General features: G+C 39.2%; 1 long non-coding RNA gene across 2 annotated transcripts; it reads left to right on the forward strand.

The window, feature by feature from the left end:
* The first annotated feature begins 6949 nt into the window (after nt 1–6949).
* Nucleotides 6950–52556, forward strand: LOC308632582. 2 transcript variants are annotated; one of them, XR_014018591.1, is made up of 3 exons: nt 6950–7100; nt 41835–41961; nt 48516–52556. It is a non-coding gene; the product is annotated as an uncharacterized lncRNA (long non-coding RNA). The 2 variants fall into 2 exon arrangements; XR_014018592.1 differs by lacking the exon at nt 48516–52556 and adding an exon at nt 44411–44502.
* Nucleotides 52557–72089: the final 19533 nt, after the last annotated feature.

Consider the following 72089-nt stretch of genomic DNA (forward strand, 5'->3'; position numbering starts at 1 on the left):
TGTCAATTATTCCTAGGAAATTTTTATTATTAATTCTAAGTTTTAATAAAGGGCGTTCCTGTCGTACTAACTGGGACCAATATACTCTGTTTGGTGGTTTAGAAACTGAATCTATTGGCAGGTGCCTTTCTGAGACACAAGGCAATAATATTAATTGAGCAAAAATATCCTTTGGGGTGAGCCTTAGGGCATAATTGGATCTTACAGTAATATATAATTGCCCTTTAAATTCTGAATCTATCACACCAGGTATGACCTCAATGGCTCCCTTTAAACTATTACGCCCCAAAATTAAACCTACAGTATTTTCAGGAAACGGCCCGAAAATCCCAGTAGGGATTTGTTCTGGCCCCGTTTCAGGATCTAAATAAACTGTCTTTGAAGGTCCTAAGAAAACTGTCTGTGATCTCTGTTCCTGTCCCAGTAAAAATCGCGGACTGTCCTGGTCGGCGCCGCTAGTGACGTCACACTGTGCGACCTTTCTTTTTCTCCGTGCTATTGTTGGGCTCCCGCTAGGGGGAAATGCTGGCGGCGGCGGAGAAGGCTGATCCGCGCCATTTGAATCCTCCGCATGGGGCTGCGAGTCTAAGTTCACATTTCTAACTTTTCTTTTTAAAAGGCTCAAGGGAAAGGGAATTAACTTAGCCTCAGGCTGATTTTCCATTTGAATAGACTTAACAGCTCTTTGAATGCCTTTTAAAAGGTCTTCAGGGGGCCACGAACTCTGGCCCATATATTCAAAAAGACAAACTTCTAAGGCTGTCCAAGTTTTCTGTATATTTTCTATACCTCCAGGTATTTCAGTAGAAATACAGACTCTCTGTAACTTTCTTCCTAATTTCTCCCAAGTAAGTAAATTTGGAGACTCTTGGTCACAAAACCAAGGACAATATTCACCTACAATCTTTAAGAATTGTAATAACTGAGTTTTCTTTATCTGTTTTCCTTTCTGATTAATTATACTGTCTAAAATAGATACATTTCCTTATCCGTAAAAGTTTAATTTCCCATTTTAAGTAATTTAATGTCTCTTTCCTTCAATATCTCCCGGTACTTTTGTGACCCAAATGTCACCTCTTCCTTTTCTTTATCTTTATTCCTTATCTTCCTTTATCTTTATTTCTTTTTCCTTATCTTCCTTTATCTTTTTAGCGCGCGCTCCCACTCAATCTAACTAATCTAGAATGCCCCCCTCTTGGGCGCCAATTCTACCACTCGGCCTGCGCAGTGGTTTCATTAATGAGGTTCTAGGCATAAAGTTAGTTAGAAGAGATCAAAATAAAACACACAGACAGTACCTTATTTTATATTGCTAGGTCCGAGACGGCTCGCCTCCCTGGTTCCCGCCTCTAGCCGCCCAGCAGGGCAGCGAGGATTACTCTGGGCTAGCAGGAGAGAGAGAGAGAGCGAACATGTCTGGGAGTAGCCTTTTATTTGGGGAACAAGAGATTCAGGGGAGAATTCCATCCAATGAAGGTTGAGGGGGGGCTGTACTCCAAGGTCAGGGTCAGTGATTGGGTCTCCGGGGTCAGTGGTCACGCACACCCCCACACGGATGGGCTCTCTCATCAGGAAAGGGTCGGGAAGGCTGCGACACAGCCAGAGCGCCTCAGGCCCTTAATGGGAGTCACCCAATCACGTGTCAGAATGGCTCTCCACACTCTCCCAGTACATCCTTTCCCAGTAACAATTGCCTGGAAAGAAAAAGCAAACTTTCATCCCTTTCTGGGTTCAGCCCCAGCATCTCCACCAAAAGCCAACATTCACTTCTTCCCAACCACAATGGGCCCTGAAGCAGGGAAGCAGATACTGAAAAGCTGGGCCCTGGACTTTTACCTTTTCCCATTGCAAATGGGTCCTGGAAGGAGAAAAGCAAATAGTGAAATCTAGGTAAAAAATGGGTCCCAGAGTAAGAAAGATAAACAGTGAACACTTAGTTCGGAGCTTTCCCCAGGGACAATGAGTTTCAAAGTTTTTACAACTGCTTTCTTGAGTTGAAATTTTAACCTGCACAACTACGTTCCTGACTGTCTGAACAGAACAGTGTTCTGTTATAATCCCCAGTGATATTAATTCACCCTCATTGTAAACTATAAATCCCAGACTTCTGTACCCTGTAAGCCATTTCCATACCTAGAAAATAAACCCTTTCTTGCCTGATTGATTGACTCCACTGCAGGGAAAAAAAAAAACTTGCTGATCTTTTTGAAGTCTGCTTCCATCCCAGTTATTTGTATTTTCATTATGGTGCCAAATTATTTTTGCTTACAAGTTTAATTCCTGGCACCAAAAACAACTATATATACAGTTTGCTCTTTGAAAAGATAAAGAAAATAGATAAATCTGTAGCCAAACTAACAAAAACAAAACACTCAAATTAAAAAAATTAAAATTGAAAAAGAAAAAAAAATCACCACAGACATCATAAAAATCCAGGGGATCATTAGAACCTATTTTGAAAACTGATATTGTAAGGTTGGGGTTGTAGTTTAGTGGTACAGTGCTTTCCTAGTGTGTGTGAAGCACTAGGATCTATCCTCGTAACTATATAAAAATGTAAATAAATAAAGGTATTGTGTCCATTTACAACTAAAAATATTTTGAAAAAACAAAACTTATACTCTAATATTTTAGAACACCTAGAGGAAATGGATACATCTCTAGACATACATAACTTGCTGAAATTTAATCAAGAAGTTTTAGGAAAACTAAACAAAACAATTAGAAGCAATGAAATATAAGCAGTAATAAAAACTGTTCCACCAAGAAAAACCAAGGTCCAAATAGTTTCTCAACTGAATTCCACACCAGATCATCAAAAAAGATATCATGCCAACACTCCTCAAATAATTCCATGAAATAGAAAGGGGTAAAATTCATCAAATTAATTCTATAAAACTAGTATCATCCTGATACCAAAACCAGATAAAGATACACCAAGGAAAGAAAACTATAGACCAATATCCCTGATGAAATTAGATGCAAAAACCTTAATAAAATATTGACAAGTCATAATCAACTGATTTTGGAACTCATTTGTTTTTGTTTGTAAGGGCCTTGAGGTGCATCGTTTATATAGGATCTATCTGATTTTCTCAGGTAGGCACTCAAAGCTATAAACTGTCTTCTTAGAAAAGCCTTCGTATTTCCCCGTGGTTTCTGGTATGTTTTATCACGATTTTTGTTTGAGTCTAAGAATTTTAAAAGTTTCTTCCTAGTTTTCTTCTATTATCTATTCATCACCCAAAAGTGTATTGTTCAATCATATTCAATATTAAAAAGATTGTACATCAATCTTCTTGGTTTCATACCTGGGATGCAAAGATAGTTTAACATATGCAAGTCAATAAAGGTAATTTACCACATAAAGAGAATTAAGGACACAAAGCATATAGTTATGTCAATAGATGAAGAAAGAGCATTTGACAAAGTCCAGCACCTATTCATGTTTAAAACACTAGAGAAACTAGGGGAAGAAGAAACTGACGTCAGCATCATACAGGCTATCTGTGAAAACCCCAAGGCCATCACATAGTGAATAAGGAAAAATACAAAGCATTTCCTTTAAAGTCTGGAACAAGACAAGGATGTCCATTTTCACCACTCCTGTTTAATATAGCATTAGAACTTCTAACCAGTGCGTGTTAGAAAGAGAAGGAAATAAAAGGATAAAAATGGGAAAGGAAAAATAAAATCATCACTGTTGATGACATGATTGCATACATAGAAGTTTCAAAAACTCCACAAGAACACTGCTGGAGCTAACAAATTCAGCAAATTCACAGGTTACAAAATCGACATGAAAAACTAATGGTTTTCCAGAAGGGGCACAGGGTTTCAATCAGTATCTTGAGGATGAATGTGACCTCTGGAAGTAGACAGATGGCACTCAGTTTCCATCTCCACCAGTGACCATCATGGTGACCTAAATGAACCAACTCACTCCTGTGTTGCTTCATGCATCATGGTTATGAATTCATTTTTCTCTTAAAACATCCTTGTCTTTTTTTTTAACCTTTCTTTATATGTAATTCCTATGTACTACCAGCTTCTATCAGTATCTTATTCAAATTTATCCGTGTGTGTGTGTGTGTGTGTGTGTGTGTGTGTGTTATACATTACTTTCATTCTTTGTGATGTTTTCTCCATAGCTCATATTTGGAGATAATCCCCTGCAAACATATTTAGATTAATTCCTTGCACTTAAGCCTCAGAGTGTGTTCCATCAATACATAGGTGTTACCTTCCTGTAATCCCCTCCCAGTTGGAGACTACTACAAACCCTCTGAGCTGAAGCTAGCCACATTGGCCTTCACAGTTCTTTGTGAAGACATGTTCCCAGGTGATGTTTTCACTTGGAGATTTAGCAAATTCTTTGATCTATGCTCTGCATTTTAAAAATAAAATATTTTTATTTTTTAAAAATACTGTCTTACTCTATGACATCATATTCTTTCCTATTTGATGTTTCAAGTTGTTCATTTTTAGCATTGTTGTGATACAGATGAGGCTTCTCTTTGCAATTTCCATAGTGTGCTTTTTATCACCATGCTTGTGGGTGCATGATACCTGTTTTAAAATTTTTCTTGCCATAGGAAATATAATATATTGTTGTTTCTTAGTTTTCTTAATTCAGTGCTTAGTCACTTCCCAAAAATTTCCCAAGAACTTCCCAGAAGCTCCAGAGGCATTCACTCAAGGAATTATTCCCACTGGAGAAGAGCTCTGGGGTGTTGATCTAGTGCTGATGTTCTGAGTAAGTGTCACTATCCAACACTTAACATTATAAGAAAAGGATGGGTCATATGGTTTAGTGGAGGCATTTTGATTTAGAATCAGGCAAAGTGGACCCCAAATCTCAGCCCAACTCCTTAATAATTGTGGGACTTTAGACATGTTCCTTTATGTTAAACAGTTATATGAACCACACTTATAAGAAAATGCAGAATGATACTGAGGGTCAAATTATAGGCAATTCTTCAGTCTTATCTGTATCCACAAACTTGATGATGTGCTCCTACTCCTACTCTTGTCAAAACTCAGAATCTCTTTCCCAAACCTTGAATCTGAGCTTTTCTTATTTTCTATGGCCTATCAAGAGTTGTGATCATGAAAGTGTATTAATTGGATAGATAAGATCAAAATTCCTTGAATGATTTTGCTTTTGCTTTCATAACCCTGTCATCTCCATGAGATGAAGCCCACATTAGCTTTTTGGAGGATGAAATATCATGAGGAGGAGGACCAAGGTGCTCCAGTTGACAGCCAGCCCACCCTCTGAAGTCCAGCAATCTTATAAAAAATCAGCTAACTATATGCAGCATTCAGACCCCAGCTGAGTCCAGCCTAGATGAATGACCAGCCCAAATCATGAGCTAATACACTTTAAAGTATTTATATCCAGTGATTTATAACTAACACATTCACTATCTTAATGCCAAGATTAAATCACATGTGACTTAATGTTATTCAGCAAATAAGAGGTGCCATACATGTGCTGATTTTCTTTTCTCCTACCTTAAAAGTTAGATCTCTCATTAGATGGTGTTGAATTATACAGAAATATATTCAGGCATATATTGGTGCTAAACTCTCATAGTGCCCATCCCACAGAAGGAAACAGATTTCACAGCCTGGCCATTAGGTCAAATTTCAAAATCATATGTTCCTTTATCTTCTTTAAATAGAGCTTAACTGAAGAGATCTAAATACATGTGACCCCCCACCTCCCTGGATACCCACCTTCCTTTGTTTACTGTGTGATATATGAAAGGAAAATGGCTTTGTGCCCAGCATCAAATGAGAAATAGTGGGAGAAATAGTGGCCTACTTTGAATACTTGTTGGTAGGAGCTCCTTGCTCTTTCTGAAGGTAGTCTTTCCTGGGCTTTGGACCAAGGAGAAATATTACTAAGAAGTTTTATTCTTTTCCTGTGGTGCTGAAGTCAGGGGAGCCATAGCTCTGCAAGCTGGAGTGTGACCACTGTGAACTGAGATGTGTTGAAATAAAAAAGAGTGAGTTTTCAAGATACAGCTCCAAAAATATAAATACTTCATTAATAATTTTATATTGGTCATATTTGATAATATTCTGCATATATTGCTTAGGGCCTCTCTTAGTTGCTGAGGCTATTTGAACCTGCCATCCTCCTGCCTCAGCTTCCCAAGCCGCTGAGATTACACTTGTGACTCACATTTTGTTTGAGTCCGATATTGCTGCTTTAGGGTATTGTTTCCCAGTTCAGAGATCAAGATACTTCCTGATAAGACCAGAGAGCAGAAAAGTATTTAAAAAATTAAAGTAATTGCTAATCTTTTATATTCATGAATAATATATAAACATATAATTAAGGTTGATATGAGACAGGGTTCAATGCACATATCTTCCTGGATAGGATAGATTCCGTTACTCAGAGGAAGTCGTGTCTTAAAACATCTGCAGTTTGAATTTCTGGGTTCAGTATATAGATCCTCAAAAGAAAAAGAAAATAGTCAGCCATGGTGGGGCACAACAGAAATCCAAGTTAGAGGCCATTCCAAGTTAGAGGCCACCTTGGGAAACAGAAAAAACCTCATTTCAAAATTCAAAGAGAGAGAGAGAGAGAGAGAGAGAGAGAGAGAGAGAGAGAGAGAGAGAGAGAATATAAAAGGACTGGGGATGTAAATGAGGGATAGAGAGTCCCTGGGTTATATCGCTAATACTGGAGGTAAACAAACCAACAACAACAACAACAACAACAACAACAACAACAAAAAAAAAAAAAAAACAGGAGCCAAGAACCTGTCGTTCTGTTCTCATTCATCCTTGGTTGGGTGCAATCTACTGTCGCTCAGAGCGTTGGCTCACTGGGCTCTGTTCGAGGGGGCTGGCCCTGAAGTCCTGTCCAATCAGGGGCACGTGGGTGAGATCTGTCCAATCCAGCGCAGAGCCCGTGACGAGGGGACGGATTTCTGCCATCTAGCGCCGCTGTTCTCTGGAGCCCACCATTCTTCCGGTCCACCTGCAGCTTCGTTGTCCTATGTCCTGCCGTCCGCGTCGCTCTACCACGGAGGCGCTGGAGACCCACCCTAGAGCGCTGCGCTCCCGACCGCCAGGAAATGGTGAGTGAGCGGGGGCGTCTGGAGCCCGGGCGCTGCGTGGAACTAGCAGGACTGGCGCGACGGGAACCTGAAACGGTGGGTGGGACACCCCGTCCTCTCCAGTCTGCAGTCCCGAGTCCTCCTCAGGGCAGCGCCGCCCTCAGCCACCCTGGCCGTCCTAGCGGAGCGCAGGTCCGCCGCGGCGGGAACCCAGCCCCCTCTCGGGTCCCTGCGTGGTCGCCTCGGCCCTGACTGAAGCCCTGTCTGGGCAGCAGCCTGCCAGCAGCCTGGCCTCGCCCCAGCTGTGAGGTGAGACCAGGGACCATCCTCAGGAAGGGTCCACCTCTGTGAGTGGTGTTCCTGCGTGAGAATAGCTGGGGTCTGTGGGGACCTCCAGCTCCCCCACTTCCTGGGCCTCCTGAATGTGCGGGAAACGGCACGTCCAACCCAGAGGAGCCTGTCCTGTAGCCTGGCTCTTTATAAATGCCTAAGTTATAGATAAACTCCTAGGTTTCCAGCTCCCTGTCCGCATGGCAGTGCCGAATTCTCCTCTCCAGTCTGTGAACTATTTGTTTCCCATGCTACATTTTAAATAGACACATTTTTCTCCAAGTATTGAATGGCACTTTTTAAAGATTTTGTGTTCTGTTTTGAGGGGTTTTTTGTTTGTTTTGTTTTTGTTTTTGTTTTTTATGAGAGGAGAGCAGAAAATTGCTTGAGCATTTGGGGGAAAAAATGTGTGTGCTTTTCCCTTTCTCTTTCCTAAGCACAAAAACTTACCACTATTTTTTTTTTTTTTTTTGAGTTGAGATTCTCCTCTGTAGACTTCATTGTGTGAAGTGTCCACACTCCATCCTCCCATCTTTTCTTGGCCCTGGGTTTCATAAATGCCTGACACAAAGTGCCGCAATCCCCTGTCTAAATCCTCCTGGAGTGTCTAGTGTACACATTCCCTGGGTCGTGTGCTCCTAGAGAATAGCTGGTATTGTGAGGGTGGAGCTTCTCAGAAAATAACTGAATGTCCTGTCCTGATCTTTCTTTCATCTAAAAGGCATTTCAATTGTTTCTTTTATTAGCTACTGTGAATAGCACTTCAATGAAAATGAGAGTACAGTCATTTCTTTGACATACTGATTCCAATCCCTTTAGATATGTACCCAGAATTATTGTTACTGGGTTATATGGTAGCTCTATTTTTAGTTTTTTGAAGAATATTTATGCTATTTAAAATACTGTACAAGATTTATATTCTAACCAACATTCTATAAGGGTTTTGTTTTCCTCATATGTCTGTACTCTGAAGCACTTGTTATCCTGCAACTTTTTGATAATAGCCACTTTAACAACACTGTTCAGGCTGCAGGAGGTCTGCTATTGATTGGTGCATTAAGTCCCTAATGCAATTTAGAATCCAGTCTGTCAAGTTGCCACTAGAAGAGTGTGCTGTGACTTTTTCTGAGATCTGTGGTTTTTAACCCCTTTTCTTCACTACTGGTGGGGATTGTGGCCCTAAGGAGTACTTGCATACCAAAGTAAAACCACTTGTTTATGATCTATGGAGATTTACACATGCTCAGTTACCTTTGCTCACAGAAGATTAGGATGAAACCCCAGGAAGAAAAGGTGTTAAAGTTGAGGCTCTCAGTGCCTGGACAGACTCCTAAGAAGAATTGGAGTTATTACTAGAGTGAACTGCGGGAGGGAGCCCAGGAAGTGCCAAATTCCCACTCAGGCTGCTAGTGGGAGCCTATATTTCCCTTTTTAACTTTATAATTCTGGCTAGACAGCAGTTGGCAGAGTATGCTGACAGATGGAGAGTCAACTCTATGGATAAACTAAAACCTTCAAGATTTAACTAATTGTCATCCCTGGTCCCAGACCACTCATGAAAGTGGTCTTGATACTTGTGTATATGTATGAGGTCCCTTCCTCTCTCAGCACTAGGTAAATAAGATGCAAACCAGAGAAAACTTTAGAGTTCAGATATATATATGGTCCCAATCTTCCTTTCCTAAGTGTCTCAACTCATTTGTGACCTGACTTTGTCTAAGGTCTTGAAACATGTAGATATTTATGGAAACAGTGTATCCATAGAGAAAGGAAGAGGCAGGAGTCTTCTATTCTGCTGAATTTCCAACATTATCCTCCATTAACATCTGCCTTTTATTGTGGTGCTGGGGTTTAAACCCAGACCTTGCGTATTCTGCATGCACACTCTACCAGTGAGCTGTGTGCTCCCAGCCCCAGCACCTAGTTTTAGATTGGATTGGACATCCTTTCAAATCTGATGTAATTCTTGATAAGTTTTGGATTGGTATTTGGCTTTTCTATTGCTCTTGACAATAGAAAATTTACATACATGTGGATTCAGCTATGGGTTTTGTTTTTATTATGAATCCTTAGTCACTATTAATGCACAATTAGAGTTTCATAATATATATTAGTGTCAAGTAATGACAACTACTTGTTTTGCTCTTAGAAATCAGAGGGGGTTTTGGCTAATTTTGTATGTATTTTACAGATGAATTGTAGGGAGTTTTGTCCTTTCTTTCACTAAAAGGAAAGCATGCTGAAATTTTGATGGATAATGTTGGAAATTAACTGTGAGGAAAATGATAATCTGTAGAAGGATGAGTTTTATCATCTACACATTGTGTGTGTGATTGAGTCTTTTATTTGCTTTTGTAAATTTTAATTTTCTGGTAAATTATAAATATTTCCTTTGAAAGCCTGCATACACATGAAGTATCACATGGATGAGACAGCTCTCTAATACTTATCTGATGTTTTCTGTGGTTAAACTGAATGTAATGTGACCAAAAATGTGTCTGGGTCCTAGAAATCATTTTTCCCCACTTTATTATTATTTATTCCTAAGATGCAAACCAGAGAAAACTTTCCCCTCCCTCTAGATTTCAATTGTTTTGACCAGAATTGCTGGGTCCTCACATGTTTTTATGGTTCACACATGCACTCTGCTGATGGTGTATCATGTATCTTCATAGCCAGTTTCTGTAAGCACAAATTACATTTTCTCTTTAGTTCATAATCCATTTATTCCATGTTTTTTTTTATTATTGTTTAATTTTATCTAGCTGATGTGACTTTTTTTTTTTACATTACTCTAAGATTCCTTAAGATTTTTGGAGACTTTTTATCAGTATTAACTATTGAGATATCTCCTTTATAAATCACTCAAGTCGGTTTTTTTTTTTTTTTTTTGGTCCTGTCTTTTTCTTCCCTATTAAAAATGTTTGGTTATATGTGAGGGAATTATTTTCATCCACTGTGTCACTTCTCTTTTTACCTTTTAATGGTAGCATTTGATGAATAAAATTTTTATTTTAATGTTGCCCAATTTTATTATTTTTTAACATGTTGTTTTGTATAACTTTGAAAATAACTCCCTTGTTTTGGTTCTTAGGATTAGAACCAAAGGAGTGCTACCATTGAGCTACATTTCAACCCTATTTGAAATTTATATATTTAGATGCATATAATTTTTATAGCTTTATTGAAGTATAATTGACGTATAATAAGACAGGGTCTCACCAAGTTGCCCAGGCTGCCATAGAAATTTCTATCTTCCTGTCCTAGCTTTCCAGGAAAGCTGGTATTATAGATGTGTACCACCGTGTCCACCCTGTAACTCCCTTTGTTATAATAATTTTTGGATGTTTTGATTTGCTTTTGTATTTAAGTGTCAGAGAACAATGATTTATCATGTGATATGAGGAAAGGCTAGAATTGCATTTATTATCAGTCACACAGATACCCCATTTTCCCAGCAGCTTTCTTTGGAAACGATGCCATTTTTCTACTTTCCTGCAGTGCAAACTCTTGTAACTTATCATTGTCTAAATTGCAAGTGTCTCTTTAAAGGTTCTGTCTTTAGATCAACAGGTCTATTTATTCATCTTTTATGAGGTGTACATTGACTGCTGTAACATTATAGCATACAGCCATGTGTGACACAATGACCCTTTGGTTGGTGATAGACTGCATGTACAGTGACAGTTATCACATATAACCTAGGTATGTAGTAGTGTACCATGTAGGTATCAGTGCTCTGTAGGATGAATGCAAAATAAAAAATTACTTTACAGTGATTTACAGCATTATCATCTACACATGGTATGATTGAGGTTTTTGTTTGCTTCCATAAATTTAAATTTTGTGATAATTTTACATATTTCATTTTTTAGTTGTAGATGAACATAGTACCTTTACTTTTATTTTATTTTTATGTGGCATTGACGATCAAACTCAGTGCCTCACACATGCTAGGTAAGCACTCTATCACTGAGCCACAACCCCAGTCTATATATTTCCTTTTAAAGCATGCATACACATGAATTACAATGACTCACAGTGTTTCCCAGAAAGTATATCAACATTAGATGAGGCAGCCTTGAGAAAATATATAAATATATATCAGATATATATGTATAATTGATACATAATTTTTTTTTCTGAAGTTTAACCTGAGTTCTTTAAATTTTATTTGTCTTTTAAAAGCATGAAAATTTGGGGCTGGGGCTGTAGCTCAGTGTTAGAGCACATGCCTAGCATGTGTGAGACAATGGGTTCAATTCTCAGCACCACATAAAAATAAATAAATAAATAAATAGAAGATAGATAAATAAAAGTATTGTGTCTATCTACAACTAAAAATATATTTAAAAAAATAAAATAGTAAAATAAAAGCATGAAAATTTGACATTGCTGACACTCTGTGCATGTGTTCACTTTCAATATGTTTAAATTTTGCTCTTTTGCCTAAGGCTGTCTTTCTATACTCTCCTTTTCATAAAATTTGCCTTCTCCAAATTATTGAGACTGATTATTAGTTAATGAATTCTTAGGCTCTTTATTAGTTTAACTATTGAAGAATGTGTGTTTCCTTTCTTACCTCAGCTTTAGATGCATACAATTTTTTTAGCTTTCTTATGGTATAATTGACATATAATAACCTGTACATATTTCAGGTATATACTTTTATCTTTTGCATATATATCCTTTCATGAAACCATCACCACATTCATCATAATTAATGTGTCCATAACCCTAAATTGTTCCCTGGTCCTTTTTAAAAATCCTTCCTTTCTGCTCTTCACCACTTTTAAAAACTAATTTTGATCTTATTGGGCAAAGTAAAAATAGGATTAGTTTTAAAATTATATAGATCAATGAATTATCACAAAGGGGACACACCTTGTAGCTAGGGTCTCCATTAAGAATCAGAACGTTGGACTGGGGATGTGGCTAAAGCGGTAAGGAGCTCGCCTGGCATGTGCGCGGGGCCTGGGTTCGATCCTCAGCGCCACATAAAAATAAAATAAAGATGTTGTGTCCACCGAAACTGAAAAATATTCATATTTATATTCTCTCTCTCTCTCTCTCTCTCTCTCTCTCAAAAAAAAAAAAATCAGAATGTTGCTGTACACGGTAGCACATGCCTGTAATCCCAGTTAGTTGGGAGTATGAATCAGGAATTCAAAACTAGCCTCCCAGCTTAGTGAGACCCTAAGCAACTTAGTGAGACCCTGTTTGAAAAAATAAGAATGGGAGGGGATGTGACTCAGTGGTTAAGCACCATCCCTGGCGCACGCGCACAAACACACACACACACATAAGGAAACAGAACATTAATGAACATACATAACCCCCCTTTGTGCCCTCCTTGTCTCCCTGTCCACTCTGTTGTCCATACTTGTGCATTACTTGTAACTACAGAAACTACCTTTCTGTTCTAATGTATACCGCTAAAGTGTTCTTTACAGCAAAAAACAGAAGTGTAAATTTTCTTTCTTTCTTTTTTTTTTAAAGAGAGAGAATTTTTTAATATTTATTTTTTAGTTTTTCGGCGGACACAACATCTTTGTTTGTATGTGGTGCTGAGGATCGAACCTGGACCGCACGCATGCCTCGCGAGTGCACTACCGCTTGAGCCACATCCCCAGCCCATAAATTTTCTCTCTTGAATTATAAGACAAGTAGCCTAGTGGATGCAGCTGTGGGTCCATTATCACTTACCTGCTGTATTAGGACTTACATGTACACATATCATTTTATTTTCACAAATTTGTAAAGTATGAGTACTTATTTTTAATTTAAAAATGAGCAAAATTATATTCCAGGAGCTCAGGGTTCTGCTCACAATTGATAATTACTTGTCAAGAAGCCTGTGGACTCAATGGACAGCAATGACCTCAGATGCATCCTCTGGGGATTTTCTTCAACTGTGAACATCATCATTTCCTAAGTGTTGCATGAGAAATGCAATAAAAATACCTAAGATGTGTTGAGGAAAAATAGCTTCAGCAGCAATATTAAAACAATGTTACTAGAAAAACAAAAACAAAACAAAAAATATGAGATGTAACAGAGAACTCCCTTCTGTGACCTCCAAAATAAGATTGGCTTCAGAACTAAATTCTCACACAGATCAAATGCAAATTTATCGTAAATATTAGAGCTATTTGTAGGTTTGCAAGATTTGTCAGCCATAGAACTTAAGAGATATATTTGGAAACAAACATGAAATACTCAGATTGGGAGGTTTCTCAAGGGAAAATGTCATATTGCCCATCCCAACACATTCCAGAGGAGAGATGGAAGGCTTGTTGAGTCCAGCATCAAGGACTGGGCCGGCCATTAAAATAGATTAGTCTTCTAAGAAAATATTTTAAAATTTACAGGCAGGGTAAATTCAGTTGATCTTCATGGATTTACTTATTAGTTGAAGAGAATATGATGTAAAATAATACATCAGAGACCACAACGTTTTGTGAGTATAAGGTTTTTTTTTAATTTCAATTTTTCAATGAGTTTAGGTGTGTACTTGAATTTCATACAAAATGTATTTTTTACCATTGGCTGAATTCCAAAAATACCTGAGAGCCTCACATTACTCTTACCTCTCTTAGCTACAAAAGGTCTTCACCACATTGCCTCTTGTTTATAATTTGATTGTCACCCACATCTCCTGTGAGGAGGTAAAGTATTGGCCTCAGTGAGTCTCAGCTTTCTGTGCCTGTGTGTGTGTGTTTGACATTCTCTTGTGTCTTGCACTGCATGTAGACTGTTTCATGGCCGCAAGCCTGAAATAAAGATCTTTACATTAATATACTTGATGCAATATTTAAATCAAATTGCTAGGGGTGGTATACTAGGAATAAATTGGACAATGAAAAGATGGACTGAGAAAGCTCAGGTTCCTGATAGTGCAGTGGCAATAAGGACAGAGTCACACGTCTAAGAAGTGCTCCTTCCCACATAGGAAGAGCTTTCTAGTCCCTGCATTCCAGAACACTCTCTGGTCTCACCTTTATGACAACTCTCTTAATGTCTCTCCTCTGACAAACTAAACCCTCCATCTTTCTCCTGACCACATATGGTTGCATGTCTGCCTTAGCTCAGGGCCAGGTTAGTTTTTTGCCTTCTGATATCTGTCTTCTGTTGCATTCAGGAAAAAAGAATATTTATTTGCGGTTTATTCACTTTTTTCTTGTTCAGTATGTCAGAGCAAACTTTTTTTGTTGGCTTTCGCATCAGCCAACTTTACTGAGAAACTGATTATTTTAAAATATATGTTTTCTGGGGCTGGGGTTGTGGCTTAGTGGTAGAGCACTTGCCTAGCTCATGTGAGGCCCTGAGTTCAATCCTTAGCACCACATAAAAATAAATAAATAAAATAAAGGTATTGTGTCCAACTACAATTAAAAATATATATTTTTTAAAAAGGTATATGTCTAACTACAACTAAAACATAAATATATATTTGTGTGTGTATGTATGTTTGTGTGTGTGTATGTATATACACACACACACACATACATATGTTTTCTATTTTAGATTTATTTTAGAACTAGTGATGGTCTCCCTACACTAGTTTCTGTTAAGTGTTTAACATGGTTGAACATCTTTTTCTCTGTTTTAAAATCATATTTATTCCATGTTCACTTTTGGTTCTGGCATTAAACCCAGATATAGTCTACCACTAGCTACATCTCCAGTCCTTTAAAAAGTTTTTAATTTTGAAACAGGGTAGAGCTAAGTTGACCCAATGGACTTGTCCCTGCAAACGTCTGAGTTCAGCCTCCTCTTCTATTTCATTGTGTTGCTTTAGTTATTTTCACACATTAAGACATTAATGTTTGCTTTAGGGAGACATTTATAGAATGTCTAACTTTACCACTGACTTTAGCAGTTTAGACTTGATTCAAAACATAGCTGAAAGCCAGGCATGTTGCACATACCTGTAATCCCAGCAACAAGGGAGACATAGGAAGGAGGACCACAAGTTCAAGGCCAGCCTCAGCAACTCAGTGAGGCCCTGAAAACTTAGTGAGACCCTGTCTCAAAGTAAAAGAAAAAAAAAAAATTAAAAGGGCTGGAGATGTGGCTCAGTGGTTAAGTAACTCTGGGATCAAACCTCAGTATCAACTAACAAACAAATAAACAAAAAAAATAGCTGAAACTGACCAAACACTTGTTTTTTACTCTATATTATTATTCTTAGGCTTTGTGGAACTATATAATGAACTAGATGAAATCCATGTTGCCTGGCCTCAGGAGAGGGTAATTTCTTGGCTAGTTTAACATCACACTTCTGTAGACCTTTTAAAAAAAAAAATCACATTTCTATTGTTTGAAACACCAAGTTGTCATTTTAAAAGAGAAACCAAAATTGAGGCTAAAGAAGGTGAGGTCAGATTTTTCTGTTAAGAACCTACGGCTGATTTTGATTTCATATACTTACAATGTATTGGAGATAACCATTCTGGCAAAATTGCAGATATTGGATTTTAAGAGAGAATTGGAAATAAAATGAACAAGTATAAAGTCTGTGTATGTTGGCGCTTTAGTCAGTGTGTACATTTACACCCTGGGTCTTATTTATTTATTTTTTTAAACCTTTTTTTTTTTTTTTTTTAAGAGAGAGAGAGAACTTTTAATATTTACTTTTTGGTTTTCGGCGGACACAACATCCTTGTTTGTATGTGGTGCTGAGGATCGAACCCGGGCCGCACGCATGCCAGGCCAGCACGATACCACTTGAGCCACATCCCCAGCCCCCCTGGGTCTTATTTATGCTCAAGTTCTTTGTTCTCAGGGTTTGTTCTGTCTCATGTTGAGTGGCATGTGGCTCCCCTCTCATGCAGCTGAGTTTGCTCAGTTGCTTCTCTATGAAAACATGGCTATGAGAAGAAGATGGATTCTTGTTATTCCCCCACATAGTCTTGTGTCTAGTGTGCTAGATGCAGCCATAGGCCCTTTGCCCTGGTGCAGGTAGGAGAGCCAAGGCAGGAGGAGCCAGTAGGCTGAGGTGGCCAGGGAACTGAGCACCTGGTGAGGTTGAGCACACTGAAGTGCAGGGAGACCAAGGGTAGACCCTAGATGAAGTAAACAGGCAGCACTACAATGCACATGCATGAAGCCCTACAAGGTTGTGGTTGGCCACGCAGAATTCTCAGCCTATGTCAAGAAAATAATCATAATAGTAAGGATAATAGAATGTTACTTAAGATATGAAAAAAGGTCATTTTAACAATAACAAATGGTATAGAATAAATATGAGAAAGAGTGGTATTAGATGATCTTCCAAAAAGAAATATAGATTTGTGCCTGGAATGTGGCTCAGTGGTAGAGAAGTTTGCCTGGCATGTGCAAGAACCCAGGTTTAATTCCCATCACTACAATTAATGAAAGAAAAAGAATAGTCTTTTTTTAATTTCTATTTTTTAGAGTATTATAGATTTTGCCCTGCTGGTAATCAAACACAGGGTTTTTGCACAAGCTAAATAAGTACTGCACCACTTAACTACAATGGGTCCAGAAAACACTATTGTTTTAACTTGTGTGTGGGTTAAAAAAACCTTATAGAATATTCTATATTTATGTATAAATTATATATAATCATATTATACATCATTGCATAATTAATGACTTATTTATATGTAATTCATTATATATAATTCATTATTATGTCTCTTTGTATGAAGTTCTGTTTAGGAAATATGCTTAAACCATGCAATTATGTAGTACTATATAAGTGTGTAAAAATTATACATATATAAAATCTGTACATATATAAACAAATGTAGATACAGATGCATAAATCATATATCAATATATCATAATTCAAGGTATTCATACATTTGTTGTGAAAACTATTTTTTTAAGAGAGCGAGAGAGAGAATTTTTAGTATTTTATTTTTTAGTTTTCGGCAAACACAACATCTTTGTTTGTATGTGGTGCGGAGGATCGAACCCGGGCCGCACGCATGCCAGGCAAGCGAGCTACCACTTGAGCCACATCCCTGCCCCTGAAGACTATATTTTCTCCACTGAAATTCCTGCTATCTCTTGTAAATGAACAGTTATGTTTGTTTTAAGTTATTTCTAGGTTTTCAGTCTGTTCCACCAATCTATTGTATACTCCTCACCAAATATATCACTATGTTGATGACTGTAACTTCATAGTGAACCTTAAAGCCAGATGTGTCCATCTGTAAGTTTCTTCTACAGTATTGTTGACCATTCTGCATGCTTTGCTTTTCCATATAGCCTTTAGGATCAAGTTTTTTGGTATTTGTGAAACAGCTTATAAAGATTTTTATCATAATTATATTCAATTCATTTATTATAATTGGAGGTAACTGATATCTTAATATTGAATTTTCTTATCTGTGAAGGCTAACTTACATCTTAGTTATTTTTTTAATATTTATTCTTAAGTTTTTTTAGGTGGACACAATATCTTTGTTTTACATTTATGTGGTGCTGAGGATGGAACCTAGTGCCTCTTGCATGCTAGGTGAGCATCTACCTCTGGGCCACAACCCCAGCCCCTTAATTAGTTATTTTTCCAGAAATTTGGATATTCTGTTATACCAACTTGTCAGATTCATATGTTTTTTTTTTCTTGGTGTTCTGAAAGTGGTATTGTTTTTTTCATTTCAAATGCAAGTTTTCACAGATACACAGAAAAACAATTGACTTGTGTATTAATCTCTTATTCTACAAATTTGCTATAATCTTGTTTCAGGACCTTTAGATTTATTTTCTTGATGTTCTACATAAATAATTATGCCATCTGTGTAAAAAAAGGAAAACCAGTTTTACCTTTTCTTTCTTAAACTGAATGCCTTTTTCTCCCTTTTCTTTCCTTGGAATTTTCTGTAACTGTTGATATGAACAATTCTTTATTCTCTAACTTGTTAGTGTGATGGATTACGTGGTTATATGAATTTTGAATCAGCCTCCCTTGTGTGAAATAATCCCTATTTGGTTTTAGTGTAAAATTTTGGAATTGCAGTATGGAACACAAACCAGTATATCTTGTGCTAGAAGATACTAAAATTCTTTTAAAATAAATTAAAGTTTTGAATATATATTTTTTAAAAAAATATTAAAAAGTCCCTCCATGACTCAAACTTTAAAGATGTGGGACACAGAATAAATAATCACATTGCTTTGCTCTCACCCAAGTAAAGCAAATATCAATGAATTAACATTCAATAAAACATATGGAAGGTAGGAAGAAAACAAAGTAGGGACAAATCATCCTTAGAGAAAAATTCCAAATAAATACAGGCGCTTTGGGGCTGGAGTTGTGGCTCAGTGGTAGAGTGCTTGCCTAGAATGTGTGAGGCACTGGGTTTGATTCTCAGTACCACATAAAAATAAATAAAATAAAGGTATTATGTTAATCTACAACTAAAACATATTTTTTTAAATATATAGGGGATTTATACACAATACAAAGTCACCAATCAAATAGTGTAGGAGTATCTCCTGTAGGCATTCTTCACTGATGATTACAATACTTGTGGGTGAAACAAGTGAGAATATTATATTATCTAGCTTCATGTGAATTCTCTTTAACATTCATTAATACATTTTTCTCTTAATTTCTTTGAAACCTAAGATGATATAGAACAAAAATTATAACACTATATTGTGGAATTTATACTGTGCAATACAGCACTTATGATTCTTATGCTAAAGGATAGAAGAAAAACAGTCTAATATATTATTATATTAATATTTTAATTATTAAATTGATACTATAATAACTATAAAATTATGATATGTTAAGATACATATTGTAATCCATAGAGCAATGGGTGAAAATAAATAGCTATGTCATTTAAATACTGGTAAGAAATTAAAATGAATAAAACAGGTATTTTTTTAAAAAGTGCTTAGGCCCTCCAGTTCTAATGGTGAAAACCAGGAAGTAACCTAGATGTTTTGTAATACTGAAGTGAAATGACACATTGTCGTGCATTCACACAATAACACACTGCTCAGCATTACAAAGGAGCATGTTACTGAAGCACACACCCCAGTTAAATCTCACCAACATTGTGTGCTGATACAGCTAGACCTAAAATCATGCTGGTACACTTCTATATGATTTCAGGCACAACAAATGTATGGTTCAAAAATTCTAACAGTAACTTGCATGTGGGGGGATAAAACTTGACTGGGAATATCCACAGATATTTTTCTTGAAATATTTTAAATATTCTATGCTTAAACACTGTAAGGTTTTATTGGTGTGTTTGTCAAAACAACACGGTTAATATTTGTTATATTCAATATGTGTACACATGAACTCACCCAAAAGTAAATAAGGTGGGGTTTGGCTGGGGAGTGGGTAGGCACACAGGGGAAGGGAAAATGGCACATAATGAGCAGATGCTGCATCTAGGTGGTAGGTATATTGTACTATTTACTTTATTTTATATATTTTTTAAAAAATTTATATAATAAACCATCTGTATAAATGCATGCTTTTATACAAATACATGCATGCTTTCTGTATGTTTTGTATGCACATTGTATATGAATGTAAATGTTAAATATGATTGATTTGCCCAAAATTCAGTATCTTAGAATAACTGTAGCATTTGGTTTTTGTTTTAGAGTAGGACATGTTTGCTCATCTTATGGATTTTAATATTATGAGAAATTTATCTATGTCCTATGTCTTTGGGTGGTTCCCTACATCTTTTTATTTTGGCCCCAATTTGGTAAGTGGCCTTGTTTTTATTTATTTACTTACTTATTTTTTTCAGTGTAAGAGGGCTTTAGTACTGAGTTGTCTCTACAGGACCTTTAATGTTGTTATTTTTATTTTTTAATTTATTTGTTTGTTTGTTTATTGTTTTTTCATGTGAGAAAGGTTTTCACTAAGTCGCTTTTTGGTTACTGTGGAATTGGGAAAGTTTTCTTCATTTGGAAAACTCAGACTTCATCTGAAAAGAAAGACAGAATGAAGGATTGCAGACACAGCTACATTTCTTTATGCTTTATAATATCCACCTCCTTGGCATTGTTCTTTTTATAGCTGTTCCCTTTGAGTGGCATAATCTCCTTCTGAGCTGTTCATCTAAAATGGCTCATGTACTTCACCAACAGAATGCAGTGAGTATAGAAATGTACCAGTTTTATTCCTCTGCCTAAAAATGTCTTCAGTGCTTTTGTCTTTCCTTTTCCAAACCCCACTAACTCCATGGGAACAAGCCTACATTAGATTTATGAAGGATAAGATGCCATGAGGAGGAGAATGAAAGTGCCCCAGGGGACTGCCAACTGTCCCCCAGAAGCAGATCCACCAAGTTAAACTGCAGAACATAGGACTGATGGAGCCCAACTGAGTCTAGAAGAATAGCCTAGATAAGCCCAGCCTACATATGTCTTAAGGTGATTTAACAATTTCAATCATAAACTGTTAAGCTTGAGGGTGGCTTATTATGCTTGATAGCTATTCAACAAACCCCCATTATAGTTTGCCACCTGGGGATGTGGAACACTTTGAATGTACCTGGTCTGTATTGAGAAGTCATAGAAGCTTAAACCATAGAGTGAGTTTTGAAGGTTTAGTACCAAAAATATGTAAAATTAATTAATAATTTTATATTGGTCACATATTACAATGAAAATATTTTGGATATGTTGGGTTAAAGGTATTATTACAATTTATTTCACTTGTTTCTTTTAATTTTTATGCGACCACTACAATTTCAAAGTTACACATGTGGCTCAGTTTCATGGACAGTGCTGTCTCCTTTTGTAGAGATCAGACTCACTCTTGAAATTATGAGAGGATGAGCTGGGTGTGGTGGCTCATACCTGTATTCCCATTTGCTTGGGTGCAACAGGAGTATCACAAATTTGAGGTCAGCCTCAATATCTTAGTGAGACCCTGTCTCAAGATAAATCTTAATAAAGACTGGGGATATAGCTCAGCGACAAACTTCCCCTTGATTCAAACACACACGCACATGCACATGCACTACCAAAACACAAAGGTTATAAAACTTGAAAATTAAAATTAATTTTGCCTGTATTATTTACATTTGTGAATATATGTTATTGATAGTCTTATTGGTAAATGGATATAACCTTAGATTCCAGGTGAATTTCACTTGTCCCTTTGCAAATTCAGCTATTCTTCAAAGTAGGAAGTAGGAAGCTGTGTTTGAAAGGGGTTGTACGCAACAACCTAGCAGTCTTGTGTTCTGTAGCCAGAGTTCGGATTTCTTCACATGCCACTTGGGGCCAGAGGTATCTGAGCCTGTAGTTTTGTTCACTCCTGGTTGATGAGGTGATTATTATCCAATCAGAGGCATAGTCAGATAATAGGATGTGGGCTTCATAATGTGGAAGATTTTATCTCTGGCTCAAGCAAATCTCTGAATACATCTTCAGGTTCTCTGATATGTGAGTGGCTTTGTCACTCTGACTTTTAGGTACTGGAAGATTTGTACACATGTTGCCTGGACACACCAGAAACCAGGAAATGGTTATGTCTGCCCATGGTTAGTGTTGTTTGGAAGCAGCCAGAACTGGCTGTGGGAACCTGGGCTTTTCTAAGGTCAGGGATTATATCTGAATTCCATTTCAATGCTAGGACAGCTTAGTGTTTTGTTTTTTGAGGCCTTATGGTTAGGCTGGACTGGCAGCCAGGGCCCTGGTTGTTTTATCCTGTGCCCAATTGAGTCATCTTTGTGCAGCTCCTTCTCTATACCTCACACTGGCCCAGAATGGGTGATGAAGACAGGCAGGGGATCCTGGGAGAATCCTGACCCATGTAAGAGATTCAAATTTGGAGTAGCTGTGGTCTGTAGCATTCCTTGACACTCTTTTCTACAGTGAGGTCATCCATTCTGTACCATGCTTTCCAAATCTGTGGAGAGCTTGCTCTTTCTAAATGCTGTATTCCTCCATTCAGTTCACTACTTTTTACATATTTGCCTATGCTACATTTCAAATGACAAAATATTTTAATTCATTTTTATTGAGTTATTTATGACATTTTAAAAATGAATATTCATATGACAGGAAAGCAGAGTATAATCACCTGACACTCGGATTTTAAACATCTTTTTTGTACCTCTTCTCCATTTATCCTCCCTAGCACAGTTGCCATATTAGGATGTGTTTTTGTTGTGTCTCCCCTTAGGAAACTTGACAAGGTGAAATTTCCTCAGTCACTGCAATATCTTTTCCTTGTCTTGCTTTTAAAACCTGCATGAGACTGACATAGGTCCCTACAGGTGCTTTGTCCCTTAGAGTTCCTAGAGAATATCAGGCTCTGTGTACTCCTCTCCTTCTACAGAGCAGCTTGAGTTTTGGAGATGGCGGCTCTTTTGGGAGCAGCTGGATACCCTGAAGAACACAGGAATACACTGGTGTAGGTTTCATCTAAGGACATAATGGATTGGGGCATTGGGATTATCTTCCCCAAACTCTAGCTTCAATTCCTTGCAGACACATTGTTTGTCAGCCATTTATCTTCTAGTAATGAAAGAAAAGGCAAAGATGATCCTTGTTCTTTGGATCTTCAGAGTTGTGAAGGAAAATTAAAGTATTCCAAAGAAATAGGAAGATCATTTCTAAATTGTTATTTCCAGGGTATTTCCAGGGCAAAACTCACTTCATGCAGATACAAGGGTACAACACAGTATTTCATGGTAGGGATATTTATGGGAAGAATTTCCTATTTGGCAGGATGACCTGACTTTTCCCTAAAGTCTAGCATGTTTGTGTTCAACCCACCCGTACACCCCCCTCTCCAAGTTTGTCAATTTGAAAAACATGTTCATTAATTTCCAGCTCATTTTTTATGAGCTATGTTTTTTGTTTGTTTGTTTTGGGTACTGGGTGCATTTAACCACTGAGCCTCATCCCCAGCCCTTTTTCATATTTATTTTAGAGACAGTCTTGCTAGTTGCTTAGGGCATCACCAAGTTACTGTGGCTTGCCTGGAACCCAGTGACCCTCCCCCTTCCACCTCCTGATCCAGTGGTACTATAGGCATGTGCCACCATGCCCATCTAAGTTTTTTGTTGTTGTTGTTTTGTTTTTTGTTTTTGGTACTGGGGATTGAACCCAGGGGTGCTTAATAACTGGGCCACATTTCCAGCCCTTTTTATATTTTATTTAAAGACAGGGTCTCACTGAGTTACTTAGGACCTCTCTAATTTCCTAAGGTTGGCTTTGAACTCATGATCCTCCTGCTTCAGCCTCCCAAGCCTTTGATATTATAAGAATCTGCCACTGTGCCTGGCTAAGTTATGTATTTTATCAATAGTAGTAGAAAGACGATATTTCCTAAGAGGCAAGATACAGGTGGATTTTAGCCACTCCAAAAGAAGAAGTTGTAAACTGAGGCCAACTTTTGAACCTATAAAATGATATTGATGAGGCCTGCTCTCTCTCATGAGCCTCCTCTACTGCTGTCACATTCTTCTCACATCAAGCATGTTAGGGCCCTCCATGAGACCAGAAAAATGGGGGATCTTTGTTTCTAGTTTTGATGGAATGGTGAATTTAATGACCTTTTTGAGAGTATAATTTTTAGTGATACTGTACACTGTCATATGTGTCATTCAGATTTGGATAACAAGTAATTTTATTTTAAAGATGCATTGACATACTAGGAAAGCAAGCATCTCTGGGTTACACAGAGAAGCACTTGCTTTCTGTCCTTGTCCCCATTGCTGATCCAATAATAAGGAAAAAGTTTTGAGGAAATGGAAAAAATAAGTTTTATTGCTGTGCTGTTCAAGAATAAACAGAGAGGAATCCTGTCCCAGAGGCTGTGATTCTAACTACTCTAGGGGAAAATGTGCCTTTAACGAAAAGTCTACACTCTAACTGTGCCCTATCAGGAGTTATTCTTAAGAGGTAGTCACATCTTAGATCTTCTGGTGTCAGCCCTGAACTCTTGATTTTTTTCATTCCTGTGGTGCAAGAGCTGAAGGAGGGATCATTGACCTAGGACAAGAAGAGGGTTAACCTTTCTCCTCTCATGGTTTCAAAGGTGGAAAGGGAGAATTTTTTTTAAAGTAAGTTTTATAATAAATCCTAGAGTTTTTTATAATAAATCATTGAGTTTTGGAGATGGAGGCTCTTTTGGGAGCAGCTGGATACCCTGAAGAACACAGGAATACCCTGGTGTAGGTTTCATAGAGGCAGAACAGCAAATATTATTTTTCCCACAGTCAATTTTTATTAAAAAGAAAAAAAAAACCACGGGTGACTATATCTCTAAGCTGTTTTCTCCACAGACTAGGTGGTGAAGGGGTTCCTCGAATAGAAGGTATTTACCAGTTGTTATAATTTTTCCTTTTGCATTTTTACTAGAAGGGACAGAGGGGCAATTCTTCCAGGTGACCTGGAAGAAACGTGTTCTTGTACATCAGTTTTTTTGACTGATGGTTGTACATACTATTTTAACTAAGTTTTTGTTGAGGGTGTTGTGCTATTGCCCTATTTTCTGTTATCCCATCATGGTGTAAGGAAGGATCTCTAATACACTGTTTCTTTGTGAGTTCTATTTAATCCAGCTGCTATGAATACTGTTTAGTGGAGAGCATTTGAAAGACACCTATTCACAATGCACATGGGTTTCTTGACATAATTTAGACTCCATTTTTTAATATATATTTTTTAGTTGTGGGTGGACACAATGTCTTTATTTTATTTATTGATTTTTTAATGTGGTGCTGAGGATTGAACCCAGTCCCTCATGCATGCCAGGTGAACACTCTACCACTGAGCCACAACCCCAGCCTTAGACCACATTGTTTTTAAGGTGAGATTTGTCTTTTCTATTTTCTTGTTCATTGGGGTCTCCAGAGTGCATATAACTTTCTTTGGATATGCAATGTGTTCCTTACATGTTGAGCTATGAAAAGGTTGAGTATGAAAAGGTTTGCATTGGTCTGATTCAAGCTGAGGTTCAAGGCCCTAACAAAGAGTTTGTTCTTTCTTGACCTTTCGGTTACAGCCCAATTTCTCTAGGTCACCTAGATGTCAATCTTCTGATGACCAGGATAGTGTATGATTGCTACCTGCTTTGGTGTGCCCACAGCCTATATTAATGCCAGTATTTTCAAGGGCATGCTTAATGCATTGTTCTTAGCTGCAAGGACTCCTCTTTCCTTGAAGATAGCTCCATGTGCCTACACTCTCATGAGAGCATATTTTGAGTCAATGTAAATGCTTACCTTCTTTCTTTTGGTCAGTGAGAGCTCTTGTCAGAGAAATTAGCTTGCCTTTCTTGGTTGATGTTTTAGCAGCAGGGCCTCAGCTTTAAATATCAGTTGTTCCTTGACTACAGAGTATCCAGGTATTCACTGGCCATTGACCCTGAACTGCTTTTTATCTTCAGTAGCCTATCATTGACCCCAGTCTGGCTCAATGATAGGCTACTGAAGATAAAAGCACTTGTGAAGAGTCTCCAAGCTTTCTGAGGAGTCATGCTCATTAAATCTGCTGGCAACAGGGTTGTTGATTTAAAGTGTCATGGGTTTTTTGAGATTGACATTTGGACTGTCTGATAAGGTGGCTTTGAATCTCCCTACCCTCCCAGCAGTCACCTGGCACCCATACTTCTGTTTGAGCAGCACCACAACTTGATGAAGAACACAGAAAAATGGGTTGTCCTGACCAGGCATTACCTTAAAGAAATTATCAATTAGCTTTGAGGGGAGTGTGTCAGTTTTCCCCCTCCACCCATCAGAGCTTCTTTCCTATGTGCAGGGTACTCTGTCCAATGAAGGTCACATTGACTACTGTACCAGGGATTAAATCCAGGGTCCCTTAAACACTCAGCCATATACACTAATTTTATGCTTTATTGTGATACAGGGTCTCCGTAAGTTGTTTAGAGCCTCTCCAAGTTTTCTGTGGCCTCCCTAATTTGCTGAAGCTGGCCTCAAACTTCTAATCCTTTTGCCTCAGCCCCACAAATCACTGGAATTACAAGCATGCACAACAACTGCTAGTCCATACAGAGATTTTTAGGGACCTCCTTCTGCAGAAACCAGTAGGACCAAGAAGCAGATGCCTTCATAAATGGAGACTTGAGGGGGGTATTGTATATGCTGAGGTCTGTGTACAAAAGTCTGGACTTCATTCAGAGCCATGTACTTTCAGGTGCTAGGGAATAGGATTATGACACAAAAGTTGGGGCAGTTTGCACTGGAGGCCTTGCCTCTCTTCATCCAAGCTGACCTTATATCTACATGGGTATAAGCCCTGCTGCTTCACTAGAGCCTGGCTAGTCCAGGGCCCAAAAGGTCACAGTTTTTTTTTTTTTTTCTTCTTCCCTCTAGCCATTTACTCTTATCCAGACCTGTTTTTTTTTTTGTTTTTTTTTTTTTTTTTTTTGCCATTGCTTATGCTGTCCATCTTCTTAAACATTTAGGATGATGGGGTACTGTCATAGGGAAAATTGCTCTGCCTTGGGGATGAGTATCTTCTGAGCAAATGAGTTGTCTTTGAAATCCCAAAGCAGAGACCATCCCTGTCCCCAAGTCATAATTTAGTGGTTACAATACCCCTCCCATGTCTTTTGTGTGTGTGTGTATGTGTATCTTTTCCCAGCTTAGGCAAAGGAGGCTGAAGACATGGCACAGGCCACATCCTCTTCACTTACTTCTCTAAACCCCAGAAGCTTATCTGGGATTTTTCTTCTGACATAGGGCTGGTTTTTCTGACCCACAGTGGGTTGATCTGCAGCTGCCTGGGACTGGGCTGAGAAACAGTGCTGGGCATGCTTTTGTTTTCTGGTGTCTTGCTATCCTTGCACACCACAGGCAGTGCCTTTCTACACCACTGTCTTGTTTCAGGCCACTCAGACTCCTCATGCAACTGCGTGAATACCTGCACTTGTATTATTTCTTCTATTTACCTATCTCTGACAGAGCAATTCCAATAGCAAGATCATAATAATTAAGAAAGTCATTCAGTGATCTGATTGTTACAGTAAAACATCAGCTGTTTTTGGACAGGCTTATACCTAGTTTTGGCCCTCTCAGCCAGGATTTTTCTCAAGAGTCTGCAGGTGAGATCAATGCAGCATTGCCCATGCCTTATAGGGCCAGCAACATTCAATCAAAAGCATAGAGACAACCAGAAGAGATCCCCAAACTAGGACCAATAGAAGGGAGCCTTTAAAACAGAGCTGACAGGGGGAAAATCTCCTAAGTTTCCTACTCTCACTGAAGCACAACTCTGACACCAATGGTCCCATAGATGTCCACAGGGATCAGGTTTCTTCCCCCATAGGGGGCCAGATGTGTGGAATCAAGGGTCTCAGTGTGCACACTTGGGGAGCTCTTCAGATGTCCAATTTGGTATCACTTTACTGCATTTAGTTTCCTTTTTTCTATAGTAGACCCAAGGTGGAGCAACCCACAACATTCAGGGAGAGAATCGGGAGATCCCAGAAACCAAGGAGCCTTGGCAGCTTCTGGGAAGGCCTCTCAGACCCTCTCTTTATTTAAAGAAACAGCTCCTCCAGGACAACCTGAGGCAAACTTACCTGTCTTCTAATTCTCCGCACTCAACTGTCAATGAGATGATCAGCCACAGTGTATCCTCAGTGTGGATGTGCACTCACAGTGCCAGACCTACCTAAGAATGCTTGAACACGTCACTGTCGGTTTTCTTCATACAACCAAATTTGATAATGAGAGCTTGGTCCTTGTCTCCAATAGTAACCTAATAATGAGAATAAGGTTTTGAGAGAAAGGAACTTTTGTTGCTTTTCTATCAAAAGAGAAACAGAGGGGACTCCTGTTCCAGATTCTGTGAGTCTAATTGCCAGGTGAACAGAGTGCCTTTAAAGCAGTAATCCAAGCCTTTTCTCTAGCTGTACGTTGTCAGGAGTCATAATTCCCTTGTTGTCTGGATCTCTTGATTCCTGTGGTACATGAGCTGAATGACACATAACCAAGTTAAGTCCTGACTTAAGATAGGAAGGTCGATCTAATTTTCCCCATGGTTATGGAGGCATAGAGGGAAAAGGGAAAGAAAAACATAAGTCAGTTTTTTAAAAACCCACAGTGGTAGAGCAATGAAGGTTATCATCAAAACATGAAGTGGACCACTGTTATATTCATAGGAAAAAGCAAATAGAATACTTTGCAGGTGGGAATTGGGGAGCTGATAAAGAATGGAACATTTCTATCCAGGTGGGCATTGTGGTGGATGCCAGTATTCCCAGGGACTCAGACATGGAGGCAAGAAGGTCACAAGTTCAAGGTCAGCCTGGAGAATTTAGTAAAATCACGAAAGATCAAAATAATGGAAAAGGCTGGAAATGTAACTGAGTTGGGTAGTGCCCTGGGTTCAGTCCCCAGACCCCCCCCACACACACACACACATACACACACAAAATTCAGATGTAAGATGAAAGAATCCTTTGCCATGAAGCCAGAATGTGCTTAGGAGAGTATAGGAAAAGAGTGAGTGTTGACTGAGGCTGAGGTGGGTCACATTCCATTGGGTTGTTGGCAGGAGGGAAATTTAAGCCAATGTTAGTTAATAAATAGTTGTTCTGACCACTAAAAGCAAACTGTTCAGCTAATTGTTTATGAATGTTTGGATTATTATAGTTAAGATAAGAAGGACTATCTAAGTCATAATGAAATAAGTGACTTTTTTTTATACCAGGTATCAAACCCAGGGTTGCTTAACCACTGAGCCACATCCACAGTCTGTTTTATATTTTGAGACATGGTCTCACTGAGTTGCTTATGACCTCACTAAGTTATTGAGGTTGGCTTTGAACTTGAGCCTCCTGCCTCTGACCCCCAAGCTGCTGGGATTATGGGTATACCACCATACCCAGCTTGTAATTCTGGAAGAGGGAGCATTTCCACACTGTGAAAAAGGGACATATGGTGCATTGGCATTCCGTGTCCTGAATGAAGATATAGGAGTAGCCCACTAAAGCAGGGTGGAGACAACTCTGCCAATTCCTGATGGCCAGAGTAAAACTGTGCCAAAATTCAAAGGTTTTTTATGAGCAAGAAACTGGCTGAGAAGACCTAAAGCCAAGAATATGTCATTCTGCCATCATTCACCCAGAATTTGAATTGCACTTCCTGGCACTCTATGCCACGGTGGGGCCTGATACTTTCTTCAATCATGGATTCTGGGTGTGAATTGCCCAGTCAGGCCTACAACCAGAAAGGAGGTGGTATTCTTCCACAGTTGCATAGAACTTTGTCTTGCCTCTAGAACTCTGGAGTGTCCTCTGTTTGTGAGGCCCAGGTGGCTCTGCTGGGGCCTGTGATACCCTCTGAAGTGCAGGTCATACAAGAACTCTAGGAAGGTGCTAGGATACTTAGAATGCCAGCAAATGTAGAATCTTTTTGGTAAAAGAAAAAATCAGATGTGGGGGGACTGTGTCCTACATAAAATTAGCTCCGGAAGCAACTATTCTAAATTCACTACAATGCCATTATGTCCCTTTGACCTCTGTGGACCATGCAATGGGATATCAGGAAGTAGCTTGAACCCAGGGCATTCTGTAACTACAAAGAGCCATCACTGGGTATCCCTAGGTCTTCTCAGTTTGTGCAGAGTACGCCAACATCACCCTGTGAGAAGCCAACTTTGTAGATATGGTCTTTATGTGAGAAGTACTTTGTTGACAGCAGACATCAGCTCATCCTTTCTCCCCAGGGTTATTCATTTTCTGTGATTCTTCCACATTACGAGAGGCAGAATCTCAGAACTTAGACCCTGTTTTCTCTATAGCTGTTCACAGAACTGACAACAAATCTTTCTTTTTTTAAATTTTCTCCACAGATTCCAAAATATCATTTTTTTCTCTGCAGTTCACAGGATTATCAGCAATGTTTACTTATGCAATAATTGAAACTGACACATTATCTTAGTTGTCACATATCACTATGTAATAGATGATGCTTTTGAAATGTTTGTTGTCAGGAATTTAATGTTTCACATGGGAGAAGAGCAGAGAATAATCATCAAACGCTGCTTTAAAAAAAAAAACAAAAATCTTTGTGCCTCATTTTTTCTTCCTTAGGCACAGTCATCTTATCACCATATCTTTGACAAGTGTTCTGGTTTATAACTGGCATGTTTACAAAATCTCACGTGTTGAGACATAGTCCCCAGTTTCAGCAAGGTGTTTTTGTGAAGATGCAAGAACCAAAACAAGACTCCTCCCACACTGAAACCTTATACCTACCAATCCCCTTGGATCTGTACCACTATAAAGCAAGAGTGGGCTCCATCTTTGTTAGACACCATGCTCCTCTGTTCAGCTTAACCCATGACTGCCCCCACTCTAAAACAATTATTTCTAGTCTCTCATGTTTATTTAGTGTTACTATTTTCATAGCTCTTATTTCATAGCCAGCCCATCACATGGGATGTGAGTAAGAACATTCTTCTTCCACAATGTTTCTTTCTTGGAGTGCATCTACTATGGACTGATTCCTCTGAGACTGTGAGCTAAAATAAATGTTTCAACAGAAATAAAAAGGTCAGTACAACAGAAATATTACCAGGTGCATGTCCTTATCCAGTGTCCTATTTTTTCCCTGGTGATAGATTTCAGAACTGCCTGGAGATGACACTTAGTACCCACAGGGGTATTTCTCTTAGATTGTCTGTACACCATAAGCCTCCTGATCATCTCTTCCTAAAGGACAAATTGACAGTTGGGATAGAAGACTTGGGGGGAAAACTGGTTGTCCTGGGGCTTAGACACATCCTCTTATATCAATTTCATTTACATTTGGAACATGAGGGTTTTGTTTTTTTTTTTTTTTTGTAACCTCCATTTCATAGATTTTTGGTGGCCTAAAAATTGGGTTATGGTGTTAAGGGGGAAACACAGAATTTATTCTCCTCTCTGCATTTTCTCTGAATTATGAATGCAACAAGAATATCCCAAAGTTCAAGAAAACCCACACCCTTTAGGGTGTTGAAGAATCCATGATGTACTTAAATGAATAAGAATAGGAAAGGGAGAATGTCCAAGGTGTCAGGATGTCTTTACTTTAACCTTGCATTTGTCATGACTATATTAGAGCCAGCACTGCTCTTCCTGGGCTTATTAACTTGAAAATATTTCCTTACTTACTTCAGCTTCAGCTTTTCCCTAAAAGTAAAGTGTATTTTTTCAGTGGAGTTTCAAATATAAGAAAATGTATCCAAAGATACAGGACAGAGTAGGATTTTAGAAAAGGAAGTCAGCCTTACATTACTGTATTTAAATGTTTTATTGCCTTTCTTCTTCAGAGTCTTCTTTGGGTTTTTTCCATGGCCCTGTATTTTGGGAGTGATTTCAAGTGAAATTCCAGGGCTTAGCTTTGGAAATTCTACCAGAAATAGTAAATAGGGAAAATATCTCTCCCATTGTGGCTGCAGAAAAAAATGAATACAGTTTTTAAAAATTGAGTGGCAGCAGCGTAGTTGAATTCCAAATTTACCAAGTTATCAGCTTCTTATCCATGAAAGCCTGTGACTGTCAATAAGTCATTGATCTGGGTTTTTGAGCTTAATACTAAATCATGTGATATAAGTTTTGGCAAATCCTAGAGTCATTTATATGATTTACTTTTTAGCAAATTATTTGTTATCATGAAGATAGCAATAAAATTTTACTTTTATTTTCTGAAAAAGATGGATGCTTTTGTTTTTCCTCTTGAGGAATGAAATATAAGTGCTTTACACATTTGTTGCCTCCTGTAGACATAAACACTGAGTTTTGCTAGGCATGGTGGGTAGTGCATGCCTAAGATGCCATCTACTCAGGAGGCTAATGCAAAAAAAGATAACATTTGGAGATGAAACTTGGAAGCTTAGGGAGAATGTGTTTTAAAATAAAAACTAAAAATGACTAAATGTAAAATGAATTTTATTACAACTATGAATGTTGCTACTGGTAAATTGCTGCAGTCTGGCTAGGCACAAATCACGAGCCACTGAAGCAGGAATAAACTTTATTTCTGAACTCCACCAGCACACTCCACACACGCTCCCGGGAAATATGCCGAACACGCTGCCATGAGGTTCCTCCCGGGACCCCTACTCCAACAGCAGAAATCCCTCCTACTGCACTTCCCCAACCAATGGGAACTCTCTGGGAGTCCCGCTAGAGCTCCAAAGTAGCAGGCCAAGGTGGACAGCAGGGATCTAATAGCCAATTGAATGCAGATCTTAACACAATCATATCATCTCAATGGCTTGCTGGCATCACCTTTCAACCAAAAATGCCATTCATCATTCCTACTTGGCTATGGCTCTCAGCATCTCCCCCCTTCTGTTTAATTAAGCAAGAAGCAATGTGGCTTAGGGACTGTGCCTGTTAGGTTGTCCAATACAACATATGGTCCTTACCCGTCATCGGATGAGCTGACCTCTAGGCGTCAGCCTCCTGTCTTAGGTTGGTACCACTGCAATTGGATCATACCCGTCACTGACTACCGGTCCAGCATACAGCCATACTTGTGGATAGGCCTATGCACCAATGGGGGGGGTGAGGTTCTTTGCCTCACCTCTGTTGGCCCCCAAATTTGGCCTTTGCACCAGTGGGGGTGAGGTTCTTTGCCTCACCTCTGTTGGCCCCCAAATTTTAGACCATCACTAGCAGAAGGGAGGAGGATACAGAAATGCCATGACATTAAGCCAATTGACAGCTCCTATGAAAAATTGTACCACTGATGACACCATCAGCAAAGATACTCCAGCATTACCACAATTCGCTGCACCAACAGATAGTTCACAATGTATACAAGTGATACATAGTCCAGGCAAGTTCTGCAAGCAGTTCAAAGTGGAGGAATCTATCAATATGTCCATTTCCTCACAAAGTAAATCGACTCCTTGATTGAGCATTTCTTGTTGAGTTATTATTCATTGATGCATCAGTTTATACAGTTTACTGTGATAGCTATCGAAGAAGCTGTAGTTTGGTTTTATCTTTGTCTTCACCGGCACTGGGATGAAGATAGGAATTCTGGCAATGATGGCTAAAAAAAATATGTAACATTCCAACAGGCACTAAGAAAACAATTTTCTGAACAGTTTACATTATCCTGAACAGAATTATTAAATATAATGAAAAGGAAAGATGAAAGTAAACAAACATATCTGTTAACCTCCTTATTTGTACACATATTAAAACAATCCTCAACATCTATTTACCCAATTTAAATTAAACCATTAAAATCACGTGAATAAAAAAAATTCGGATCCATTTTTTCATGAGCGCTCCTCATATATAATATATGGACATATGCACACACAGACATACAACACAAAACACAAGAGTGCATACAAACGTACAACACATAAGACAATAGTAAAGGCCTTGTAGCTTTACACAGGTGAAGTCTCCATTGCAATGTTTAAAAACTCCACAGTCAAAAAATAAAACTGATCAGAAAAACATTAACCTAGGTCTGTATGAGCTCAAAAAATAAAATAGAACTTTATGATGTGGGAAAAGGCAGTAATAAAATAGATATTGAAAAAAGCATCCTGGTTAATCACTGTCGCAGATGTAAGAATAGCCAAGCTGGAGCTCTGGATATCAGCTGTTATGGATTTGAGTCAAATCATCTTCTTTTTGGTCTGTAAAAATCGCTTTGGTTAGTCTCTCTGGAATCAAAATCCACTGCTGTTCTCCCTGTGGAAACACACAAACAGAACCCCGACTCCAGACAATCACTGGGTCAGGACCTTTCCATTGTCCTGTTAGAATATCCTTCCAAAGTACCTTAGGCTTAGGTACATTTTTTTCGATACATATGCCTTTCCGCAGCACTAAGCCCTGATGAATCCAAATTTAAAAAGTTTAGAGTAAAAAGAGTTATTTTAAGTTTATCTTTGGGGGATATATACCCCTTTCCAATTCCCTCTTTTTGCTTTAATAAGTACATTTTAATAGTTTGATGAGCTCTTTCAACTATGCCTTGTCCCTGTGGATTGTATGGAATTCCTGTTATGTGAGTAATGCCAAATGATGAGCAAAATTGTTTAAAAGAGGTAGAAGTATAACCAGGACCATTATCTGTTTTTAACTGTTTTGGAACACCCACAATGGCAAAATTTTGTAAGCAATGAGCTATAATATCTTTAGTTTTTTGTCCGGCATGAAGGGAGCCCTTCAAAAATCCAGAAGAAGTATCAACTGTAATATGCAAATATTTTAATTTTCCAAATTCTGGCAAGTGTGTGACATCCATCTGCCAAATATGGTTAGGTATCAGTCCTCTAGGATTGACTCCAAGATTAACTTGTGGTAAAAAGATCGCACAATTTTGACATTGTTTTATTATATGTCTGGCTTGTTCCTTAGTTATTTTAAAACGCTTTTGTAAAGTATTAGCATTGACAGGGAACCTTTTATGAAAAATTGTAGCTTCTTCTAGTGTAGAGAAAATATGTATGTCATGTGTAGTTTTATCTGCTAAATCATTGCCCAAACTAAGGGCTCCAGGCAATCCTGTATGTGCCCTGATATGTCCTATAAAGAATGGATCTTTTCTATCCCAGATTAGACTTTGTATAGTGGAAAACAAAGAGAAAACAGTAGAGGAAGGGGAAATCCTACCGGCATCTTCAAGGGATACTATAGCATTAACTATATACAGACTATCAGAAAATAAATTAAATACAGAATCTTTAAACATCACAAAAGCTTGTAAAACTGCATTAAGCTCTACCTTTTGAGCTGATTGTTTGGGTACTAAAAATGTAAAAGTTTGATCAGGGGTAACTACTGCTGCTGTACCCATCAGTGAATATATTTGGAGCATTCATGATAGGTGTTTTTCTTGTCATTTTTGGAAAAACTACAGGATGCAAGGACCAAAAAGACAATATAGGATTAGATGGTAAGTGATTATCAAATGAAACATTAGATTTACACATGATTATTGCCCAAGTATTTAACTCATTAGCTAACTCATCAATTTGATCCATAGTATATGGAGTAATAATTTTATTGGGAGAAATTCCAAACACTCCCTTTGCTGCTTTTATTCCTTTGAGTATTAATTGTCCTACAGCCTCAGGATACCTAGTAAGAATGGTGTTAGGAGAATAAGATACATGTATCCACAATAATGGGCCTTCTTGCCAAAATACTCCCGTAGGAATATTTTTTGTTGGTAGTACAGTAAATAATAAAGGCAAACTTATATCAGTTCTATCCAAATGCATATTTTCCATATGTGTTTCAATAATTTTTAATGCCTTTCTTGCTTCAGGCGTTAACATGTGGGGTGAATTTGGATCTGATGGACCTTTTAGGATATCAAATAAAGGTCCTAACTCTCCTACTGGTGTGCCTAGATAAGGCCTTATCCAATTTATGTTTCCCAATAAATTTTGAAAGTCGTTAAGTGATTTGAGTTGATCTACTCGTATTTGAATTTTAGGTGCTCGGACGATGGTTGAGGATAATAGAACTCCTAAATAATTAATTGGAAGATTTAATTGTACTTTATCTATTGCTATCTCTAGATTATAATTTTTAATAAATTTGTAAGTGTTCCATAACATTCTAGCAATGTGTTTTTATCTTTATGTGCTAATAGTACATCATCCATATAGTGAAATATTTGTAGTTCAGGATTTTGATTTCTAAGTGGCTGGATTGCTTTGTTAACATAAATTCGACACATAGTTGGGCTGTTAGCCATCCCTTGAGGGAGTACTTTCCATTCATATCTCTGATCAGGACCTTCATGATTCAGTGCAGGGATAGTAAATGCAAAATGTGGACTATCCTCAGGATGAATTGGAATTGAAAAAAAAAAACAATCTTTAATATCTATAGCTAAAACATACCAGGTTTTTGGCAAAGCAGACAATTGAGGAATCCCTGATTGAGCAGGTCCCATAATAATCATCTCATTATTAGTGGCTCTTTAATCTTGCAATAATCTCCATTTACCATATTTATTTTTGATGACAAAAATGGGTGTATTTGGGTAGATACGGAAGCTTGTATATGTCCCTCCGCTAATTGTTGTTTGACCAGGTCATGGGCTACTTGTATCTTTTCTTTAGTCAGGGGCCACTGAGGAACCCATACTGGTCTTTCTGATTTCCAAGTAATTTTTATTGCCTCAGTGACCCCTTCTGAAAACCCAGTCCATGTCTATTTATTCCTTGATCTATTTGAATTGGTGCTGCTATACCTTGTTCTTGTTCTCCTAATCTGTTTTCTTTCCTAAAACCTTGTCTAGCCCTAGTAGTGGGCACATTAGGATTGATGTTATTTGTTAATGTCAAACCTAATTGATCTAGGGCATCTTGTCCCCATAAATTTATAGGAAGATGATCCAATACATATGGCTGTATAGTTCCTTCACATCCTTCAGATTCCTTCCAATCTAATACCATTGCACTTCTATGGGGATTAGTTGCCACTCCTAGGCCTCAAAGCGTTTGAGTGGCTTGTTGTAATGGCCAATGTTTTGGCCATTCTTGATGAGATATGATGCTAAAGTCAGCACCTGTGTCCAGTAGCCCATTAAATTCATGTCCTTGAATATTTAGTTTTAGCATTGGGCGAGAATCTAAATTTAAAGACAGCATAGCCCAATCTACACCTGTGAAGCCTAATCCCCTGGAACCTCTTTCTACAGTACAACTGGAAAATTTATCATGCAGGCTGGGTATTATTAATAACTGTGCTATTCTATCTCCTGGTGAAATTACTGATATACCTCTTGGAGAACTAGCTATAATTTTTATTTCACCTTCATAATTGGGATCAATTACCCCAGGACTTATCATAAGTCCTTTTAGTGTAGAAGAACTATGTCCCAATAATAAGCCTACTGTTCCTTGCGGAAGAGGTCCTTTTACTCCTGTGGGAATGATTTGAACTCCCATCTCTGGAGTTAGTACTGCTCTGGCGGAGGCGCAGATGTCCAACCCTGCCCTCCCTCTGGTTTGTCTGATGAGGGATTTAATGGGTAATGTGTCCTGGGCACTACCCTTATGGTATTGCTGGGTTCCCCCATTGCCCCATATATTTGTGGTTGTGGGCCTTGGAGCATTGGGCCCCCCCGTCCATTTTTTGGCAATGGAGCCTGATACCTTTCTACACGATATCATGGGTAAACACCTGGTCCTTGTCCGTTTTTTAATAATGGAGTACCCTCTATGGTGGTTTGAGAATGGCATTCATTAGTCCAATGTCTCCCTTTACAGCATTGTGGGCAAATACCCGGTATTCTATTCCTTTGATACCTAGTTTTGTTAAACCCTCCTCCTATGGGGCAACTCCTTTTAAAAATGTCCTGTTTGTTCACAATTGTACCATGTTTTTGGCCTGGCATCTAAAGCTTGTTGTACTGCATCTGCCAAAACTTGCCCTTGTTCATTAATGTCTCTACATAATTTGATATATGTGTTTAAATCTCCATGTTTCCATGGTCTAATGACCTTTCTGCACCAACGATTTGCTTTCTCAAAAGCCAGTTGTTTTATTAATGGCATTGCTTGTTCTGTATCCCCCAAAACTCTGGCAGCTGTTTGAATAAGCCTATCTACAAATTCAGCGTAAGGTTCATTAGCTTAGATAACTCACCTTGTAAATCTCCATGTCCTTTTAAAGTCTTCCATGCCCTAACTGCATCTGTAGCAATTTGTGCATATATAGCAGGATCATATTCAATTTGTTGTCGTTGACCCTCATAAGGTCCTTTTCCTAATAACATATCTAGATTTCTTTGAGGGTAACTGGCTTCTGCATTTCGCCTAGCTGTCTCCGTGCAAAATTCCTCATTGGCAACCTTCCATAACAAATATTGTCCTCCATTTAGCACAGATTTACACATGCTAGCCCAATCTGCTGGTGTTATATCCAAGTTGGTAATGGATTCGACCATGCTTACAGTGAAGGGTGCTTGGGGACCATAGGTTGTTACAGCCTCCTTTAACTGCTTCACTGTTTTGAAATCTAGAGCATGGTGAATTCTCTGCCCTCCTGCCTGCTCAAGTATAGGGCATGCTAATCTTTGAGGTCCTGTCTCAGGATTCCATCTGTCAACTATGGGGGTTGAGGGCCACTCAGCTGTCTCTATAGATGGAGCTGTTGGTTGAATTATGCCCTCTGGTGATAGAACAGTGTTAGTAGCAGCCTCCTGTTGTAGTTTTTTCCCTAATAGCCCCTTTTCCTTTAAATTTTCTTCCTCTGTCTGACTAGCTTGAGAGACCTTCTCTTTTACTTGATCTAAAATGTCTTTCTCCATGGTCTGAACCTCTAACAATTTACTTAACACTCTTCGGTTTGTTTTTTTACTAATTTCTAATCTACTATAAAGATAACGCAACCCAATAAGATAACACAAAACAAAACCGAAGAATGAAACAAAAACGGAACAAAAAATCATTGTATCAATTTTCTCTTCCTCAGGGCTGAACAACTTCAAACCTTGAGCCAACCATTTTTCCCAGTTTGCCTGAGAAAGTTCTAGGGATAGGCAGCTTGAAACAAAAACAAAATAAATCAAAACAAGAACACATTAGTTTTTGAAATGGTCACCCATTCTCTCGCCTTCCCTCAGGGGCGAGCAATTTCACTTACCTCCGAGCTTCAGGCGTTCCCCATACGGGCCACCAAATGCTGCAGTCTGGCTGGGCACAAATCACTAGCCACTGAAGCAGGAATAAACTTTATTTCTAAACTCCACCAGCACACTCCACACATGCTCCCAGGAAATATGCCGAACACGCCACCACGAGGCTCCTCCCGGGACCCCTACTCCAACAGGGAAAATCCCTCCTCCGGAAATCCCTCCTACTGCACTTTCCCAACAAACGGGAACTCTCCGGGAGTCCTGCTAGAGCTCCAAAGTAGCAGGCCGAGGTGGACAGCAGGGGTCTAATATCCAATTGAATGTAGATCTTAACATAATCATATCATCTCAATGGCTTGCTGGCATCACCTTTCAACCCAAAATGCCATGCATCATTCCTACTTGGCTATGGCTCTCAGCAATAAATCTGTATATATCCCCTGGATTCCAGCAACCACTGGTACAAAACAAAATCCCACTGAGTGTGAATACCTTTACCTATTAAGTAATGGGTCCTTTCTCATCTAAAACTAAATGAATAAAATTGGGAAACATAGAGATCTGAGCTCAGTGACTTGTAGTTAAGTTAATCTTGAGGCTTCCATAAAAGGTCTTTGTGACCCATGTATTTTGTTTCTTGAGACCCATGTTTTGCATTTATGGGTTTGAATTGTAAGCAGTCACTCCTGAGAAGGAAGTTTAGAGAAGGAAGAGAATGATGTAGTTGGTTTCCAGGTATGTGGTCCACGTCAGGTGTGGCATTGTATTTTTCTCCCAAACTACCTTATATTTGAAATATGGAGACCTGTAATTTTCTATCAATCAGGTTTGTGTTTAACATGTTTTAGCCACTTTGATTCCTTCTCTTCTCATGATAAACAACTTTATCTGTTTAAAATATATGTGCCCATATATACCCCCTATACCAGGAGCCTTCAGTTCTTATACTTTCATCTAAGCCATGCCATGCCTGCAGGATTGAAAAGGTTTTCTTTTTGGTAAATGGATATTGGAAAATCTTGGTGTCCTAGGTTCCTATTGGGCATGTTTTGGGGTCATTAGATGTTGCTGAAGAATGGAACCATGCTTTGTTTACTTTCCATCTTGATGCTCCATCATCTCTACATACACAGTGTTAGTAAAATGTACATTAGTTTCCCCTGAGAAATTAGTATGTCCTGAACAAACAGAATGGTTAGAAATGACTCAATCTTTAGAATGCCAAAGAAAGTCTACTGCAATTCTTATTATGTCATTTTGTTTTGATGGCCACTGATATTACAGCTCTGATGATGTGACCTTTTATGTTGATGCAACTTTGTTAAAATTTGTTCTATTTGTTCTACAACTGTTTTAGCCTCATTTGCTTGGTATAAATGCTGTCAGCCAAATTAACTCCATAAAATTATTTTTTTTCTGTTTGTAGGCATCTTGGTAGGATTTTTCTAAATAATATACTTGAACAATCATATTTGATACACAAACTCTTTTTTTCTGAGAATTTTTCCTTATGTTTTGCTTTGGGTGAATATAGCCTCTGCCTTTTGTTTACCAGAGTACTGACTTTATTATTGGAGCTCCTGAAGCAGACCACAGTCTTGTAGGCTTTCATTTTATTCTACCTCCAGCTCACAGACCTAAACCTCATAACCTCCTTGCATTTTCTGTGAATGAGACAAGAGTTATAGCTTTCCAGTTATCTGAAAATTACAAAGTATACCTCAAAATTAAATTTCAACAACAGGGAAAAAATGAAAAGTGCAAAAGACCAAGTAAAAGTAGCTCTTATTTTATTTGCTATCTTTAATTATCTGTATCTCAATAGTGTCTTTTAAAATAGCATCCATCCCAAATTAGTTTATATGTGTTAGAAAACAGAATATGCTTCCTATTTTTATTAAATGAAAAATTGTTGTTTTAATGTGTGAAGTTGACATTTCTGTATGTGTGTACATGAAACCTAAATATCATTTGATCAATCTGATCATGTTTCTTCTTAAATACTTTTATTAGTCTTCACATTTGTAATCACTGCCATGCTATAAAAATTCTTCTTCTAACATTCACATTTTGACTTGACTTTAATGCTCCTTTTTTTACTGAGTTTCAGGCCAGATAAACTTGGGTAAAAATCAGGCTCTACCATTTACTGGATATTTGACAAATGTGATAAAGGAGGAGTACCACTACAGCTATCACATCTTTTGGGTTTCTGCATTAAGACATGAAGTATGTATTTGAAATAGCTAAAAAGGATTGTTGCTGATAGTTGGTATTTTAATAAAAGTACATAAATTCCTTAAAATACTTGAACTCAAATTCATTGATTATTTTTTTTCCTATAGTGGCCTACCTCATTGCTATTCAAGAGTGTCTTGGCCCTCTGGCACTAAGATCACTAGATTGGAATTACTGTACATATTCAGAAAACCAGGTCCCATCCAATAACCACTGAATCAGAGTCTGCATTTTATTAAATCTCTGATTTATGGTTATATACTTAATATTTTAATGTTATTACCTTTCCTACCATAACTTTCTTGTCTGAGAAGTAGACAATTTATATTATATATTAAATCTCAATTAAAATGTATATTCTTGTGTTAATGCCTTAAGTTTACATTTTATTTTATAAAAGTGGAGAATATTCACTTGGAGTCAGGGGGCTCTTGACACTCTTATGTCAGTGTTAAATAATAGAGAATATCCCTGTTACAATGTATTTTCTTGAATAATTAAAATCACCCACTTTCTTGTCAGCAGTTCTACTAACTCTCATTTCATCTTCAGTCAACTTTGAAGCTCTGTGAATGATCAAATGGTCAATGTGCTGTTAATTGACCTATTCTTATTTCAGGAACTGTTGACATTCGGGGATGTGGTCATTGATTTCTCTGAAGAGGAATGGGAATGCCTGGAGCCTGCTCAGCAGAATTTATACAGAGATGTGATGCTGGAGACCTACAGAAACCTGGTCTTCCTGGGTGAGCAGAGCTTCCCTTCAGAATTCCTAATTATATAGTTTTCTTCCCTTGCAGAATATCTTTTGGGAGATATTTTTTTTTCATTAACGAGTTTAAGATTTTTGCCTTCAAGAAAAAGGATTGGGCAGTTTGTGCCATTTCTTTTAGTCCTTTATCTCGTTTCTTGCGGTGATATATACTCTTCACTTTAGATTAGTGCTACTTACAGTAATTCAGTGATATACAATGATTTAACCTATGTGTCAAAGTATAATTTTTTCCCTTTGTGGTATCATCAGTACTACTATTAACCATCAGTAATCACAGGAAGAATTCAATGAACACATCTTATTATCACTAAGCTCTATTTGGGCACCTTCCTCTGGAGCAAAGGAGAGAGCCCTGAGCCATATTCCCAAGTGGATAGAAATTCAAGAATCAGAGGACACAAGTAAGAGATCCAAAAGCCAAGGAGGAAGCCAAACTTCCAAATGATGGTGGAGAAGTTATTATGCCACAGAAATTGTTTTCCAGAAGCTTAGGTTTATCTCTCTTGTTGTTCTAGATGCTCTGTGTTTAGCATGCCTTCAACTTCTTTAGTCTCCTCTTTCTCCTGGGTTGATGTCCCAAAATGTTCAAAGTAATTGCTCAAACAGTCCCTTTTGCTTGTGAGGTCAGCATCATCTGTTGGCATTTTCATTATTTGGTGGAAGTCTCTCAGAAATCCATGCACATTTCTGGAGACCTCTACATGGGGCACTTGTAATATATTAGTGTCATAAAGCATATTCTCTAATATTATGTATATATTTATTCATTGAAATTGCCTTATTAGAGCTCCTTTGAATATTATAATGGATTTTCTGCAGTTTTTTTTTTTTTGCGGGGGGGGGCAATATAATGAATGTCAGTGATTTACAGTGGCTGCTTACTTTGGGTAAATAGTCATAGTTGAAAATTGTAGTTATATAGGAGTTTGTAAAATAATACATCCATGGTTATTCAGAATTTTGTTAGTTAAATTTCTTTTTTCTCCTTCTCTCTGTTTTATTTTATAAGATAATTTCATGTTAAAGTGCAGGTTTCCTCACATCAATCAGTAATGCTTTCATTTTTTTACCTACATTTATGATTTTATGGCAGTTTCCAATATTTCACAAATTATGGCAGTGTGAGATGAATTAAAGTATGCCTGTTCCTTGTTTCTGTTGCCAATAAAATTACATTCTTTCTTATTTTTTATTTTTGTTTATATTGCCAATAAAATTACTTTGGGGATAAAATGTATTCCTAAGTTTTTATTTCAAAGTATGTTTTGTATATGATAATTATTGCTACATCAGGTTTTGGTCATTGTTGTGTAATATTTTTATGTGCTTTTTCCTTCACATTGTATCCGTAGATTTAGAGTCTCCTGTAGACTGCATATAGTTTTTGTTTTGTTTTGGGTTTTTTTTTTTTTTTGGTAAGTTTCCCTTGCTTCTTTTATTTCTTTTACCTTGTTTTCTTATTGCTTTAACTTGTGGTCCACTGATTTTTATGGTGAAATTCTTTGATCTCTCTTTCACTTCACTTCATTCTACGTATATTTGTTTTGTCATTTACGTTGGGATTTTATAAAAATATTTTAAAATTATACTATATTTTAAACTGGCAATAAATTAACTTCAGTTTTATAACAAAATTTAGTATATTTATATGTTCTTTTAAAATTATTTTTTTGATGGCACAGTTATTCTTTTAGTTTTTATTTATTTTTTGTTATAGTTGTTGATGGGCCTTTATTTTATTCACTAATTTATATGTGGTGCTGAGAACCCAGTCTAGTGCCTCACACATGCAAGGCAAGCACTCTATCACTGAGCCACAACCCCAGCCCTGGCATAGTTATATATATATATATATATATATATATATATATATATATATATATATATTGCATACACATTAAAGTTTATGATGATTTTTTTTTGCCTTAGAAATCCTATTGTAAAGGTGTTTTATGATATATCATTCCAGTAAAAATGAATTGTATATTGCTATATGACTTTTTTTTGCCAATAAATCTTTAAAATTTCATATGACTTTATGTTTTTGTGCACATTTATTTTATTTTTTAATATGAAATATTCATATTGTATTAACACCAGAAGTAATTAACCACTGAGCAACATTCCAAGCCCTTTTTTTATTTTTCATTTTGAAACAGCATCTCACTAATTAACTTATGGCCCTACTAAGTTGCTAAAGGTAACTTTGAATTTAGGATATTCATGCTTCAGCCTCCCAAATTGTGGGGATTCCAGGCTTGTACCCCCACACTAGCTAATGTATTGTATTCTTGATGAATGGTAATAGAATAATTGCAATGTTTTCTAAGCACTAAAGTGATAATTATATGAAATAATAAATTTGATAATTAGCTAGATTTAGCCATTTCTTTCCTTTTTTAAAAAAATATACTTTTTAGTTCTAGGTGGACACAATATTTATTTTTTTTATTTTTATGTGGTGCTGAGGATCGAACCCAGTACATCATGCATGCTAGATGAGTGAGCTACCACTGAGCCCCAGCCCCAGCCCCTAGATTTAGTCATTTCATCATATATTTATATTTTAAAATACCAATACTAAGTAAATAATGAAATTTAATTTGTCAATGAAATGAATCAGTAAATAACCAAAATCACAAAACTTAAAAAGCAAGGCTGCTACAGCTGCTGCGTAGAGGTCCATTCTTAGGGTGCCTGCAGGTTTCCTCGCACCCAGCCTCTTCTCTCTTGGGACACTGGTTGTTTTAGTCAGCTATTTTGCTGCTGTGACTAAAGGACCTGACCAGAACAACTTCAAGGAGGAAAGGTTTGTTTGGGGGCTCATGGTTTTAGACATCTTAGTCCGTAGAAGTCCAGCTCAGTTCTTTGGGTCTTGAGGTGAGGCTGAATATTATGGCAGGAAAGGAGAGCAGAGGGAAATGGCTCACATGATTATCAGAAAGCAGATACAATACATGCTCCAAAGCATGCCCTGATTCCTACCTCCTCCAGCCACATTGTATCATTTCAGCTACCACCGGAAGTCTGATATCAGAGTGCCATCTAGTTTGCTGTTGCCATCTTGGGTCCCAACCACCTACATCTGGGGACACAGGCCTGGAGGACCCAAATCAAAGTGCCTTGAGGTTTTGTTGTAGCTGAGATCTTTCTGTATGTGCTGGTAGCCACAATCTTACTGCTGCATCACATGGTCACATCTTTGTGTGTAAATTAAAACAACATTGAGATCTTGGGTCTGCAACACAGCAGAGCCTAAAGAATCTGAAACCCAGATCTGTGAGTTTACAGCTAGATCTGCTTGGTCCAATCTGAGTTAGCAATCCTGTGGAAAGGTCAGAAACTAGGAGTATTTTACTAAGGGGAATCACAGGTTAGAGAGGCCAGAGAGAGCCAGGCTGTCCCCAGCTCCATGAGTCCTAAAGTGTGTGGGGATAGACAAGGTTGGCTATAATGGGTCAGAAGTTTGATAAAGGGTATTAGGGTATCTTGCTATCAGCTTGCTGAGCCAGCCAGTTTAGCACCCACCAGACCAGAGCTACCATCAATCTCCAGACTACCACACATATCGGCTGAGAAAGGAAGTTAAAAAACTTGAACTCCAAGAGAAACAATTGTTCAATTTTTCATTGAGAAAAATTTTTAAATTATTATTTCTCTCCCTTTTACTTCTCTACCATTTTTAAAACCAAGAATTTTTATGAATCAGTTTATTGAGGACTGGGATGTCTGAATAGTATATTACAGTTTTCCTGTGTATTTTTATATTTCTCTCTCTCTCTATCTCTCTCTTTCTCTCTACTCTGTATATATTTTTCCTCTCACTTATCTGTCTCCCTGGAATCTTTCTTTCTTTTCTACTTTTAACAGCTAGCCTCTATTAATACCTCTTTCACTCTTTCTATGAATTTTTACTTCTAACTTCTCTAATCCTTCCTCATAAACATCACATCCTACCACTTCTCTCTTTATCCACCAGTTGAAATTGTAAAACCTTTTTGCAAACTTACAATAATTGAACCATTATTTCTGCTTATTGTGACAAAACTCTAGATGTCTTAATAGGAGCTATTTTGTTAAGAGGCTGCATTGTTTGCATTGGGTGCTGTTAATATTGCTCTCTCCCTTAAAGGCAAGATACTGGAAACTGTACTGCCTCAGATCCATAGTGCTAAATGGGAAGACATAAAAACAACATGAAAAAAAAACAAGGGAACTAATTGCCCCAAACAAACCACGATGCTCCAGTAACAGAATCCATTGACCACACAGTAAAAGAAATATCAGAGAAGGAGTTTAGAATGTACATAGTTGGACTGATCCACAATGTAAAGGTGATGCAAAGAGTGAAATCAAAGATAAATTTCAGGTGATGAAAGATCACATCAATAAAGAAACAGATTTTGAAAAGAAATCAAGCAGAAATCCTCAAAATGAATTTTAAAACCCAATGAAAAATTAATGGAAAGTACCCACCAACAGATGAGGAGAAACTATATCACCTTGAAAATTAACCATGCAGAGAAGATTATGAGAAACCATGAATATAACTTCTAAGAATTATGGGATAACATTAAAAGACTAAATTTAAGATTTATCAGGATAGATGAAGGTACAGAGATACAAACTAAAGGAATGCACAATATTGTCAATGATGTAATATTAGAAAATTTCCTAAACCTAAAGAATGAAATGGAAAATCAAATACAAGAGGCTTACAGGACCCCAAATGTACAAAATTACAACAGACCCACACCAAGTCACATTATAACAAGAATGACTAACATAAAATATAAAGATCAAATTTTAAAGGCCATGAGAGAAAAATATCAAATTATATATAGGGGCACAACAGTTTGGATCTCAGACCCACTAAAACTAAGTTTCAGATTTGAAGATGAAATGAAAACCTTCCATGATAAACAAAAGTTAAAGAATCTATAACTTTTTAAAAGTGTGCACTACAGAATATTCTCAAGAAAATATTACATGAGGATAAAATGAAAAAAAAAGTGAAAATGAGCAAAGGACAGAAATACACTAAAAGAATCATCAATCAAAGAAGGAAGTAAGTCATATGAAAAAATAGAAATAAACCAAGATGTCAAGGAATACACATCACATCTCAATAATAACCTTTAATGTTAATGTCAATCAAAAGACATAGACTGGCAAATTGGTTTAAAAATCAAGACCCAACAGTATGCTATCTCACCTCCTAGCCAATTAATTCCACAGAATGAACGTGAAAGGATGGAAAAAAAAATCACTCATATGGATCATGTAAACAAATAGAGGTTTACAACCTCATATTAGTGAGGATATCGTACAGTGACACAGCCACATTCATGTTTATAGCAGCTCACAATAGCTAAACTATGGAAGCCTGCTAGGTCCCCTTCAACAGATGAATGGATAAATAAAATGTGGTACATATACACAATGGAATATTACTCAGCCTTAAAGAAGAACAAAGTTATGGCATTTACTGGTAAATGGATGGAGCTGGAGAATATCATGTTGAGCAAAAGTAAGCCAGTCCCCAGAAAACAAATGCCAAATATTTCTCTGATATGTAAGTGCTAATTCACAATAAGGAGGGGCAACTAGGGAAGAAAAGAGATACTTCAGATTAGGCAGAGGAGAGTGAGAAGGGTTATAATGTATGGTGTAAGAAGGATAGTAGTATGCATCAGACATTATTACCCTATGTGCATATATTACTACATGTCGAGTGTGATTCTACATCGGGTACAACCCGAAGAATGAGAAGTTACACTCATACTTATGTATGATGTGTCAAAATTATTCTATCATCATATATAACTAATCAGAACAAATAAAAGGGTATCATAATAGAAAAATAGTTTGTATTTCAGCATAATAAAAATAAATTTTAGAATTGAAAAAAGTTAAAAAGCAAGTCATTTGTCTTGATCATCATGTGTTGACTTCATCCAAGACATACTAATATAGGCTGTGTGCGTGTTTGTTTGTTTGTTCCTATTAAAAAGATATATCCATATTTCTCCTTGGAGATCATAGGCTCTCTACTGCTATTAAATATCTGTATTGTTGTCATCCAAAAATCAATATCTTAAATCCATTTCTCTGTCAAGTGGTTTTCAGACCTTCTCCAAGAAAGTCAGAAATGTTTAAGTTTCACATTTCCTTTTGCTATCGATAGAGAAGAAGGAAGTTGGTGGATTTTTCATAATTGTACTAAGGTGTATGCTTGAAGAAGAAGACCTGTAGTGGATAAAAGTAACACACTTTCCTTTCCTCTATTATATCACTCTCCTTAATGATATGCTCATCTTGGATACTGTGAACTCTTATGTGGTTTATAATTCATACAAAGTAATTTTTTCTGTCCACTGTTATATATTTATGGGGTAATAATGGCCTTTGGTGTACTATTTAGCCACCCTGCTGATAGTACTGACTGCTATAATTTTATATTATATATGCAAAGCATATTTCTAGTCTAATATGTAAAATAACTGTTATTTTCATTTATTTCAGGCATGACCTCTCATCATACCCAGAAAATTTCATCAGAACCTGGCATAGAATATTTATTTAAAAAAGTTATAAAGAGAAGATATGGAAATTGTGACCTTGACTATTTACAACAAAAGAAAGTATGTGACAGTGTAGGTGAGAGTGAAGGTCAGAAATCATATTATAAAGGACAAGACAAATTAGTAGTTACTGTCCATAAAGAAAATTTTAATGTCAACAGACCTCAAGAACATTTAATAGCTCAGAAAAGTGTTCAATTTATAATTGAAGGACAAGTTTCTAAAAGGGATCGTTTTGAAACTGTCCTTACAAACTGTCCATTATTCTGCAATAAACAAAGAATTTTTTCTTGTGACAAAACATACACCTTTAATGATTCTGGGAAGGCACCTATGCACTCATTACTGCCTACTAAAAATTTAGATATCTGGAAAGTAAACAACACATGTAATAAAGCAAGCAACACCTTTAGAGAGGTCCCTATCTTAAGCAATTACCAGTGTACTTATATTGGAGAAAAAAATTATGAATGTGACAAGACACATAAGAATTTTAGCTCTGGTTGCAATATGAGAGAACATCAGTGTGCTCATTGTGCACAGAACCTTTACAAAGATGATAAATGTGGGAACGTCTTTCCTCAGTGCTCAAAGCTTATGACCCATCCAAGTACTCAGGGCCAAGAGGCACCTTGCAAATGTGAGGAATGTGAGAGAGCTTCTAACCCAGCTGCTAGCCTTCCTCAATACAGTGGAACTCATCCTGGAAGGGAGCCCCATAAATTTAAGGAGTGTGTCCAAGCATGGAGTTGCTCACCCCTTTCTAAACACCACAAGTTCCATAGCAGTGATCAACACTACAAATTTATAGAATGTGGCAAAACTTTTAATAGAGAACCATGCCCTGTTAATCTCCACACAATTCATACTGGAGGGAAACCCTACAAATGTAGAGAATGTGGCAAACCCTTTAAGAATTGCTTAACCCTTTCTAAACACCTGAGATGGCATAGCAGTGAGGAAACCTACAAATGTAAAGACTGTGACAAAATTTTTAAAAATTTTTCAACTCTTACTGAACACCAAAGGATTCATACTGGAGAGAAGCCCTACAAATGTAAAGAATGTGGGAAATGTTTTAATCGTAGCTCAAACCTTATTCTACACCAGAGAATTCACACTGGAGAGAAGCCCTACAAGTGTGAAGAATGTGGCAAGTGTTTTACTTTCAGATCAAACCTTATTAAACATCAAAGAGTTCATACTAGAAAGCATCCCTACAAATGTGAAGAGTGTGGGAAAGGTTTTGCTCTCAGAGCACATCTTACTCAACACCAGAGAATTCATACGGGAGAGAAGCCCTACAAATGTAAAGAATGTGGCAAAGGTTTTACTCAAACACAAAAGCTTTCTGAACACCAGAGAATTCATACAGGAGAGAAGCCCTACAAATGTAAAGAATGTGGGAAAGCTTTTACTCAAAGAGCACACCTTACTCGACACCAGAGAATTCATACAGGAGACAAACCATACAGATGTGAAGAATGTGGAAAAGGATTTACCCAAACACGAAAACTTACACAACACCAGAGAATTCATACAGGTGAGAAGCCCTACAAATGCGAAGAATGTGGGAAAGCTTTTACTCAAAGAGCACACCTTACTCGACACCAGAGAATTCATACTGGAGAGAAACCCTATAAATGTGAAGAATGTGGGAAAGCTTTTACTCAAAGAGCACACCTTACCCAACACCAGAAAATTCATACTGGAGGGAAGCTCTACAAATGTAAAGAATGCAGCAGTGCTTTTAAGGATGTTTCATCCTTTATCAAACACCAGAGAATTCATGCAGGAGACAAGGAAAGTCCCAGTCATAGCACCCCAGAACACCTATTAGATTTCCTGCACATGCTACAAGTACCCAGAGCACTAAATTGGAATGTATTTCCCTAGCAGCTAAGCACACACTTACCTCCTTCCAGTGGCAAAGCTCTGAGTCAGAGTGTGGGGAGTTTTTTCTTCCTCCCTTCCTCCCCTCCTCCCCTTCCTCCCCTTCCTCCCCTTCCTTCCCTTCCTCCCCTTCCTTCCCTTCCTCCCCTTCCTTCCCTTCCTTCCCTCTATTGAAGTAGGAAAAAATGCTGACTTCAAGAGGCTGTTAAATATTTCCTGTTTGTACTTTTTATGTTACCAGACCCAATCTTGCAATCTCTGGATTAAACAGTAAAAGCTGGGATTATTCACATAGGATTCTGTTTTACTTTACATCAGTTTCTTTGCTAGCTGAGAAACTTTCTGCACATATAACTTCCTTATGTCCAAGGAAAGCTGAGCAACAGTGGGATATAATGTGGACCCTAGGTGAGAGTTGGAAGCCTACCTCAACATAGGGGAAAAAAAATGACCATATAAGCTACACCACCAATAAAAGAATAGCCTTAGCTTATTTTCATAGTTCTTGATGCTGATTACTTGACAATCATTTGATTGGCCTTAAGCCCTATAGAACAGTTTTCTTTGGTGCAAGGTCCTGTCATTCCCTGAGAGACCTCCAATAGAATACAGAAGCATCCCAAACCTGACATTGAAGCTGGATAATTGGAATGTGGATAATGGTTCTCTGCACCAATAAGAATACATGAAGAGAGCTGGGGATGCTGCTCAGGGATAGAGTGTCTGTGGGTTTAAGGCCTAACATTATAAAACAAAGAAGGAAAACCTCCCTCCAGATGCAAAAGGAGAAGGAGAAAACTAGACATTACATTCTAGGACTTGACATATTCTTCAAGACATAAAATATTGTAATGCCTAAGCTGGGACTGAACTAAACACCATGAAAAGTAAACTTGACACTTTGTGTCTTGAAGGATCATGTGTTGAAATTAAACAGATTTCCTACAAGTTCCAACTCCATCTTCAGCCAAGGGCTCAGAGGAGCTTTCTGTCCCCACTGAGTTTTCAGCCCCCGCAATGTGGTCTGTGGTAGAACCCAGAAGGAGCTCAGAAGGGAAGACCAACAGACCATGGGCAGCCTGGGCTTTGTGCCTATAGAACTGGGGGTGAACAATGATTGCAGAATAGTCACAGCTGGTGAAAAAACCTAATAGCACCTGGAGAATGGCTAGATTATGGAGAACTGACTGAAGTGGTGCCTTCTCTGCATGCAGAAGTTCCCATGGTGCATGAATTGTATGGGCATAGCCAGACACCTCCTCCATCAAATTAGGGCATATTTGGAATATAGAAGTGCTCTATGCCCTAGCCATTTATCCCATGATCTCAAAAAGGTTCTATGGCCAGTGCAGTATGCCCCTGAGGATGCACCAGACACTGGTGATGAATGTAGCCTGACAGAACCATCATTCTTCCAGTAAGAAGCAGTTCTGGTGGGCAACAAGAGTGCTTGGTACACTGACTGGTTCATCTGAGACCCTTGGGCCATTGGACTGCCACTGCTGTACAGCTCAACGTGAACACCTTGTGTGAGTCTGGTGTGCAGCAGAGCAGCCAATGGGCTGCCCATGTTGTATATGCCAGAAATACTGGGAGTTCTGGGCACCCCAAGAGTCAAAGAAACACTCATGAACTAATTAGCTCAGTTGGCAGGGCAAGAATTTTATTTCCTTGTGCAGATGTTGAAAAAAATTGCTGTTAATGTTCATCTTTGGCAGAAAAAATATGACTTACAATGTTAATCAGGTTTGTTTGATATCTTGGTATTCATGAGTAACATAAACTGAGCAATTAAAAATAGAACTCGCTGGACATTTCTCTGGGACTCCCAATAAAACTGGAGCACAGGAGGAATGCACTATCTTTGCCTCTGAGAGGACCCATTCCCTCCTCTTTCCTCACTTTTATACTTTTTTTTTTAAACTGGATGTTGAACCAGGAGTGCCAGTCTTTTGTAAATATTTTCTTTTAAGATACTGTCTGGCTGACTTGAATAGGGACTTGAATTCACAATCCTCCTGCCTTAGTTGTGTGCCACTGTGGCCAGCTTTCCTTTTCTTTTAAATAAACTTTGCTGTTGTTTTAGTAAGTGCAGCATCTTGTCTGGAGTCCTATCAAGCAAGAACACCAGAGTCAGGGATGGGGACCTCCAAAAGTGCCTCACTCTGTCTTGTTTGCAGCACAGTCAACACTGATTCTTGCCTTTCACTTGAAAGAGGGGGAAACTAGCTGAGGGATGTCACGTGGTCAATTAATGACAGGTCCAGCCAGACTGTTTCAGGACTCCTGTCACATGCCTGGCCTTCTCTGGCAAGAGAAGGATCAAATGTTTGCAGGGACAACACCTCCCCCTCCCATCTACCATTATTGCAAAAGTAATAATTACTTCAATTGTCCCAGCTGCAGAAATCCCTTAGGCTTAACTTTCTTATTCCTGCAGTTGCCTTTGCTAACATCTTCCCTCCCCACTGTTCTTATCAACTACCCACCCAATGGGACATCTAGAGTCAGAAGAGGAGTTAATTCTGCCCCATAAAGGATTCATTAAGAATGCCTGTTTGGGGGCTGGGGTTGTGGCTCTGAGGTAGAGCACTTGCCTAACGTGTGAGGCACTGGGTTTGGTCCTCAGCACCACATAAATATAAAATAAAGATATTGTGCCCACCTATAACTAAAAAAATAAATATTTTTTAAAAAAGAATGCCATGTTTTCTCACCCAAAAGAATAATAAGTAGGATACATAACCCTGAGGGTATAGCCCAGAAGGAAATTTTCTAAGGTTGGAGCAACTGCTTCTAAAATTGATTCTGCAATCTGCATTTGGGGTAAAATTGGGAGTTCATAACCCACTTCAGTCTAATGTATGAAATATGATATGTCAAGAGCTTTGTAATGTTGTGAACAACCAATAAAAAAATGGGTTAAAAAATAAATAAAAAATAAAATTGCTCAGCACAGCCTTTGAAGGCAGGAAGAAAGTGAAAATTTGCAGGGCATCCCTTCACCTCTTCCACCCCTCTGCAAGGCTCTGAAGCCCCCATTCCTATATACACTGTGAAGGGTCCAGCAAGGGTAGCAACCCCAATATGTGTAGATTTAATGCACTTGAGGAGTAGCAGTGACTAGCCTGATCCAATAGCAATGCCACCTAACTCAGGATGGCCTGAGTCCTGGAGCATGCTCCTATGCTGGAGAGGGGGACCATCCAGTTACTCTGCATAGGCACATGGACTGTAGGACCTGACCTTGCATTCTGTATGTTTGGGGTTGCTGCTGGATGTGTGTTCAAGGAAGTGTTCTTGAGGGAGGCTACAGAAGGGTAACAGCTCACAGGGGCCCTGACAGTGGGCAGCTCAAGGACAGCTCATCATTGTAGTCCACAGGCTACCTGTGGGAAATGGAAGCCTAATTCTCACCTCACCACAGCTCTTTGCCTTCCCAATCTGACACCAAGCCTCCATGCTTCAGTACCAGCTCCTATCCACCTCAAGTTTTCTGGACAACTACCTGCAATATGGTGCCAGGGAAGTTTGGAAGGGAATCAGGAGCCAAGGGGTCACTGGCCTGTACAGTCCTGTGGTCCACCTCCCTCTTACCCTGACTCTGCACACGATCCTTTTTCATAGGAAGTGAGCAGTTCCCACCCCTGAACCCCAGGGAGTACTACCCAGACATCTACAGCTGTGTGCTTGCACCAGCCTCCACTTCCTGATCCCTTTAGTCTCCTGCCCTCTGCAGAAATTTCTTCAGCTTCTGAAGCCTTCCCGACATATCTGCTCCTGGCAACCCAGCTGAAATGACCGTGTTTCTGATGGAGTATTTCCTGCAGACCCCTCTTTTAACCCCTCTGAACTCTGGCTCTGCCATCACTCTGCAGTTTGTTAAGCAGCTTGGCTGCCCTGGGCTCCATGGGTTAGGTTGTTTAAGATGTTAGATTTCATCATTTCTCCAGTGAGGCTGTCACATTTCTCACCTCGCTGAACAAGTCCTCATTGTATCATGCACAAATGGTGATATAGACAAAGGCTCTCATTTAAATTTCTTAGAGACTATATTAGATTGGTTTCTAAAATAATGAGTTTGGCATGTAGCCTGAGATTTTTGCATTTTAAAACGTGTGCAGGTGAGGTGTTTTTGCCACTGAGTGGAAAGTCCTTAAGGTGAACTCCTGGTGCTAATTCATTAGCACAAGCAGGCTTGCCTTGAGGGATTCATTAAGAAACACTGTGTGGGCCCCCCACCACATTGATTCTCAGGCTTAAATTCAGAGGTTCCAGAGCTTTTCTAACAATCTTTCTGGAGACATCATGCTGGTCCACTAGTTTGTGGGCCACTGCTAAAACTGCATGAGTGCTCAGCAAAATAAATATGTAACAAATAAACATCAAGATTAGCATTTTTCTAAGATCTACATTTTTTTTCCAATTTCATTTCCAATGCATTTCGATTCATTGTACAAAAATGAAGCACCACTTTTATTTCTCTAGTTGTACATGATGTAGAGTTGTACCATTCCTGCAATCATACACATACCTAGGGTAATGTTGTTGGTCTCATTTCACCAGCTTTCCTATCCCCATTCCCACTTCCTTCCCCACCCTCCCTTTTGCCCAACCCAAAGTTCCTCCATTCTTCCCATGCCAGCCCTCCCATTATAGATCAGCATCCACTAGTCAGAGAAAACATTTGGCCTTTGGTTTTTTTGGAAGTTTTCTGGTGGAATCTTTTGGGTCCTCTAAATATAAAATCATGCCATCAGCAAATAGTGATAGTTTGAGTTCTTTACCTATTTGTATCCCTTTAATTTATTTCTTTTGCCTAATTTATTCTGGCTAGAGTTTCTTCTATGATAATGTTGAATAGTGGTGAAAGAGGGCATCTTTCTCTTGTTTCAGTTTTTAGAGGGAATGCTTTCAATTTTACTCCATTTAAAATTATGTTGGCCTTGTGTTTAACACATATAGCTTTTACAATTTTGAAGTATATTCCTACTATCCCTAGTTTTTCTAGTGTTTTGAACTTCAAGAGGTGCTGTTTTTTTTTTTCAAATGCTTTTTCTGCATCTATTGAGATGATTATAAGATTCTTGTCTTGTATTATGTTTATTGATTTTCATATATTGAACCTACTTTTCATTCCTGTGATGCACCCCACTTGATTGTGGTGTACTATGTTTTTTTTTTTTTTGAGAGAGTGAGAGAGGAGAGAGAGAGAGAGAGAGAGAGAGAGAGAGAGAGAGAGAGAGAGAGAGAATTTTTAATATTTATTTTTTTTTAGTTCTCGGCAGACACAACATCTTTGTTGGTATGTGGTGCTGAGGATCGAACCCGGGCCGCACGCATGCCAGGCGAGCGCGCTACCGCTTGAGCCACATCCCCAGCCCAAGAATTTTAATATTTATTTTTTTAGTATTTGGTGGACACAACATCTTTGTTTGTATGTGGTGCTGAGGATCGAACCCGGGCCGCACGCATGCCAGACGCTATGTTTTTAATATGTTATTTATGTGATTTTCCAGAATTTTGTTGACAATTTTTGCATGTATATTCATCAGGGATATTGGTCTGAAGTTCTTTTTTCTTGATGAGTCTGTCTGCTTTGGGTATTACAGTGATATTAGCCTTATAGAATGAGGTCGGAAGTGTTCCCTCCTTTTCTATTTCATTGAATAATTTGAGGAGTATTGATATTATTTCTACTTTGAAAGTCTTGTAGAACTTAGCTGAGAATCCATCTGGTCCTGTGGTTTTCTTGGTTGGTAGGCTTTTGATGGTGTCTTCCATTTCATTGCTCAAACTTAATCTGTTTAAATTGCATATGTCCTCCTGATTCAGTTTATGCAGATCATATGCCTCTAAAAAGTTGTCAGTGTCTTTCATATTTTCTATTGTACTGATGTATAAATTTTGAAAATAGTTTCTAATTATTTTATTTCAAAAGTGTCTGTCATCATATTTTTGTTTTCATCACAAATTTTAGTAATTTAAGTTTTTTCTCTTTTTTCTGTTAGGGTGGATAATGGTTTACCAATTTTATTTATTTTTTTAAAAAACAGCTTTTGTTTCGTAAATTTTTAAAAATTGTTTCTTTTCTTTCAACTTTATTAATTTTGGCCCTGATTTTAACTATTTTCTGTCTTCTACTACTTTCGGTGCTGATTTGTTTTTCTTTTTCTAGGGCTTTGAGATGTAATGTCAGGTCATTTATTTTGTTCACTTTTTATTCTTTTCATGAATTAGCTTGATGCAACAAATTTTCCTCTTACTACAGCCTTCATAGTGTTCCTCAGATTTTGATATGTTGTATTGGAATTCTCATTTACCTCTGAAAAATTTTTACCTCCTCCCTGATGTCTTCTGTTATTCATTCATCATTGAATAGCATTATTTAGTCTCCAGGTGTTGGAGTACCTTCTATTTTTTATTTTATCGTTGATTTCTAATTTCATTCCATTATGGTCTGATAGAATGCAGGGTAGTATATTTATATTTTTGTATTTACTGAAACTTACTTTGTGATGTAATATATAATCTGTTTTAGAAAGGGATCAATGTGCTGCTGAAAAAAGTATATTAGTTCATTGATGGATGAAATATTCCATATGTCTGTTAAGTCTAAATTATTGATTATATTATTGAGTTCTATAGTTTTTGTTTGTTTGTTTTGTTTTGTTTGTTTCAAAGATCTATCCAATGTCAAGAGAGATGTGTTTTTAAGTCACCCAGTATTGTTGTGTGTGGTGTATTTGGTTCTTTTTTAAAAAATATTTATTTTGGGTGGGGCTGGGGATGTGGCTCAAGTGGTAGCACACTTGAGCCTGGCATGCATGCAGCCCGGGTTCGATCCTCAGCACCACATACAAACAAAGATGTTGTGTCCGCCATAATAATTTATTATTAAATTATTATTAAAAAATAAATATTAAAAAAATTCTCTCTCCCTCTCCCTCTCTCACTCTCTCTTTAAAAAATAAATAAATAAATAATATTTATTTTTTAGTTATACTTGGACACAATAACTTTATTTTATTTATTTATTTATATGTGGTGCTGAGGATCGAACCCAAGACCTCAAAGTACTAAGCAAGCACTTTACTGCTGAGCCACAACCCCAGCCCCTGTGTATTTGGTTCTTGAAATTGAGAAGTGTTCATTTGATATACACTCATGCTACATTGTTTGGGGCATAGATATTTATAATTCTTGTGTCTTGTTGATGTATGATTCCCTTTAGCAGTATGAAATGTCCTTCTTTATCCCTTCTGATTAACTTTGGTTTGTAGTCCATTTTATTTGATATGAGAATGGAAACCCCTGCTTGTTTATACAATCTATGTGAGTGATATTTTTCCCCATCCTTTCACCTTCAGGCTCTGGATGTCTTTGATTATGAGTCTCTTCAATGCAGTATTTTGTTGTTGTTTAATCCAGTCTGTCAGTCTGTGTCTTTTAATTGATGAGCTTAGGCCACTAACAATCAGAGTTATTATTGAAATATGATTTGTATTCGAAGTCATTTTGGTTTATTTTTTGTTTTTAACTTGACTTGGTTTCTCCTTTTATTGGATTTTTCTTTAGTGTTGTTCCTCCCTTTGTTGATTTTCATTGGTGGTTGTATTTTCTTCTCATGAAATATTTTACTGAGAATGTTCTGTAGTGCAGTCTTTCTTCTTGTAAATTCTATTAAATTTTGTTTGTCATGGAAGTTTTTAATTCATCATCAAATCTGAAGCTTAATTTGCTGGATATAAGATTCTTGGTTGGCATTCATTTTCTTTCAGAGCTTGGTATATGTTGTTCCAGGATCTTCTAGCTTTGAGGGTCTGGGTTGAAAAGTCTGCTGACATCTCTATTGGTTTTTTCATATATATAATCTGACACTTTTCTGGCTTTTAAAATTCTATCCTTATTCTGTATGCTAGGCATTTTCATTGCAATGTGACTTGGTGTGGATCTCTTTTAATTTTGTACATTTGGTATCCTGTAAGCCTCTTGTATTTGATTTTCCAATTTATTCTTCATGTATGGTAAATTTTCTGATATTATTTCATTGAAGACATTGTGCATTCATTTGGTTTGTATCACTGAGTCTTCCTCTGTCCCAATAATTTTTAGATTTGGTCTTTTCTTTTTTAAAATTAGTTTATTTTAATTAGTATATATGACAGTAGAATGCATTTTGATTCATTGTACACAATTGAAGCACAACTTTTTATTTCTTTGGTTGTATACGATGTAATGTCAAACCATATTTTCAGTCATCCATGTATCTAGGGTAATGATATCATCTCATTCCACCATCTTTCCTGCCCCCATTAGATTTGGTCTTTTCATGTTGTCCCATGATTCCTGGAGGTTCTATTCATGGTTTCTTACTATCTTCACTGTGTGGTCAACTTTATTTTCAAAGTTTATTTTATTTATTTTGTCTTCATTGCCTGAGATTCTGTCTTCCAAGTGATATAGTCTGTTGGTGATGCTTTCTATTAATTTTTTTACTTCCTTCCTTTTACCGATTTTTGAGTTTTTTTCCCTTCAGAATCTCAATCTCTTTCTTGAAGTAATCTTTTTTAAAAAATCTTTATTTTATTTATTTTTTATGTGGTGCTGAGTATTGAACCCAGTGCCTCACACATTCGAGGCAAGTGCCCAACCATTGAGCTTACAGTCCTAGCCCTTGAAGTAATCTTTTGCTCTTATCTCTTTGTTGGAGTGATCAATTATTTCTGTATTTGTTCTCTTATATCATTCTTTGCTTTGCAGATCATTTTAATTGTGTACATTCTGAACTCCTTCTCTGACATGTCACCTACAGTGCTGTCAATATAGTCCATTATTGTAGCATCTTGGTTTGTTTGGGGCACTTTCTTTCCTTATTTTTTTCTTGGTGTCCATGTGCCAACCTCTCCAGCAGTGCGAATCAAAGATATTGTACATTCTATCCTATAATCTTGGGGTGTCCCTGCAGGTTACCAATACCTTTACTTTAAGGGAAAGATAAATATTTACACCACCCAATTCAAACAATATGCAGCTTCAAACCATATAACTCCTATTTGGACAATTACAGTTTTGTTGTAATAAACAGAAATGTGCTTGATTAATATTTACAATATAAATCATAGGCTCTCTTGCTGGTCTCTTGTGTAAACCTTGCTACCACCAGGTGGCTGGAGGCAGGAGCTGGGAGGAGCCATCTCTGAGCTGGGCAAGAAAAAGGTCATCTTATCAATATATTAAATCACCAGATTGTAAAATATCTAAAAGACTCTTATACATTTATAAAGACTTCATATTCTTTGTCTGTAAATTTACTGACTTAGGAATTTTGGACAAAAATGTGTTTAGTTGTAGATGAGTAACAGCGAAAAATACAGAATCACCATTTCATTGTCAAGAAAATCATTCTTGATTCGTTCTTGGGGATTCCAACATGGCGGCGGGTGCAGAGAGATCAAGTCCCTGACCTCTTCAGCTGTGCAGGCATAGGGAGTCGTAAACAACCTAAATCTGTTTGCTCAGGATCACTAGGCAATGCTGAGCTGACGTGGATCTGGGGTGAACAGTCTGGGCCTCTCAGAACACACACTGAGCCCAGATCGGCTGAATTCAAGCTCCCGTTCGCCTGCTTCCCGCAGACAAACAGCTGTGACTCAGCACTAATCCATCCGGCTGAAACAACTGGTCAGCCCTTCTGATCTAACGGAGGTAAATGCCTACCGAGCCTTCATAGGTAGTGGCCACAGGTTTGAAACGGGGCTTAGGAGAGACAGTAAGGACCCACCCGTTACATTGGTCGCCTGGCAAAGGGAAACAAACTGTTGCCATTTGCAAGAGACACCACCATGGCAGAGAACTGACATCATCAGACTGCGGCAGAGGAGATAACTTCATTGAAAACTGCGGCTACAGGTGTGTAATTCCCTAGCCTTCCCTCTCCACACATCGGGGAAACCTTAAGGGCCCCTCCCAGCTCTCCCGTAAGGGCCCCTCCCAGCTCTCCTGTGAGCCAGCCCGAGGGAATCAGAGGTGGCGCGGGACCCGCGGCGCGGAACTTCCGCTCCCACCAGGACTGACAGCTGAGGTCTCTTGCACCAGCTACCGGGGGCGTGGCTACTGGAGGGCAACTAAAATTCGCTGAGGATTCTCAGCCCCAAGCTCTACAAACTTAGGGTCTGAGGGAATGGCAAACTGGGAGAGTGTGCCCAGTCGTTTATGAAAACAGGGCTCCCGGGAGCAGCAGACCTGGCATGTAGCCAGTATTGTGGTGAGCGGCACCCGTGAGAGGGGCCTGGCTAGAAAAAAAGTGGGAAGTGACTAGACACAAGAGGAGGCCCTAGGCACTCAGGATTGGAGACTCGCCCAGTTTGGGAGGAGCTGCTGCACAGTGATTGGTTCCCGCATATTGACAGGAGAAACTTGGCCTGGTGGGCAAAGTGCCACCTACTGGAAGAGAAGTTAATCAAACTCTAAGACTGCATTTATTAGTTTTTTTTTCTTTTTTTCTTTTCTCTACTGGTGGTCAAGGGGAGAGTCCATAGCCTTATCCACATGGCGGATATGCAATTTGAGAGGATTACCAGTCTTTTTCAATTTCCAGCCAGAGTCTGGACAGGGCGCAGGCTTGAGATGAGAGGCATGGATCCAAGAAGTGATTCCATTTACCTTTACTGCTGTAGGTGTTATAAGTAGCACCTGATATGGTCCTTTCCAGCGAGGTTCTAGGGATGACACCTGATGTCGTCTTACATAGATGAAGTCTCCCACACCACTTGATATCGGTGTGGAGTCCCTTCATCCCCAGGTTGGTAGGCAGTGGCCAGTTGTTTCCAAAGGTATCCCTGGGTTCTTTTAAGAGCTTTAAGTCTGTCAAGCAAGGGGGTGTGATAGGAATCATTAGGTCTTAGAGTTGGGGTCAGGTCCCTTACTGGAGGAGGGGAACCATAGAGAATTTTATAGGGGGTGAGGTTACACAAAGAAACAGAGGGAGTATTTTTTTGTACAAAACAGTGCATAAGGCAGAAGCATAGTCCAATCTTTTATGCCGGTCTCCAAGCTTAATTTCGTCAAGGTCTCTTTAATGGTTCCATTTCTATTTGAGCTCTGGGGTCTATAAGCGCAATGTAACCTCCAATTAATCCCCAGGGTCCTGGTTAACCCCTGACTTACCTGGGCCACAAACGCCGGTCCATTATCAGACCCTATTACCTTAGGCAGGGCATATCTTGGAAAAATATGTTTCAGTTTTTGACCACCATTTGTGCCATTTCTTTTTTTGTGGGGAAGGCTTTAATCCATCCTGAAAATGTATCTACAAAGATTAGGAGATATTTAAGTCCATACCTTGCTGGCTTAATTTTAGTAAAGTCCACTTCCCAAAATTGTCCTGGTCTGGTTCCTTGAAGGCGCCTTCCTACAGGAAGCTTGGAGGGGTAAGCATTAACCAATTGACAGACCCGACAGGCTTTTGTTACTCATTCAGCTATTTTTTTTTTTTCGCTGTGAGCCGGTTAGTAGAAAACTCTGTTCTTGATCCTTTAGGAATGCCTGCAGTTTCTTTGAACCAAGGTGAGTGAGTTGATGTACATTTTTAACGTAGTGTAGGGCTTTCTGAAATTGCAAGCTGGGCTCAGTGTAGTCAAGGAGTTCAGTGTCAGTGTCCTTAGATGTTAAGTTGTCGGGGTGCTCTGATGTAGTTAAATCTCCTGACTCATATTTCCCCCGTATGGAAAGTGTTAACATGGTTATTCCGTTTAGGGCTGCCAATTTAGCTTCTTCATTTGTCCTCTTGTTAGATGGGGGTGGTATCTGCACAATGGTTTGTTTTCTGGGCTCAGTGAGCCATCGTTTACTGCCCCTAAGGGAATAGTCCAGGAAGATTACTTCTTGCTGGCAAATTTGGGCCTTTTTGGCAGAAGCTCTATACCCGAGTTGAGCAAGCTTGGATAATAGTGCTTGGGTCCGACTTACAGTTTCTCTTGGTATCGGCTGCCAGTAGCAGGTCATCCACATATTGAATCAGGGTGACCTCGGGGTGCGTAGTTCTGAAGTTGTTGAGATCTCTGTGGAGGGCTTCATCAAAGAGAGTGGGGGAGTTTTTGAACCCCTGTGGGATTCTGGTCCAAGTTAGTTGATCAGACGTTCCGGTTTCTGGGTCTACCCACTTGAAAGCAAACATCAACTGACTATTTTTATGCAGAGGCAAGCAAAAGAAAGCATCTTTTAAGTCCAGGACAGTATATCATTTTTGTTCAGGGTTAAGGGTGCTAAGCAGATTGTACAGATTAGGTACTGTGGGGTGAATGTCCTGCACTCTGTTGTTGATCTTTCTTAGGTCTTGAATGGGGCAATAGTCCCCGGTTCCTGGCTTTTTTACTGGTAGCAGGGGAGTGTTCCAGGCTGATTGACAGGGCCTTAGGACCCCTAAGGCCAGATATTTCTGAATATGGGGCCTTATCCCATCTTTAGCTTCTTTGCTCAGAGGATATTGTTTAATATTAATTGGGGAGGCTGAGGTTTTTAACTCCACCATTATTGGGGGTTGTTTTATGGCTAGGCCTAACCCAGCAGTTTCTGCCCAGGCATCTGGGTAATCTGTTATTCATTTCTGGGATAGCTTGCCTGTTTGATCAGTCTTGGGGGGTGTGAAGAGTTGATGTTCATCTTCTACTGACATAGTTAAAGACATGACTATAGGAGTTTTTACTGAAGGATTTAGAAATTTTATTTGGGGGCCTTCAGGGTTAAAAGTTATTTTGGCCCAGAGTTTGGTGAGCAGATCTCTGCCCATCAATGGGACTGGGCATTCTGAGATCACTAGGAAGGAGTGATGGATTTTTCCTTTCCCCAGGTCCATGGTCCTCCTAGTTGTCCAAGCCCGATATTTACTGCCATTAGCCCCTTGAACTAGAGACCTTTTAGTTGTTAGAGGGCCCAATGGGGCCTTAAGGGCTGAGTATACTGCCCCTGTATCCACTTTAAAGTTTACTGGGGTCCCCTCCACTTCAAAAGTTACCCTGAGCTCGGGGAGGGGATCCGAGCCCTGACTTTCTTAGTCATCCTCCAGAGTTAGAATGGCTGGCTGGCATGGATGTTTCTTTCTAGGGCACTCTTTGGCCCAGTGTCCTTTTTTTCTACAGTAGGCACATTGATCTGAGGCCAGAGGTGGCTTTTGGCGTGGGCCCAGGTATCCCTTTCTGTCTCCCTGTCTCTTAACTTCTGGCCTATTTGTTGTTGTGACCAGGACCTTAGTCAATGCCTTAGTCTGTCTTTTGTTTCTTTCATCCTCCCTTTGCTCCCTTTATTTCTCCGTCCTTTGTTCCTTCTCTTCCTCAGTTTCTCTCTTATAGTATACCTTCTCAGCTTCTCTGACCAAATCTCTCAAAGTCATATCTTGTAATCCATCTAAGCATTGTAATTTTCTTTTAATATCCAGGGCAGCTTGCCCAATAAAGGCCATTGTAACAGATGCCTTTTGATCCTCTGCCTGAGGATCAAAAGGAGTATATCTCCTATATGTCTCCATAATTCTCTCTAGAAACATAGAGGGAGATTTATCAGGCCCTTGAATAATCTCTCTTACCTTGGCCAAATTAGTTGGCCGTCTAGCGGCTGCTTGGAGACCCGCTATTAGAACCCGGCGATAAGTGGACAGATGCTCCCTACCTTCAAAGGTGTTGGGGTCCCAGTTGGGTCGGTTCAAGGGGAAGTTGTGTCGGTCGCCCATCTGGTCCGAGGATATTTTTTCTTGCTTCCAGGAGGATTCTCTCTCGTTCCTCTGTCATGAAGAGAGTGCCTAAGAGTTGTTGGCAGTCATCCCAAGTAGGCTGGTGTGAAAACATCAATGACTCGATCAGACTTGTGAGCCGGGTGGGGTCCTCAGAAAAAGGGGGATTGTTATTTTTCCAGTTATATAGATCTGAAGAGGAGAAAAGCCAATACTGGTAGGCTTGCATTTCTCCACCATGGCCATCCTCTATCATTGGCCCATAAGGACGGAGGGGAAGTATCACGGGGGCTTCAGGATTTTTAATCATTCGCTGCCGGCGAGTTCCTTTAGCCGGGCCAGCTTCCTCCAGGGGAGGAGAGGCTGTGTGTGCCATGGGGGAGTCATCTGGAGGGCACTGGGCCGGCTCAGCTTCCTCCAATGGTGGAGAGGATGAGTCAGCAGCAGGGGAATCACTTAGAGGGTGTTGGGGGTTGGGGAACAAAGGCAGGAGATAAGGAAAGGGAGGAGAGTCCAGCAGAGTCAAATCTTGAGACTCTGGGAGAACAAAGGGTGGAGGAGGAGCAGAGGGTTTGATAGAATCGTGGGGGGAGGAGTAGGAGCAGGAGCAGGGACAAGAAAAGGCTTCACCCATGGAGGAGGAGATTCACAGAGGTCCTGCCAAGTTAAGATATACGGCTGTTGATCTGGATGGCTATGTGGCCCTGGATGAAAAACAATATCTCTGACTTTTCGCATTAGCGGGGAGTAGAAAGATCCTTCTGGAGGCCATCCAATTCCAAAGGCAGGCCATTCTGAGGCACAGAGAGTCTGCCAGGTCCGGCGCTTTACTGAAAAAGAAAGATTCTGAGCCCTTATGCGGACTTCAGTCCAGTGATCAAGGGTCAGGGACAGATGTGTGGAATGGCTCTGTCCCATAATGAAAGTTACTTGAACAAAGACAGGGACAATACAAACGTGACACAAACACGGACACACACACAGTAAACGTGCAACACAAGTTCAGAGGCAAAGATTAAAAACAGACAGTGAATTCAACCTGAGAGAAAGAATTACCGGCAAGACCAGACGGGTTGGCAGCAGAATATACCAGATGAGGGCACTTCCATCCCTCCCAGATGAGGGCACCTCCGTCCCTCCCAGAGTCTTTCAAGGCATCCCTTGAAAGACGTGGCCTGTGGCTTCAGGACATGTCTGTCCACCACTGCCAGGGGGAGCTCACGCTCTCCACTGGCAACCACACTCTGCCAACCCAAACCAAAAAACCAGAAGGCTTTGAGAGCTCACGCTCTCCGCTGAGCCAAAAACCAGAAGGCTCTGAGAGCTCACGCTCTCTGCTGAGCCAAAAACCAGACTCTGAGCGATCGCAAAGGAAAAACAAAAAGGAGAAGAAGGAGGAGGAGAAGTAGAAGAAGAAAAGGCACCTTACTTACCCCCCTAAAGGAGTCTTGTTGAGGTCTCCCTGTCCGGCGATGTGCATTTCCCGGCCAATGCACCAAATGTAAGGGTCCGGCGAAACATCGGAGGAAGAGACCACAAGAGACTGTCTTATGCAACAGCAGAAGGGAGGGTTTATTTGGAGACCAGTATGCTAGGGCCCAGAGCTCTCTATAACAAAGAGAGATAGAGCCCTGAGAACAGCTTAAGCAGAGCTTATATACTTTCCTTGGAGAGGGCAAGGAGAGAAGTTACATTTTGTAGTTTGGCAGTTGGGGACAGCTCATTCTGGGAAAAAGATTAACAAACAGTTCACAGTTTGGGACAGCACATTCTGGGAACAAGATTAACAAACAGTTCTTAAGATTTCAACAGTGTTTTGTTAAGCATATAGAAAAACGGAGTGACAAGTACCTATTTTATTAACCTTTCAGTAGGTGTGCAATGCATCTCACAGCTTTAGTTTGTGTTTTTCTCATGACAGGTGATGCTAAGCATTATTTTTACCTCTTTGTTTTCTTGTATCTTTTCTGTGAGTTGTCTATTCAGATTTGTACCCACTGAGTTATCTTATGACTGAGTTTCCTATTATATGTTGGACACAAGTTTATTTAGACACATACTTTCCAAATGTTTTACCCAGTCTTTGACTTGTCTTTTAATTTTCTTCATATGATTATTTTTCAGAGAGTAGTTTTAATAAAGTCCACATTTCATTTTTTGTTTTATAAATGTATTTGGGGGCTGTATTTAAAACCTTATCATGAAACATATGGTCATGCACATCTAGAATTTACAGTTTGATGTTTCAAATATAAATCTATGTATGGAGTACTTTGACGGGTTCTGGAACCCAGATGTATATATTCTTGAAGTTTACCTTTTTGAAGTCAGTGCTAGCTATTCTAGGTTTTGAAACATCTTGTTTTGGGGAATTTTACTGGAACTGCAGTGAATCTGCACATCAGTTTTCAGGTAATTTAATCATAACTATATTGAGATCTGAATGTTGTATTTCAAGATTCTCTGAAAGTATGTAATTTAAAACTTACATGTGCAAGTACTTCAATTGTGGAGCATATTTTAAATTTTTCTTATTGTAGTTTTTAAATTCCACTGTTTTCTATTCATTATTTCTGACAAATAGGAAATCAGAGGAATTTTATTGATAGGCCATGCACTTTACTTCTTGCCACCTCCATCCATTTGACCCAGACATATGATGGTGGATTCTGTTTCTTTTTGATCTCAAAAATCATGACCCAGAATTATCAGACTTATGGATTACAGAGCTTCAGTGTGACTGGCACCATGGGCACAGGGGCAGCTCTGAACAATTGTACCCAATGTTATATGCTGCCCCTGGAGGCCAGCAGGTGGTGCTTGGAGCAATGTTCTCTGACTATGGTGGAACATCTGCTTTAGGAAACTTGTGTTCTCTGTCCTCCATAAGCTTCCTTCTCCTTAGGAGCCACCCAGGGAGATTCCATGGCCTGGGAATTCCTAGAGGCAATGTCTACACTGAGGATCAGAACTCCCTTTTCTTCAGGACACACCTGGAAGTTGCCACAACTTGGGATGCCTGGGAGCTTTAAGGTAAGGAGCAGAGCTTTATTCTCCTTAGTACCTATCCATGGAGACACCACAGTGGATTCAGGATGACTGAGGTCTATGTGAGGAAACAATTAGGAAAAGCTTACTGAGTACTGCCCAGCATGTGGAGGAAGAAGTTCTGCCACATTCTTTACTTCTCAGGTAATATTTTAGCAACACTAATTTTACGGAAGTATTCCTTACTGAGACTTTGGCTGCTCATCATCATAGCATGTCATGGTGTTATGTGTGGATTGGATGTATTTCTGGAGACAAATACAAGGACACATAAAGGAAAAGTAGATGCCCCCTCAAGATGGTAGAGGGATGGCCCAGTATCTGGAGTCTCACTGGAGCCTGAAGGGAAGGGCAAAGGGGAAGTTTACCTCAATGCTTGCTCTTATTTATGTTTTGATGACTCATTTGTCTTATAGTGTTAAAGTATTTGAGAAATATATTGAGAGATTAATGTGTTAAAATTCAAAATAACTTTAAGTTTAAATATTATATTTGTGTCTGTTAAAATAAGAATCAAGCAGGTGGGCTATAACTCTGTGGTAATGTTGTGCCTATTATGTGTAAGGACCTGGCTTCAATCCCAGGTACTATGAAAAGAAGCAAAACAAAGAAAGAAGCAAAACACAGACTTGGAAATTCAACAGTATAAATTACTTTTGTTAATATGTAGGAGGCAAGAAAAAAAGACTGAATATGTAGTAATCAAATACAATGGGTGCTCCTACTTTGAACATAAATTGTTTGTGCCTAACTACAAAATTATTTAAAATATCTGGAATAATCAATATATTAATTGGGTATATCCTATTAAGGAATTACTCATGAGTATTTTCAATTATAGCTGTATTAAAGTGCCTCAGTCCGGCTGCAGCAAAATAACTGGGGGGTGACGAACAACTTGTGTGCTTTGATACAGCAGGAGTGGGAGCCATTTATTGTAGGATAAGAGCATTCCACACAGCTTATCTAATTAATATAAACTAGATACAGCAGTCAACCAATAAGAAATCTCCACACTTAATGGCTTGTTGGCCTTACTTCACAAACCACTCCATCTGGCATTTTGCCAGGCGCCATCCTGACTTGTTTACAGACTCTAATATTCCCCTGGCAAAATGCCAGGTGCCATCCTGACTTGTTTACAGACTCTAACATTAAAGAATTATTTCCATTACATGACTACAGTTTTTATTTTTTATTTGTTTTAGAAGGAACAGTGCTGGGGCTTCCTGGGTGAGTCTCTTCACAGTGGAGTGGACCTTTTGACAAGTTCTGGGGCCACCATGAAGGTGGCTGTGTGGGCAGTCTCTAGGCTGCAGTACATATAATCTTCAGGGTACCAGGGTCAGTATGTGCCCTGCAGCTCCTATGGATCCCCAGGAAGGGTTGGATGGGGGAAATGCTGGGTTATGTTACCTAGAACTTTCAGGGGCTCATAGCTCCCAGGAGCCCCTGAAAACTGCACAGGTGGAACAACCACTACTCAGAATTCATGAGGTTACTGGGCAGTTATGTGGCTTCAGTTTCCAGAGCACTCTGTGGAGGGTTCTTGACTGGGCAGGCAGTCCTTGGGATACACTACCTCAAATCCTCTTGTACCATGGAAAGCACATGGCTTGAATCTCCCAGGAGCCACCATGGTGAGTGCTGGGTAGCAGAATGATGGACTGCACTGCCCAGAGGTCTCAGGTGTGGCTGGTAAGAATGAGACAGGAAGCTCCCAACAGGTTCTGAGATGAGGGCTGCAAAGCTTATGAGGGTCGTCACTACCCAGATCCTTTACAACCTGCAGTTACCAGAGCACTGTGCAGTGAGGGCAGCATGGGCCAAATCTACCACTGCACTATCTGTTAGAGTCTGTAAACAAGTCTCGATGGCGCCTGGCATTTTGCCAGAGGGAGTGGTTTGTGAAGTAATGCCAGTGAGCCATTAAGTGTGGAGATTCCTTATTGGTTGATTGATGTATCTAGTTTATGCTAATTAAGATAAGCTGTGTGGAATGTATAAATACCGCTCCTGTCCTACAATAAACAGCTCCCACTCCTGCTATATCAATGTACACAAGTTGTTCGTCACCCCCCCCCCCCCCGTTATTCTGCTGCATCTGGACTGCGGCAACTATCTATAACCCTGGGGGACATGCAGCTTGTAGAGACCTATGCACTGAGGGATGTAACGGCAGAAGACAAACTATGCTACTTGTAACCCTTGGGTGTCTACAGTACCCAGGAGCCTCTGGGGTGAGGGCTACAAGTACCAGACTTCAAAGCTCAAATTCCTTGGGGATGCCTGTACCCTATAAACCTGTAATTTGTGATACTACATCATTTACAACAATAAAAATGTAAACTTGTGTTGCAATGTGTACAATGAATCAAAATGCATTCTGCTGTCATATATACCTAATTAAAATTAATTAATTAATTTTAAAAAAACCCTGTAACTCCCAGAAGTTTCTGTGGTCAGGGATGCACTGGTAGAGCACACCACTTAGTATCTTCAGGGTACTAGAAAAAACATGGGATATGCAGCTCTGTGGTCTTCCTGGCATGGCTGTGCAGGCAAATACTGGACAACATGATCCACAATCCTCAGGGGTTGCAACTCCCAGGATCCTGCTTGGTGATTAAGTAAGAAAAATGCATTTCAATACCCCAAAATGCTCAGGGGCTATGGTTTCCATAACCTTCTGTGGTGAGTGGACAAATAACTGCACTGCATTACCCACAACCTTAGAGGGAAATTTAGCTCCATGAATCTTCTGCAGTAAGTGAGCAAAACAATGGACTACATTATTCAACATTCCGGGGGCTGTATCTTCTAGGGTCCTCTGCTATGAAACTCAGGACTGTGTTAACAACAAACCTTAGTACCGACAGTTCCCATGAGCCTTTATGGTGAGGACTGTAGGGCATAGAACTTAACTGCACTATTAAATGTCCCTGGGGTGAGGTGCTGCCCAGGTGGGTGTGCAGCCTGCAACTCCCAGAGGCCCCCACAGTAATGGCATGTATGCTGAAAGTCAGACTACATTACTCATTAACCCTGGTGAATTTGAAGCCTGCAGTTCCCAGAGGCCTGCAGTGAGGTTTGCAGTACCAAGGTAGATATGTGGCCTGCAGTTTTCATGGTCCTTCCAGCAGGGGCATGCAGAAAAAACACTGGAGTACTTTACTCATAGTAATCAGAGGATTGCTGTTCCTAGGACCCTCAGTGGTGAGGGCTACTGGATTGAGAAGTGAATTGCACTGCCCAGAATTCTTGGATGTGTCCAAGTACCTGTGTAGCCTGCAGCTCACCACAGTGAGGCTGTGCAGGCAATCTCTGGGAGTTTCCACTTCCTATTGGATAGCTGCATGTGTCAGCTTCGTCTTGCACTACCCAGACTCCTCTCTCAGGTGGCCAGGCAGTCTTGTGGTATGTATATTTTGGGAGACTTGATGGTGAGGTCCTCTTAGTTTGGATGGAATGCACTACCCATTATAATCAGTGGAATGCAGCTCTCCCAGAGAGCACTGAGGCCTTTGTTGACACAAACTACAATACCAAGAATTCCTGGGAATCTGAAGCTTCAGGGAGCCATCATAGTGTGGTCTGCATCAACATACCATCAGACTACATTTTCCAGAGTCCCTAGAAATGCCTGTGTGACTGCGGCCAGTATTTCAACAACCCCCTGCAGTATGGATCTGTTATAGAATACTGAGCTATACTGTCCAGAATCATGGGAGTATGTGCTATGGCAGCCCCCATTGTCTTCTGTAGTGATGGCTCTGTGGGCAGAGCACAAAACTCCACTACCAAGATCGTCCAAGGTGTCTGGCCCAGCACAAAGCACAAATACCAATGATACTTGCTTTCATTTTTTTTTTATGTTTCATAGTTGTTCAAGGACTTTTATTTAATTTGCTTATTCATATGTGATGCTGAAAATCGAATTCAGTGCCTCACACACGCATACCAGAAAACGGCTTTATGACTGAGCTACAAATGCAGACATTTCCATAATCTATTGATGCAAGAACAGTATGGGCAAAATACCATACCAACTGTCCAGAATCTGGGAATTATGAATGAAGGTGTAGACTGAAGAAAACAGCTTGACCTCCATCTGGGGTCCTCGAGGTAGATGAGGTGTGCCTGCTTCCATCTCTGCATCTGCCTCTCTTGGCTCCCTGCTAGCATAGAACAGGACAATAGGACACCATGGTAATCACATCAGCACAAGAGGGTGGGAATAGGATGGGGAAGGGGGCCAGTAAGGGGTGAGGCCATGAGGTTTCCAAGGACCAGCAGAGGACTTGGCAATGGGTGCCCTGTAGGAGCTAGGAAAGCTCCCAAGGTTGGAGCCATGTGAAAACCTGAGGGCATGCAGCAGGAAAACATCCCAACCCAACCCCACCCACACTACCAACCCTTTGGGTGTAGCTCCAGCAGAAAGGTCCACAGGCCTGGCTCTCCCCAAGAACACCAGAACACTCCATGAGACCCAGCGAGGAGCCTAGCCAGGTCCAGGCCACGACCTTCCCTGTGCACCCTGACTGACCCCGCAACCCTCAGCCTCCAGGATGGGGGGGGGAGGGGACACCTGCCCTTCCCCAGAAAACAGGGCCCACCCGCAGGTCAAACTCCCCCACCCATTCCTGGCAACACAAGCAGAAACTAGCCACCCAGATGCTGGGAGTGGGAGAGTCCATCCACCATCTCTGCCTGGGTCCCTCTCTCTTTGCACCACCTCCACAAGGTCACTCATGTGTCTCTGCCTCCTTTCCCACAGCCTTCCTCCCTGAGGGTCCCCCTGAGTCTCTCTCTGCCTGTACCTCTCTTTCACTCTCATCAGAGCAGCAG

This window comes from Spermophilus citellus, assembly GCF_964194105.1.
Source record: "Spermophilus citellus genome assembly, chromosome: 13".
Lineage (NCBI taxonomy): Eukaryota > Metazoa > Chordata > Mammalia > Rodentia > Sciuridae > Spermophilus > Spermophilus citellus.